This window comes from Notolepis coatsorum, assembly GCF_963971535.1.
Source record: "Notolepis coatsorum genome assembly, chromosome: 2".
Taxonomy (NCBI): Eukaryota; Metazoa; Chordata; class Actinopteri; order Aulopiformes; family Paralepididae; genus Notolepis; species Notolepis coatsorum.
Window position 1 is genome coordinate 143,225,099 of NC_140166.1, and position 72,089 is coordinate 143,297,187.

General features: G+C 44.7%; 1 protein-coding gene across 1 annotated transcript; it reads right to left on the reverse strand.

Moving 5' to 3' along the window:
• Positions 1–12,224: 12,224 nt before the first annotated feature.
• pomgnt2 (protein O-linked mannose N-acetylglucosaminyltransferase 2 (beta 1,4-)) lies at positions 12,225–54,197 on the reverse strand (the record flags this gene model as incomplete). The annotated part of the gene is made up of 3 exons (XM_084307935.1): positions 53,918–54,197; positions 14,365–15,322; positions 12,225–13,112 (listed from the first exon to the last, which is right to left on the reverse strand). The coding sequence occupies exons 2-3, from the start codon at positions 15,250–15,252 to the stop codon at positions 12,225–12,227; spliced, it is 1,776 nt and encodes a 591-aa protein (XP_084164061.1). The 5' UTR covers positions 15,253–15,322; positions 53,918–54,197.
• Between the last annotated feature and the right edge of the window lie 17,892 nt (positions 54,198–72,089).

The window sequence follows — 72,089 nt, forward strand, 5'->3', positions numbered from 1 at the left end:
GTGCAGTATACACAAGGTGCAGTATACACAAGGTGCTGTACACACAAGGTGCAGTATACACAAGGTGCAGTATACACAAGGTGCAGTATACACAAGGTGCAGTATACACAAGGTGCTGTATACACAAGGTGCAGTATATACAAGGTGCTGTATACACAAGGTGCAGTATACACAAGGTGCAGTATACAGTACACAAGGTGCAGTATACACAAGGTGCAGTATACAGTACACAAGGTGCAGTAAACACAAGGTGCAGTATACACAAGGCACCATAACTGGCATGATATACTGTACATCATATGCTGTAGTGGTCCATGCAGGTGGTTGGTAATTGCTGACATACTGTACACTGTATTACTGTTTCAGTATATATATATATATATATATATATATATATATATATATATATATATATATATAATGTATTTCAACTACACTGTTTGTCAGTTCCAGCCAACATGCATCATCATGGCCACCTTTACTGTTACTTTCAAACAGATCCTCTCTGGTTTCAAACATACTAACTGGTGCAACTTTAACCCTTTCACTGCGACAATACGGAAGGTTAACCCGTTCACTGCCACACGGCAGTAGGTTAACCCTTTCACTGCCACACTACAGAAGCTTAACCCTTTACTATCACTCTACAGACGGTTGGGTTAACCTTCTGTAGTGTGGTTAGTGAAAGGGTTAATGCATAATGGCTTCACATTCCCCACCAATAAAGCCATGGAGCGGTGAGGCAGTCACGGGTCACAGCATGTGGTGGAGCAGCACACCGAATGGATTCTGTGGTTATTAAAACACAATAGAATAGACGACATGCAAAGATGTATGCAATGCTGCTCGAGTTAATTTGCATATCGCTACAGCTCACCAATCACACAGCATGGCCTTCCGCTAGCTATCAAGGAACATTAACTATTCTTGCTCACATTTACCACAACAAATGTATGTTTTTTTTCATTCTTCCCAATGTTGTCCTTGAGCCAGTTCCCTACTGGTCATCATTACTGTCAGCCTGGGGAGGGTGTAGACTACCACATGCCTCCTCTCTGGGCCTGGGGAGGGTGTAGACTACCACATGTCTCCTCTGTGGGTCTGGGGAGGGTGTAGACTACCACATGCCTCCTCTCTGGGTCTGGGGAGGGTGTAGACTACCACATGTCTCCTCTCTGGGTCTGGGGAGGGTGTAGACTACCACATGCCTCCTCTCTGGGTCCGGGAGGGTGTAGACTACCACATGCCTCCTCTCTGGGTCTAGGGAGGGTGTAGACTACCACATGCCTCCTCTCTGGGTCCGGGAGGGTGTAGACTACCACATGCCTCCTCTCTGGGTCTAGGGAGGGTGTAGACTACCACATGCCTCCTCTCTGGGTCTAGGGAGGGTGTAGACTACCACATGCCTCCTCTCTGGGTCTAGGGAGGGTGTAGACTACCACATGCCTCCTCTCTGGGTCCGGGAGGGTGTAGACTACCACATGTCTCCTCTTTGGGTCTGGGGAGGGTGTAGACTACCACATGCCTCCTCTCTGGGTCTGGGGAGGGTGTAGACTACCACATGCCTCCTCTCTGGGTCTGGGGAGGGTGTAGACTACCACATGCCTCCTCTCTGGGTCTAGGGAGGGTGTAGACTACCACATGCCTCCTCTCTGGGTCTGGGGAGGGTGTAGACTACCACGTGCCTCCTCTGTGGGTCTGGGGAGGGCGTAGACTACCACGTGCCTCCTCTCTGGGTCTAGGGAGGGTGTAGACTCACATGCCTCCTCTCTGGGTCTGGGGAGGGCGTAGACTACCACATGCCTCCTCTCTGGGTCTAGGGAGGGTGTAGACTACCACATGCCTCCTCTCTGGGCCTGGGGAGGGTGTAGACTACCACATGCCTCCTCTCTGGGTCCGGGAGGGTGTAGACTACCACATGTCTCCTCTTTGGGTCTGGGGAGGGTGTAGACTACCACATGTCTCCTCTCTGTGTCTGGGGAGGGTGTAGACTACCACATGCCTCCTCTCTGGGTCTAGGGAGGGTGTAGACTACCACATGCCTCCTCTCTGGGTCTGGGGAGGGCGTAGACTACCACATGCCTCCTCTCTGGGTCTGGGGAGGGTGTAGACTACCACATGCCTCCTCTCTGGGTCTGGGGAGGGTGTACACGGAAGGTTCTTTCTTCATTTAATTTCTAGAGATCAATGGTTTGTTTTGATTTTATATCGTTTGTATTTACATGTTAGAAATAAAGAAATAGAGATAAAGAAAGATACTTACTGCTCATCTCTCTCCCACACACAGAACACCATGAGGATGTGAGGTTGATACCTCCTGCTCATCTCTCTCTCTCACACAACACGGCACGCGTGCCGAACCAGACACACGACTGCTCGCGCTAAACGCTGTGGGACTGGGTCACGTGCGGACGTCCTGCACGATCCGTTCAGCTTCTCTCCCTCCTCTGCGGCATGGCGTTCTCCTGCCACGCCCCCTGGGGGGGGGGCACCGTCACATACACACCCCCCCCCCCCCCCCCCCCCCCCCCCCCCACGACCATCTGCACCCGCCACGCTGCATCTCATCTTCGTGACTAAGCAGGCAGAAAATAGCCCTGGGTGGAGGGAGCATTATGGGATGGAAAGCAAGGAGGAAGAGGATGTGGAGAGGGGAGGGGAGGAAGAGAGAGAGGAGGAAGAGGAGGAGGTGCAGGAGGAAGAGGAGGAGGAAGAGGAGGAGCAGGAGGAGGAAGAGGTCTAGGATGAGGAGGAAGAGGAGGATGTGGAGAGAGGAGGAAGAGAGGAGGTGGAGGAAGATGAGGAGGAGGAACAGGAGCAGGATGAGGAGGAAGAGGGAGAGGAGGAGGAGCAGGTTGAGGAAGAGGAGGAGGAGGAAGAGAGAGCAGGATGAGGAGGAAGAGGAGGATGTGGAGAGAGGAGGAAGAGAGGAGGAGAAGAGAGGAGGTGGAGGAAGATGAGGAGAAGAGGAGGTGGAGGAAGAGAGAAGAGAAGAGAGGTGGAGGAAGATGAGGAGGAGGAACAGGAGCAGGATGAGGAGGAAGAGGGAGAGGAGGAGGAGCAGGTTGAGGAAGAGGAGGAGGAAGAGAGAGCAGGATGAGGAGGAAGAGGAGGATGTGGAGAGAGGAGGAAGAGAGGAGGTGGAGGAAGAGAGAAGAGAAGAGAGGTGGAGGAAGATGAGGAGGAGGAACAGGAGGAGCAGGATGAGGAAGAGGAGGAGCAGGAGGAGGAAGAGGAACAGGGGGAGGAGGAACAGGAGGAGGAGGAATAGGATGAGGAGGAAGAGAGAGAGGAGAGAGCAGGTTGAGGAAGATGAGGAGAGAGCAGGAAGAGGGGGAGGAGGAGGAGCAGGAGGAGGAAGAGGGGGAGGAGGAGGAAGATGAAGAGGGGGAGGAGGAGAGAGCAGGTTGAGGAAGATGAGGAGGGTACCACGGTTCCTGGCCTGTTGGGATGTGCCTTCGTGCGCGGCAGTGTGGTCGACTGAACACTGTGTGATTTTTCATAGGATCATCATTTGTGTCTTTTCCACGCAAACCCTGTTTACTTATTATACGTTTCCCATTGTGTTCAGATGACAAGCAGTGGGTTCTTCTCAGGGAAGGACAGAGCAGTCAGGGCCGTGCTGCTGTTGTCTGGACAGTGTGTTTTCCCCTCACACTGTTATGTGTACTGTCTAGGGGTGTAACGATGCGACCTCACAGCGATTAGATCAGTTAATTCCCCAAAACATTTTGAATACACAAATGTGGCAAAAAAAAAAAAAAAGTATAATATAATATAATATTTTTTATTTTTATTTTTTTTATCATTCCATTTGGGCTGTGGGGGTGCTTAATGTCTGAAGGAGTCGACTCGAGGCTTCTTGTCCTCTGCAAAAGCATGCAATTGGTCCACTGATGGATACGTCTTGATATTTGTCTAGTCTAGTGTGTTCATTAGACGGGTGAAATCCTCTTTCAGTGCCTCTGTGCCTGTTTTCGTAGGCAGTTAGCCTCTGGTATGCGTGCCATTAGCCATGCTTCTAGGCCTCTTTTCTTTTGAATTTTTTTTTAAAAAAAAATATTAATATATATATTTTTTTATTATATTCGACTAAGAGGTTGGCCAGTCGACTACGGCCCCTTTCGACCGATTAGTCGACTAATCGATTAATAGGGGTCAGCCCTAATGTCCACTAATTGATTGTTGTAATCCACTGTTGTGTCCACTGCTTGTGTATAATTGAACACAGGTGTGGTGACGAGGCTATGAACCACGGGAGCCTCGTCACTGCCGTGTTCTCTCACCATTTTGATCCTTGCTCTTTTTTGCTGCTCATTATATCCTGAACCAAGGAGGCTGGTGCGAACTGCAAACTCTTTTAAAAAAACAGCTAAAAACACATATGTTCAGACAGGCTTTTGGTCATATATATATAGGCACCCTTTGTCCTCACTGTTCCTATAGTTTTTAGTTATTGACTGATGATTTTATTGACATTATTTTTATTCTATTTTATTTGGTTCACTGTTTTTAACACTTTGATCGCCATGGGTTAAATTCATAATTTACCATCCCTCGCCAGCTCTATTTGTCTATGGAGAAGTTCCCCTTCTTTGCAGGGCTATAACTTTTTAAATTCTATTGCTACATTGCCATTATTATGGCCCATTCAATGTCCTATATGTATTGTTCAGGGTGTAGCAACGTTAAAACTTTTTCATTCACATATTCATACTAAAATATGGTCTAAAGTATAAGTATGTTTTTATCGTTTTCTGCAGCTTTCTCCAGAACTTGATTTATAGCTCCAAATGCATTATATTGATGATGAAATACAGTTTGGTAGGAATCTGTGCGAGATAAAAAGTGTCAACTGGACGTGGTTCTAGACGTTTCTACGCATCATCTGATGATGACCGGATGGGCGAGGGATCGTTTATAATTCCGTGGGCAACGTTATACCATTCATCTAGTGTGGGTCATATGTTCATCAGATCAGTTAGTATAGAATACGTTAGAATATAACGCTGAATCTTACCGTGGCTTCCTCGCGCCGCTGGACGATGAGCATGGAACTGAAATATTCCTATTATGGGATGTAGAAATATCCAATCCATTTCCAGGTTGTATAATAGTATATACGTCCAAATAACATTGTTTATTGAGTTAGGGCGAGCGCGATCTATTATCCAGTGTTTCAAGATGGAGTCGCGGGAGCTATAGAGAGTGGCCGGACCACATTTGGATGAGTACTACCGGTTCAAAGGTTAATATCCGGTTGGCGATCTGCCGATCGGCCACCAGATGGCGCTCTTGAACCGCTAGAGAGTTGAGAGGAGATCAGCACTGTGTCTCAGGGCGCCGGAAAGGAAATATGATTTCGATGACAGATTTTTGAAATATTGACATCAAAGACGAGTTAAGGCGTCCTCGGCGGAATGAGCATGGCGGGGAATGACGAGTTCCGGCGTTTTCGCCGGTTAAAGTGTTAACTACTGTCTGTTGTTGTCATTTATTTCTGATTTTTGTTTTTATATACTAAGCTGTAGTGTAAAGCACCCTGTGCATTCGTGCTGTGAAGGGTGCTATATAAATAAAGGTCATTCATTCATTCATTCATGTTGCACCCAGCTCTCCACCTTTTTGTACATTTAGAGTAGTGGTAAATAAATATTATTGTTTTTGCTCAAAACGTGACTTCTGACTTCTTGTTGTCCATTGCAGCCAGGGCCTCGGGGGAAAACAAGCCATATTCTTGGGACTGTTGAGGCCTTAGGGTAAGACAGGCAGGCTTGGTTGTAACACGAATTAAAAATCTGTATTACATAACTTCCTACAAGAAGAATGTCGCTGCTTTCTGTAGTCGGGTCCCAACTAGAAAATGGCAAAATTACTGTATTACCCTGTATTTTACTGTCATACACTTTTACTATTATGTAGACTATTCTGTTATGTGTTTTATGTGATGTATTGTATATTGTATACATGCACTTTTATTATGTTCTTGTGTGATGTATCGCACATTTTTATTGCCGTCTGATATATTGCAAATGTTATTGCTGTCATCTTGGCCAGGTCTCCCTTGCAAAAGAGATCTTGTATCTCAATGGGACTTCCTGGTTAAATAAAGGTTAAATAAATAAATAAAAACACACACAAAGCCTGCTCTCAGACTGTCTGGTGAAACGTCATCAGCTACACTGCTGGCAAGTATTTCATACAACTTAATGTACCCTAACATTGTACCTCACTGTTAACTCATTTTACTGTGTTGTATATTGTATATGTATATTCACTTTACTTATTTCTTAATTACTTTAAATGTTTCTGTATGTAGCACCCAGGGGCTCTTTCAGAAATAAGCATTTCACATAAAGTATTCTGTATTTTGTTGTGACATAATAAACAAACTTGAAAAAAATCCACACTACCCTTTTAATAAGCTCTCCGCTGAATTAAGAGTTGAGATTAAGTGAGACTCTTGTACTACAGAAAACATTACATTCCGGTCAAAAGGCTGAGATTTCTCTGCAAACGCTCTCATGCAGCAAAATGCATATTCCACTTTTACATGCTTACTGGAAACAGAAGCCCATGCTAAAGATTATTGCATAATGAGTTACAATACATTTTTTATGATTTGCGTTAGCAGGGCAATCCTCACGTTCCCTCGTTTAAGAATCCTCCTCAATTGAAAACCCCACGACTCCCAAGGAATAAGACATTAATTAATATTAAATCAGGCCTCAATTAGTCTGCAGTACAGAACCTGCTCTGCGGTAAACCATAAACAAAAAGCCCTGCAGTGATTTAAGAAATGACATTTCATACAAGGGAAAAGTGTTCACCGTGACATTAAGTGGTATATACCATCTTCCATCGCTGCCCCGGCTTCATGTAGTTGTATTTGTAGACTGTGCGTAGCTGAGCGCAAGCCCAGCGTAATATTTGACAAAAAATAAACAGGAAACGTTGCTATAGATAAGAAATACGCTTTATTCAGTCGATCACAATTACTCAAAATGACCTTCCTACTATTTGCTCATGTAGAAAACTGAGACTAAGCTATTTAATCTCACTTCTTTTTTTCTTTTATTGATCTTTTTCCCCCTCCATTTTTCCTCCGATTTTCTCCCATCCCAATGTTAGTCGTTATGCCAATTCCCAATCCCCTTCCTGGTCGCTGCGCACTTACCCCCCACAGTCAGATCATCTGGGAGAGTGGAGGCTACCACGTGCTTCCTCCGACACACGTCCAGCCAATCAACCGCTTCTTTTCACCTGGCAGCGCGGATATTCTCCGAGAGGGCGTAGCGTGTGGAAGGATCATATCCCACTCAGGTCCTATCCGCGCTTAGCAGGCGCCCCGACCGAACTGTAGGAGTCGCTGTTTACAACGACCCGGACCCACCCCGCCAGCTTCTCCCACCCTCTAATACTGCCAATTGTATTAGTGTGAACGGCCAGCCAAGCTGGTGACAACCCCGGAGCTGTGAGCTGCAACCTAACCGCCCATTATTTAATCTCACTTCTGAGACTAATCAGATACTGTATAGTAATTGCTTTACTAGAGTGGAGGGGCACACACAGATCTAACAAACAATACATACTCACAAATCTAACAAACAATACATACTCACAAATCTAATAAACAATACAGACTCATAAATGTAACAAACAATACTCATAAATCTAAAAACAATACTCATAAATCTAACAAACAATACAGACTCATAAATCTACCAAACAATACACTCATAAATCTAACAAACAACAATACACTTATAAATCTAACAAACAATAGACTCATACACACGTCTAAAACATCATCACATTCCTCACCCTTAACGATGGTTAAAAATAAATAATCTCTTAAACAAAATAAACAAAAAACTGCATCTGAGAACTTATCAACATATCAATACAAATAATAACTCAATGAACTGATCAGTCCATGGAAACATGGCAGACATTCCATGTTAAAGAAAGTTTTCAGGTTATCAAATCATCTAGTCTACAATTTATAGAATCCTAAAATTGGCCAGTGAGCAAAAACATAATTTCAACCAGATGGTCCAGGATGAAGTATAGCACATGAAGAATTAACACCCGTTAAAACTATATGGCACGTTCTATTTTAACTTTATACACAGGCAGCGGCAAACCGTTTATAACGTGTGCCATTTAAGAGTTTGGCCTCGCTAGCTAGCCTTCTCCTGTCAATCATGTGCCGTGACTTCACTAAGCCCCGCCTTCAACGGCACCGTCTGGCCTGAGTGCTTTTTTTTCGTAGCCGCAGTTTGCGAAGACGCTCTCTGATTGGCTAGCCTGCATACAGCAAAGACCCTCTCTGATTGGTTTAGCTCCAAAGGGCTCTTCCGCCTTGTACATATATTCTCTGCTTCGAAGTGGTTATGCTTTGGCCCTCTTTCGAAGTGGGTTATGCTTAGAGTTTATCTTTAGAGCAGAGCGATGGACCACCAGCCCTGATTCCAAACTCTAAGCATAACCCACTTCGAAAGAGGGCCAAAGCATAACCACTTCAAAGCAGAGAATATATATGTACAAGGCGGACATTTCTATCCCAGAGCCCTTCGGAGCAGAGAGGGTCTTCGCTGTACGCGGGCTAGCCAATCAGAGAGCGTCTTCGCAAACTGCGGCTACGAAAAAAAAATCACACGTCTGGCCTCCAACCAACTGCAGCTGATTGGACAGAACCACACTGACAAGAAAACGGCAAGAAGATCCAGTTCTTCCGTTGTTTCTCACAATGAATGCAGCAAACAAGCTATTGGGGAGATAGAATATCTAGAGGTTTTATTGAACAGGGTTTTATATAAGGCAATGAAATGACTCTACATATAGTGCGGCAGCTGGTTGAACCATAGAGGCTGTTTTTAGTAGTTTATTTTTTACATGCAAATTCAGGGCAATGTAGTCTTTTTCTCTTTCTATTTCAAATTAAAGAGTCACCAGGTCTTAATTGCAGCCTGGGGTTTATATATATATATATTTGTATAGTCGACTTTGATTGGCCAACATTTTTACGAGTCGACTACCCCCCTGAATGCAAAAGTCGTTCCTTATCTTCATTGGGGAAAGTCTGGGAGTGTTGCTTATTTGGATTTTATGGTGGTTTTAGTTTTTGATCTTTTTGTGATGTTTCTTCTCGACTTGTACAAGAAGACTTTACAGCCCATGGGGGCTATTCCATGTGATCTCGGGCTCTACAAATACATTTGATTTGATTCATTGAATGTGGGAACACTTCCTGTAGCATTCATAAATGATGCAATAATAATGGGGGGGGGGGGGCCTAGACACACGTTCTGGATTCCTTCCATTTGCTTTAAAAGAAATCTTAAAACATATGGATTTTGTAGAGAAATCGACAAATTGTACGCTTAGTAACAAATAGCATAAGTACAAGAGAACCATAACACAAGACAATTATTTCAGCATTAATGACTTAAAGGTAGAATCTGTAATGGTGTCCATGCACCCTCTAAGCAAAATAGTGCAAAAGAGAGAGCAGGAGATGTATGGCTTGGAGTTTAGTAACCTATTTTACTGTGAATTTCTAAGAATGGCTATTTGACCAGCGATAGACGACCGCAACACTTCCAGTATTCTGAAATCATGGAGGAGAGAGCGGGGGGAGAAAATGAATGAATGTGGATGAGAGCCTCGACATTAAGTGGCTGTAGCTACGGCTGTGGGGGTGCTGGAGACATGATCCAATAGACTTTTACACGCCTGAGTCTCCTGAACACGGAGAGACCAGTCCCAAGTCGATCGAAACAAATATATATCTGGGAAAAAAAGATATATATATATTTTTTTGTGTGACCTGCAACAGGGCAGTTTTAGAGACAGTGGACAGACTTGTCTTTCTTGCCTGCAACTTAAAGTAATGGCTTTGCTTGTCCAAATGACAATACTGACCAAATTGAGATTGATTTTTCTCTTGTCCATTTATTTTGTTTGCTTTCTAATTTAAAATACTGTTTGAAACCGTCTGTGTGCTAGCAAAGCTAGTCTCCAGTCACGAGTCACGGTGCACATGTGCGGTGGTTTGTCCACCAAAAAAGCGCCAAAAGATAGAAAAGAAACTAGCAGAGCCAGAACTGTTCAACTCCCCTGGAGCCACAGCCAGCAGAGAAGCCGGTTTACTTTCGCTTTCAAACCAGCTGCAGCCTGAGAACTGGAGTGTGAGGGGATGTAACACTAAAGATGGCGGCAACGACCAAGAATTGCTGCAAAATAAACATACAGTACATCTGTTGTTTAAAAAAAAAGATTATAATATTATACTTATAACAATATCGATAATATCGAATATCGAGTGATATGATATTGTTATTGATATCGTTAGCGCAATATCATTTTTGGCCATATCGCCCAGCCCTAGTCGATCGGCACTTTCTCGGCCGAGCTATAGTAACTTTTTCGCACCTACAGGCTACTCCCGAACTCCGCATGCGCAGATTGCCCACGGAGTCTCTCTGGATCGTCCAGAGATCTAGGTTGATCAATCTGCGCATGCAGAGTTGGGGAGTAGGTGCGAAAAAGTTACTATAGCTCAGCAGAGAAAGTGCCGATAGACTTGGGATTGGTCTCTCCATGTTCAGGAGACTCAGGCGTATACAAGTCTATTGGATCATGTCTCCCGCACCCCCACAGCCGTAGCTACAACCACTTAATGTCTAGGCCTTCATCCACATTCATTAATTTTCTCCCCCCGCTCTCTCTCCCATGAGCTCAATGTAATGCGGATGTGCAGTGGTCTATTGCAACCCCTCCCCGCCTCCTCTCCCCACTTCACTCCAGCAAACACATCAGACCATAACAAGTAAAGTGCAGTACCAAGTGGTTTGACTAGAGGGCCCCGTTTGATGACACCGCAGACTCTAGCTTCAAGCCATGATGCTATTGGCTGATTGGCTTTGGCTTTTCTTGCAAAATCTTGGCAAGATTCTGCAAATAGTGATCCAACTCAAAGCAACTCAAGAAAGGCATTGTAATGGGAAGGTACACTAAGGCGCATAGGTACCACACACAGTACACAGTAGACAGTACACAGAAGACACTGCTCAAGAAAGAAAATCTCTTCAAATCTCACTTGGTCTCCACAGCAAAAGCTACATTGCAGACTTTAAAAGGTAAAGGATCCGTGTCTGCATGGATAAAAAAAAACATGTCTTATGATATTATTCTGTACATAAATAAATCTGTTGATTTGAACTCTATAATCTTTACATGGTTTAGCACTATCATTTCTTCGTTATGCATCCATCCGTAGGCTTTTCTTTCATTCCGTTCCAGTGATTCGACTCTTACTCAGTGTTGTCCGTTATTTAAGTCCCACTGTACTTCACTTGTGTGGCGAGGACACTGCTGAGAGCCAGACCTCTCGTCTGATACAAACTAAAACAGACGGAATGCAATCAAACAGTCCTGGTGTTCTGATATGTGATCATGATCATCTGGAACCCACGTGCTACCCCCCCGCCCCCCGTGTGAGAGAGAAACAGCAGCACGGCATCAGATCCTCAGGTCCTACACATGAGAACATCAGATCCTCAGGTCCTACACACGAGAACATCAGATCCTCAGGTCCTACACATGAGAACATCAGATCCTCAGGTCCTACACATGAGAACATCAGATCCTCAGGTCCTACACATGAGAACATCAGATCCTCAGGTCCTACACACGAGAACATCAGATCCTCAGGTCCTACACATGAGAACATCAGATCCTCAGGTCCTACACATGAGAACATCAGATCCTCAGGTCCTACACATGAGAACATCAGATCCTCAGGTCCTACACATGAGAACATCAGATCCTCAGGTCCTACACACGAGAACATCAGATCCTCAGGTCCTACACATGAGAACATCAGATCCTCAGGTCCTACACATGAGAACATCAGATCCTCAGGTCCTACACATGAGAACATCAGATCCTCAGGTCCTACACACGAGAACATCAGATCCTCAGGTCCTACACACGAGAACATCAGATCCTCAGGTCCTACACATGAGAACATCAGATCCTCAGGTCCTACACACGAGAACATCAGATCCTCAGGTCCTACACACGAGAACATCAGATCCTCAGGTCCTACACACGAGAACATCAGATCCTCAGGTCCTACACACGAGAACATCAGATCCTCAGGTCCTACACATGAGAACATCAGATCCCCAGGTCCTACACATGAGAACATCAGATCCTCAGGTCCTACACATGAGAACATCTGCGAAGGGCCCCAGCAGGCTCTTGTTGAAGATGCACCTCACCCAGACCAGGTAGGTGGTGAAGGGCTTGATGTTCTCCGAGAAGGTGTAGTTGTGCTGGGGCAGGATGTAAGGCATGTAGGTGTTCTCTCCCTGCTCCTGGATCCAGACCTCGTAGCGCACCTCCCGCACCTTCAGGTACTTCAGGTTCCAGGGGATCTGCCAGGAGACCGTGAGCTTGGCCTCGTTGGCGGCCTGGACCGACGTCTGGCATTGGGGTTCTCGCACCCGACCCGGGTGGACCGCGCTGGCCGGCTTGGACTTCCTCAAGCCCGGCCTCGTCTTCAGGCCCTCCTTGAGGACCTGCAGGAAGGAGGGCACGTCCACCACGGTGTCCTGGTAGATCCGGAAGAGCCACTCCGGGTCGCGGCAGCACAGGTGCCTGGGGACGTCGTCGCTGGCGAGAATCCTCTCCTGCTCCTCCTTCTCCAAATGGACGATGCCCCCCTGGTCCCAGGGTCGGTCCGGGTGGGCGACGGTGTTCCCCTGGACGGTGTTCCTCCAGGCCACGTACTGCAGGTCCATGCCCGGCAGCGAGGCCAGGGTCTTGTACGGCGTGTACTGCTCCGGGTTCACGGCGTAGGGGAAGAGCTCCACCACGGCGGCGCCTCTCGGCAGGAAGAGCGCGGTGACGAGCTGGGCGCCGTGCATGCTGACCAGCACGGAGGCGCCGCTGATGAGCCGCACGATGCCGGGGAAGGGCTGCTCCTCCAGGGACACGGTGACGACGCGCATCCGGAACTCCCGGGCCAGCGCCAGGAGCAGCTCGGCCTCGTTCAGGATCAGCCTCGTCGCGGAGCGGCTGAACACCACGATGTACTCCTCCTTCTCCCCCTTCTTCTCCTCCTTCTCCCCCTCCTTCCCCTTGATACAAGATGCCAGAAAAACGTCAAGGATGCTATACAAAAAAACTGGGCTGTCAGTTTATCGCGTTAATTAGATTAATTAATTACATAGCAAATTATCGCGTTATGAAAATTAACTCAAAATTGATTAAAAAACTAAAAGAAATTTAATGTATTTGATTTTTTTTTATCTCATTCATTCCATAAGAACGTAGAATACACATTTACAGACCTTTTTTTTTTTAAAGGCCAATTTGCATGTTCTTGGTATCTGATTCTAGGGACATCTATGGATCTCAGGGAATGTATTCCCGGTGTCAGAAATACTGTCTCTGTTACTAGGCTTGAGTAAATTGTAATGAACCAAATGAGAATATCAATTCAATTATTTTTATCTTTGACTGTGAATAACACTGCTCAAATTGACCAGACCTGAAAAATCTAAGAAAATTAATGAATAGAAGATGATTAAACAGAAGGTTTTGTAGATACAGTACTGAATTCTGCCATCCGGACACATGCCATTTGAAATATGATTTTAGAATATAGAATATCAGGCCTAAAATGGTTATGCGATTAAAATGAGATTAATTTGATTAATTAATTACAAATCCTGTAATTAATTAGATTCATTTTTTTTATCGCCTGACAGCACAAACAAAATTTCAAGACTTATTTCCATTGTGGTCCTTGGTCTCAGGACAGACAAGCGATACAAAACATGATCATAAATAACAATTTGACAAACTACATAGACATGAACATTTTAAATTACGTGCTCTGTCCTTGTGTCCATGCCTGTATTGTGACCTGTATCCCTATATCGTATGTTCTATGTGCTTTTGTTGTGTTTTTATTCTAATGTTATTTATCTTGATTTTATTGCTAACCCTTTTTTCACACAGGACTTTAGCCTGGACCTTCTGGCAGTGCCAATGGAAATGAGCCTTTTGGCTAAAATTGGGTGCATTTACATTTGTAAAATGTTTTATTAATGTATGCTGTCCCCCTTGATCAAACAAAGTAAAACCTAAACCTAAATGCAGTACAAACGTAGCCACAGACAACAATGTATCAGACAACATTTTCATGCATTTTTAAATCTAGTTGTTTGACATTGTCGAGGAGCCATGATTTGACTTTTTTTCTTAAAATTGTGTCGGCTACTGATGCATTTTAGCCGTGAAGGTGGCAAATTCTCCTACCTCCTCGGCGCTCCCTCCGTCCTTCACCCCGTTGTCGTCCCCCTCTGTGATGTTCATCTTCTCCATCATGTCCCTGGCGAACTGTCTGATCTCGTTCCCCGACACCAGAATGTTGGCCTTGGGCCCCTGCGGCTGCACAAAGCCATACTGGTACCACGTGGTCATCTTCGACAGGCCCACGTAGGACTTGGTGAAGCACATCAGCTTGCCGAAGTTCCTCAGCTGCTCCTTGAGCAGCGGCTGCTTGCCGCTGAGCAGGCGGTAGAGGTCGAAGTGCGGCCCCTCGCCCCAGCCCTCCATGAAGACCAGGCGGGCCTCGTCGTCCAGGTCCGAGTACTGCCTCATGGTGTAGAAGACGGGCAGCAGGTCGTCGTGGAACACGTGCATCAGGTTGTCGGGGTTGAAGCGGTTCAGGATCAAAGCCACGTCCGGCACGAACACCGGCTTGGGCATGAACTTCAGCGCGGCGGCGGGGAGCTCCAGGAAGTTAAAGTACTGCGTGTTGTGGTCGTCCACCGACGACAGGTCCAGCAGGGCGGGCTGGAAGCGGCGGGGCCCGAGGTTGGGCAGCATGACGGAGGAGTTGGAGTGGAAGAAGACGAACTCCTCGGCCTCGGAGCAGTAGCAGAGGTAGTCGAAGCGGCAGACGCGGTCGGTGTGCATCTTGCCCGTGCAGACCATGCGTGTGCCGTGCTCCTGGAGCGCCAGCAGGGCGGCGTGGTAGTCGATGCGCGGCGGCGCCTCCTCCTGGGAGAGCTCCTGGGAGCGCCGCGTCAGGTGGAGCTCCTCCTCCAGCAGGGCGGCGTGCTCGCTCAGCGCCGAGTACTTCCAGAGCAGCGCCGCCACCACGGAGACCAGGAGGCCGTTCAAGAGCGCCGCCAAACTCATCCTGCAGCCGGCCAGCGAGGCACGCATCACTGCTGCCGCCCTGCGGCGACCTCCGACCTCGGGGACGGGCGACGCGACATCAGCCGCCCCGCGGTACCTTGACGAGAGAGAGAGAGACCATTAGACCTGGATACACCAGAGAGAGAGAGACCATTAGACCTGGATACACCAGAGAGAGAGACCATTAGACCTGGATACACCAGAGAGAGAGAGAGACCATTAGACCTGGATACACCAGAGAGAGAGAGAGAGAGACCGAGAGAGAGAGACCGAGACCGAGACCGAGACCGAGACCGAGACCGAGACCGAGACCGAGAGAGAGAGAGAGAGAGAGAGAGAGAGAGAGAGAGAGAGAGAGAGAGAGAGAGAGAGAGAGAGAGAGAGAGAGAGAGAGAGAGAGAGAGAGAAGGTGAAGGAGGGTAAATGGAGAGGAGAGCCAGAAGCGAACCCTGCACTCCTGAGAAACAAGGATACTTCAGGGACGTTTCTCTACCTTCCATCCTCTCAACCTCTCACCCCTCTATGTTAAAACAAATAACACAGTGAGACAGAGAGACAGTGAGGAGAGATATAAGAAGAGAGGAGAGTGGAGAGAGTGAGGAGGAGAAAAGAGAGTGTGAGGAGAAGAGGATAGAAAGAGGAAATAATGAGGAGAGAAAGAGAGGAGAGGAGAGTGATGAGAGGAGGAGAGAAAGAGGAGATGAGAGTGAGGAGGAGAAAAGAGAGTGTGAGGAGAAGAGGATAGAAAGAGGAGATAATGAGGAGAGAAAGAGAGGAGAGTGATGAGAGGAGGAGAGAAAGAGGAGATGAGAGAGAGTGAGCGATAAGAGGAGAGGAGAAGAGAGAGAAAGTGAGGAGAGGGGAGTGAGGAGAGGAGAAAAGAAAAAGAGTGAGGAGAAGGAGAGAGAGGAGAGGAGAGGAGAGGGAGATAAGAGGAGAGAGTGAGGAGAGGAGAGTGAGGAGAGAAAGAGGAGAGGGAGATAAGGAGAGTGAGGAGAGAAGAGAAAGAGAGAAAGAGGAGAGGAGAGAGTGAGGAGAGGAGAGAGTGAGGAGAGAAAGAGGAGAGTGAGGAGAGGAGAGAAAGAGAGAAAGAGGAGAGGAGAGAGTGAGGAGAGGAGAGAGTGAGGAGAGAAAGAGGAGAGGAGAGGGAGATAAGAGGAGAGGAGAGGGAGATAAGAGGAGAGAGTGAGGAGAGGAGAGAGTGAGGAGAGAAAGAGGAGAGGGAGATAAGGAGAGAGTGAGGAGAGAGAGTGAGGAGAGAAAGAGGAGAGGGAGATAAGGAGAGAGTGAGGAGAGGAGAGAGTGAGGAGAGGAGAGAGGAGAGTGAGGAGAGAAGTGGGGAGAGGAGAGAAAGAGGAAAGGAGAGAGTGAGGAGAGGAGAAAAAGAGGAGAGGGAGATAAGATGAGAGAGGAAAGGAGAGAGTGAGGAGAGAGTGAGGAGAGGAGAGAAAGAGGAAATGAGAGGGAGGAGAGGAGAGTGAGGAGAGTGAGGAGAGGAGAGAGAGGAGAGAGTGAGGAGAGGAGTGAAGAGAGGAGAGAAAGAGGAAAGGAGAGTGAGGAGAGGAGAGAACGAGGAGAGAGTGAGTGAGGAGAGAGAGAGGAGAGAAAGAAGAGAGAGAGAGAGGAAAGGAGAGTGAGGAGAGGAGAGAAGAGGAGAGGGAGATAAGAGGAGAGAGAGGAAAGGAGAGTGAGGAGAGAGAGAGGAGAGGAGAGAGGAGTGACGAGAGGAGAGAAAGAGGAGAGTGAGGAGAGGAGAGAAAGAGGAGAGGGAGATAAGAGGAGAGAGTGAGGATAGAGTGAGGAGAGGAGAGAGTGAGGAGAGGAGAGAAAGAGGAGAGGAGAGAGTGAGGAGAGGAGAGGAGATAAGAGGAGAGATGGTTCCTCTCAGCTCCGCTCATCTGCATATTGAGAACAAGTGAGTCATGGAGAGACTGTCAGACTGACGGCCAACAGTCAGCAGCTGGCAGGGAGGGTTAGGAGCTGCTACCAGCATGTAAAATACCTCTAAAGGTTAAAGGTTAGGAGCTGCTACCAGCATGTTAAATACATCTAAAGGTTAAAGGTTAAAGGTTAGGAGCTGCTACCAGCATGTTAAATACCTCTAAAGGTTAAAGGTTAGGAGCTGCTACCAGCATGTTAAATACCTCTAAAGGTTAAAGGTTAGGAGCTGCTACCAGCATGTTAAATACCTCTAAAGCAGGGGTGGCCAACCCGCGGCTTGCGAGCCTCATGCGGCTCTTTGCCCGTCAATTTGCTCTTGCATCCATAAAAAGAATTTTAAAAAAAATACATTTTTTTCTTTTTATTTTTTTATGTCACTCATTCCATAAGGATGTAGAATAAACATTTAATTTTTTTTTTTAAATGGTCCATTTGCATGTTCTTGGTATCTGAATCTAGGGACATATATGGATCAGTGTCAGAAATAGTGTGTCTGTTACTAGGCTTGAGTAAATTGTAATGAACCAAAGGAGAATATCAATTCTATTTAAAAAAAAAATTATCTTTGACTGTGAATAACACCATGCTAAAATTTACCAGACCTGAAGAATCTAAGCAAATGAATAAAGGGAAGATGATTAAACAGAAGGTTTTGTATAGGGATGCACCGAATGGGAAATTCTTGGCCGAAACCGATACCGAAAATAGGAAACAGTTGGCCGAAAACCGAAAGCCGAAAGGCCGAAAATGATTCATAGAATAGAATTTTTTTTTACCAATGTTGTTCAGCTACCTGATTATGGAAAAATATATGATTATGGCAAAACTTAACTTAAATAATAAATAATCACTATTATGAGTCTTTTTGTATCACAAACAGTACTGTATTTGCAAATCTGGTATGTCATAAATGTATAGATGTAGCAGTACTGTCTATCTGTATGTCATGTATGTCATATATGTCCTGATGAATTGAAAATGGGGGACCCTGATGTAAACAAGACGAAAGTCTTTCTCTGGTCTGCATCCCCTTAACAATTGTGTGTATTGAGCTGTACTGTATTGTACCCATTCTGCAATCTGTTAATAAAGTTTTCAATCAATCAATCAATCAGAGAGAGGGAGAGAGAAAGAGAGAGAGAGAGAGAGAGAGAGAGAGGAGAGAGAGAGGCGGACATCTGTGCTCTACTGAGCGCACCTTTCTAGTCCCCAGATGACTTTGGCACAGTAGACGCGTGACAGACAGCGTCAATGTGAGAAACACAATCCCTCCCCCTCTCGCTCTGAATAATATGCATATTAGATCACTCAGTGATTAACCGCAACGGGCATATAGTAAATAAGGATAAAGTATGTTAAAGACACATTTATTGGACTCGTTGCGCACAGAGTTTACATAGAAACAGCGCGACTCCCGAGGAGATGCATTGCTCCCGAGTCCCAAGAGGAGTATCATGCAGGACTGAAGAGCTCACAGCGCGCATGTAATGAATCCGCGTTTTGATGACATCATCACAACAACACGCGTTAGGTTACAGGTTGCTTCTGTTTCGGTGATATATTTTCGGTGAAAAAACTCTTTCGGCCAAAAGCCGAAAGGCCATTTTTGGCCATTTTCGGCCGAAAACTTTCGGTGGCCGAATTTTCGGTACATCCCTAGTTTTGTAGATACAGTACTGAATTCTGCCATTTTTTTTATAATGTAAATTTCTCCACCATTTTTCATCATATTGCAACACCGTTTTTTGCAAGACGTTCACAGAAAGGTAGAGAAACTAACTGCGTTCTGTTTTATGGCAATAACGTTCAGGTTTGTGGGAGATAATCCCAAAAAATAAGAGAAATACAAAAGTTAATCCAGAAGTCAGATGATTGACAGGGGCTGGTGTGAGCTGGGTAGGGTAGTTTTTCGAAATTTGAAAGACTACTCACTTTTGGCTGTGCCACTTCCTCCTGTCAATATGCGCCGGTTTCCGACTCAATGCCCTGAGATTTCTATAATCTTATATTTCACTAATAACAGTTAAAATAATTGGTAAACAAACGTATGCTGAAAATATACACTTTTACTGTATATCTCGGGCTTAAGAGGTTAACCCTGTGAGGCCCAAATTAAAAAGACATTAGCAACTTCAGAGGCCAGAGGGTGGGACATATAAACACATTTACTATCAAATAGCATTGTGAGGCTGAACAACAGGACCAATTGACTATACATGTGCTTAAAGGGGAACTATCTTATAAATGGCCTTTTTCAGTGTTTACCATTGTTTCTTAGCTATGTGGACTTATATTAATAGGATCTATGTCTCTAATTCTCATATTGGCGCATTCTTCCAATTCTCCTCTCACAATATTCACCCTCACTGAACTGAGTCATCTGAAAATGTGCATATCTGTGATGTCAGAGATTTCTCAGCTGCATAATAATGTGGCAGTTGATGTGGCAGTTGGCACCAGGCCACACAGTGGTTGGAGCCCAGCCTCAAAACGGCTTAAGATATTGAGGTAGAAAAATGCGGTTTTTGAGTACAAAACAATGCTTTTTTCTTTTTCTTTTTTTTATATAAACCTAGGTGTTCCATAGACTCACAGGAATTGTGTAAAAGTGCCCAAATAGTGAAAGAAATAGTAAAATAGTTCCCCTTTAACATCTTTAAAATAAACATTCTTTTTTTTAAATGGCTAAAAGTGATTTTGTAATTTTGCAATCGTGGGTCTCACAGGGTACTTTTAACCGTGTGAGGCCCAAATAAAAAAGACATTAGCAACTTCAGAGGCCAGAGGGTGAGACCTATAAACACATGAGGGTACACATCCGGCGCAGTCATGAGCAGTCGCATTACTGAGAGCTCTCGCCAAACAACCAAATCAACAAGGTTTTGTGGACATTTTCTACTCCTGCTAATATGGATTACGGACTTATACCTCAATTCATCAATGAACCAACATCAAACAGAAGTGGAGAGAAGTGAAAACGGATTTAACGAGACCCACAGTGACTTCTACCTTCTCAATGGCTCGGAAAAGAAACACATAGACGTCGGAACAGCGGCTATACACACGCTACTAACAGCGAGCCCTGTACGGAAAAACTTACCCCCGACTGGCAGATTGGACCGTAGGACCATGATCATCCTGGTTCTGCTACTTTCGGGAGACATTCATTTAAACCCAGGCCCGGTTATGACCAGAACTCAGGCTAGAAGACTTGGTCTGGCAACGCAAGAAGCGATGGAGGTTCCCATCGCGACCAACAGCATCTACAACGCAACCTGTGGCTACATCCACAGCGCGGGCGGCGAAGCTCCCCCAATGACGCCGCAGCAGACGAGCACACGTGAGGCAGTGACGAGAGGAGGTGAACCGAGGGTCGAAACCATGACGACCAACTCGACGCGGGATTTAAACATCTCGACGCCCGATAGCCGGCTAGCTAGCAGAGCTAACAACGAAAACAACCAGGAACGAGTCCTTTGTTGTTCCAGCACGGCGCGGGACCCGACCCCCCCCTCCCCCCTTCTTTGTTGTTCCAGCACGGCGCGGGACCCGACCCCCCCCTTCCCACCCACAACAACAAAGCCCCCCAGCCCCACACAGGAACAGATCACAAACAAACAATACTTCGAACCTGCCAACATCAATGAAATAACCAACGCCAATGGACTGAACATTTTTCACATTAACATTAACAGCTTAAAAAACAAACTGGATGAAATCAAACAATTATTCATAAATGGTAAGGCAAACATACTGTGCTTCTCAGAAACTAAGCTTGACGATTCTGTAAAAGATCCAGAGATAGAGATTGAGAACTACTCAATAATCAGGAATGATAGAAACAAACATGGAGGTGGTGTCTGTATGTACATACACAAGGACACCAAATTCATCAACAGAAATGACCTGAATCATAAATCAATTGAAACTGTATGGGTGGAAATCCTATTCGAAAGGGCGAAATCCCTACTGGTTGGCACAGTCTACAGGCCGCCAGATCATAGTGGCTTTTATGATACACTGGATGGGTGTTTGGCTGGAGTTGAGGATGTAGACAAAATTCTTATTGGAGACTGGAACACGGATATGCAACGAAAAAATGCACCCGTCTTCAAGTCATTCAGTAGGTTTTGTGATCTGCACGGCCTCAGCCAGCTAATCACCCAACCCACACGTGTATGTGAATCAACTCAGACTACCATTGACCTCATTCTGACCTCCGACAAGTCCAAGATCTCCAATAAAGGGGTTATAGCATGCGGGTTAAGTGATCATTATATGATATTCTGTACCCGAAAAAAACTAAAACAAAAGGCTGGCTGCCACAAAACAGTCACATCTAGAGACCTAAAAACCTACTCTAGCGAGGCCTTCAACCTTGAACTGGAGAGTCTGGACTGGTCAGATGAACTCAATGGTACACTGGTTGAAGAAACATGGCATGGTTTCAAAACCAAATTCTCAACAATACTAAACGACATGGCCCCCCTAAGAACCACCAGGGTAAAAAATCGCGCTGAGCCGTGGATGCACTCCGAAATACTGGCCGCTATGAAAACCAGAGACAAAAAATGCTCTGAGTTTCGTAAAAGTCAGTCAAAGCTTACTAAAAGCACGAGCAGTGAACTCCAAGCCCACGTGACTGAACTCAAACTAGAAAGAAACAGACTAAGAAACGACGTAAACTCCATGATCAAAACTGCAAAAAAGAATTTCATCAATGACAAAACTGAGGAAAACAAAAACAAACCACGTGAACTTTGGAAATTACTCAATAATCAACTAGGATGCAGTAAAAAACTTAAAACCAGATTCTCAAACATAAACATAAAAACGGACAACACGCTCATCACAGACAAGCTGGATGTAGCCAATTACTTAAACATTTTCTTCACAAACATAGCCACAACACTAGTAAACAAACTACCCTCCCACTCAGGGCTTTATGGGGTAGAACACATAGTAGCTTACTACAAAAACCTAGGGGTCCGCAAGGACGACTTCAAGCTGGAAATGGTAACAACAGATGAGGTACTCAATAAACTGAGCGCCCTCCAACCTAACAAGGCCACTGGCCATGACAACATCCCCTCCAAATTCCTCAGAGACTCAGCAGCCGCCATCACCCCAATCATCACACACATAATAAACCTCTCCATAAAACAGGGACACGTCCCCAAGGACTTCAAAATTGCGAGGGTGACCCCTCTGCACAAAAAGGGCAGCAAATTAGACCCAGGCAACTACCGCCCTGTTTCTATTCTCACCTCCATCTCGAAAGTCATGGAAAAAATAGTCTACGAACAGGTCGAAAAGTACCTAGCGGAAAAAAATCTAATCTACGAATTCCAATCTGGCTTCAGAACATCCCACTCCACTGACACATGCCTTCTCTATTTGAATGACCACATCAAACAAGAGGTGGACGCAGGCAAATACTGCGGCATGGTCATGCTGGACCTACAAAAGGCCTTTGACACGGTCAATCACTCCATTCTGATTGACAAGCTAAAAGCAATTGGTTTTGATAGTCTATCAGTGAGCTGGATGCAATCCTACCTTGAGGGGAGGGAACAGATGGTGGAGGTAAACGGTACCCTATCCCCCCCCCTCACAGTGAGCTGTGGTGTTCCACAAGGAAGCATACTAGGACCGCTACTGTTCCTAATTTATGCAAATGACATGTCGTCAGCTTGTGACTGCAACTTGTTCCTGTTTGCGGACGACTCAGCCCTGCTGGTCTCTGACAAGAACAAGTTACAGGTTGAAAAAACCCGCAGCTCGGAACTAGGCAGAAATTACTGCATATGGCTCGCTGATAACAAACTATCATTACACATGGGCAAAACAGAGTCCATTCTCTTCGGTTCAAATAACAAACTCAGCAAGACCGACGGCTTCTCAGTTACAGTGGGTGACAATATTGTCACAAGGAAAGATGAAATTACCTACCTGGGTTCCATCCTAGAGGCTAATCTCTCCTGTGACAAAATGGCATCCAATGTAATAAAAAAAAGTCAACCAACGAACTCGATTCTTGTACCGGATCTCCTCTCTGGTAAACAAGAATACCCTGAAGACTCTGGCAGGAGCACTCATTCAGGGGTACTACGACTATGCTTGCACCTCATGGTACCAAAGCACCTCAAAGGCGCTAAAAACAAAATTACAAACATCTCAAAACAAACTGGTCAGACTACTGCTTGACCTTACTCCTAGAACCCACCTCACCCCTGCCCACTTTGACAACCTAGGATGGCTTAGAGTAGACGACAGAGTACAGCAACTTGCAATGGGCCTGGTCTACAAGATACACTACACGACCAAGGTACCCATGTACATGTCAAAATACTTCCCAAAGGTCAGTGAATACCACGATCACAACACCAGAGGGAGCTCCACAAATCATGTTAAACCCAGATTCGGCTCAAATAAGGGACTAAACACGTTTCGCAATTATGCCACATCAATGTGGAACGCCCTACCCAAAGCTGTAAAGGAATGTGGATCACTACCCACTTTCAACCCTCTCTCAAGGGACACCTACGGGAGACTGCAATTCAACACTGGCCCCTGTAAATATCCTAACCCAACCCCCTCCAATGTACAGTCATTTACCTAGTATGGTTTTGTCAATAGTCCAATGTACAATTTTGTTTGTTTGTACAGTGTCTCCTCCCCCCCCCCCCCCCCTCAATGTACAGTTTTACTTGTTTATACAGTGTGCCCCCCCCCCCCCAACCACCTCCAATGTAAATTACCCAGTATGGTTGTCAATATCCCAATGTACCCAACCCCCCCCCACCCAACCTCCTCCAATGTACAGTTTCTACGTCAAATGTATATACTCCCTTTTCTTGACTCCTTCTGTATCACAAACAGTACTGTATTTGCAAATCTGGTATGTCATAAATGTATAGATGTAGCAGTACTGACTATCTGTATGTCATGTATATCATATATGTCCTGATGAATTGAAAATGGGGGACCCTGATGTAAACAAGACGAAAGTCTTTCTCTGGTCTGCATCCCCTTAACAATTGTGTGTATTGAGCTGTACTGTATTGTACCCATTCTGCAATCTGTTAATAAAGTTTTCAATCAATCAATCAATCAAAAGGGTGCCGGCTGGTATATGGTGTGGCTCTTTGTGGTACCACAGTAATTTGTGTGGCTCTTAGTCTCTGACTGGTTGGCCACCCCTGATCTAGATGGTCGCCAGGTTAACATCACCAAAATGTTAAATACTCTCTAAAGGTTAAAGGTTAACATCACCAGCATGTTAAATACGCGTTATTTTTTTCCGTAGCCGCATTTTGCTGAGATGCTCTCTGATTGGCCACTTCATGTGACATGTGCGCCCAATCGTGTGACGCCTGTTTCTTTCACCGGTTAAGCTTAGGCACTCTTTCGAAGTTGGTTAAGGTTAGAGTTTGTCTTAGAGCAGGGTGATAGACCACCAGCCCTGATTCCAAACTCTAACCTTAACCAACTTCGAAAGAGTCGCCTAAGCTTAACCAGTGATAAGCTAGGCGTTAGGTAGTTTGCAGGCTGTTAGACCCGGAAATGGGCAAAGACACAGCTCGTCACGCGATTGGGCGCACATGGCAGTGGCCAATCAGAGAGCGTCTCCGCAAAATGCGGCTACGGAAAAAAATCACGCCTTAAATACCCTCTAAAGGTTAAAGGTTAACATCACCAACATGTTAAATACTCTCTAAAGGTTTTTATCAAACATTTTGTCTGCCCAACACAATCACCACGCACGTGGATATTTTAATCAATGGTTCATAACGTGCGCGTGTAATCAAAATGATGTCGTCACATCAGGTGCAGGGCACCAGGGGGCTCTGAGAGTCACACACAGCTAGTGGCAGGCAGAGAGCCTTGCTACTACTAGCCGAGTGATGAATGAAAATGTATCTGTTTCACCTAACAACACTATTGCTCCGTGATCATAGCCATCCATCTCTAAAGCTAACCACTATTTGTAAAAGCCACAACCACGTTACCATATTTGTAATAATGTAAATCATTGTGTCGTTGTACATATTGTGTATACACCGTTAGAAGCTAACGTAGCTTAGCTTGGTAGCTATTGTGCTAACAACATACCTCGACGTCTAGCTTGTTAGCCGGCATGAATGCCAGATTTAAAATGGTTCTCTCCTCTTTGTATACCTTTGTCTTCACAAGTATTCTGCCAGGGAACTTATGGACACGACAATAGTAGTAGTTATACAGTGTTTGATCATTGTGTCGTTGTACATAGTGTATACACCATTAGAAGCTAACGTAGCTTAGCTTGGTAGCTATTGTGCTAACGTTAGTGGTACACGATAGCTATGAGCTAACTAACGTTACAAGCTCAAACACCTTATAGTCCAGTCATTATAGGCCAGAATTAGGCTAAACCTAGGACAAATTGCAACATTAGCAAACTCAACTGATTTTGTATCCTCAATATGTCTTTAGTGAGAGAAAAAAAGTCCCAAGGAATCCCATCATAGGAAATGTGTTTTTTTTCAATGTTTTGTTACCCCTATAGTCCAGTCATTATAGGCCAGAATTAGGCTAAACCTAGGACAAATTGCAACATTAGCAAACTCAACTGATTTTGTATCCTCAATATGTCTTTAGTGAGAGAAAAAAAGTCCCAAGGAATCCCATCATGGGAAATGTGTTTTTTTTTCAATGTACTTGATTGCTGGCAGGATCACTGACGACACTGTCTTTCAGAGATTGTGACGCGTTCAAATTTTGAGGTAGCTCAAAAGTAAAGATACCATTTGATTCTAGACAACCTCGGGTTTCCAATGAGACCAACCATGTCATGTTACCTCATTGGAAAGGGGGCTACATACCTAATTATTCAAAGTTAAGACGATTTTTGGGGAGGGAAATATGGCCATCACCATTTTTCAAATGGTCCCTTGGCCTTCTACCTCAATATATGTTAATGGAAATGGGTTACATGGGTACCTACAAGCCTCCCCTATACAGACATACCAAATTTATGTTAAGCCCATGTAGTTTTGTGCAAGAATCATGTAGTGTTTTGCAGGCACGCGGGAACTATAAAACGGCAGGGGGTGCTGGGGGGTCGCCAGATGATTTTTTTTGCGGTCAGGCCACTGAACTTAGAAGCAGGCCAGGCCAGTGTTTCTATTTGCACCGCAATAGTTAGATAACCTAGGTGGGGAACAACCAGGAGATCACTGCAACTCACACAAGTTGGAGAACTATCTCTCTCTCTCTCTCTCTTGCTCTCACACACACACAAAGGGAGCCGCATGTGATTGGTGGAGGCGGGATCCTTACAAAAAACTGCTAATCATTGACACATGCTAGCCTGTAATAATCCCCCCCAGAAAAATGTACTTTGCATTTGATATATTGCAAATATATGCCATCACACACACTGGCATTTAAAGGGTTAGAATTATAAAATGAATATGTGGTGTTATGATCAGGGCTGAAGTTGAATAAAATATTGTATTTATCAATTACAAAAAACTGAAAATCCATAAAAATCTGTGTTGTTGCTAATCATACATATGCTAGCCTGTTTTTTAACAATAAGTTGTGATGCCATCACAAACACTGGCATTTAAAGGGTACAAATAAAAAAAAATGCCTGCACCAGAATGCAGGAAATTAAGTCTTTGTAACAAAAACAATTCCTGGTGGGGGACCCCCAGACCCCCTGCTTAAAAAGTGGCCTGACTGGGGCTATATTTCCTGGCCTGAATGATTTCCCCAGTCCGGCCCGCGTGTTGCTTTTTAACAGCGGAGGAGTGCAAGAATGTGACAATTTGACCATGTGACCGCGGCAGCGCGAGAGAGCGGCAATGCGGAAATAGGCTGTCTATTGCCATTCTCTAAGACAAACGCTAACCTTAACCAGCTCCTTAACAGCGCCTAAACTTAACCGTTCTAACCATAACCAACTCCGAAACAATGCCTAACCTTAACCTTAACCATAGAAAGAATATTGCCATTCTCTAAGACAAACTCTAACCTTAACCAGCTCCTTAACAGCGCCTAAACTTAACCGTTCTAACCTTAACCAACTCCGAAACAATGCCTAACCTTAACCTTAACCATGCCTAACCTTAACCGGCGAAAGAATACACGTTAAAAAAAAATTGATGGGATTCGAACTTGTCAACAACGGACCGCAGGACCGCTGCGCTGCCAGGTGAGCTGAGCTTCGAATGAAAATCATGGCGGATTAGGGCGGTTACATAATGCCGCAAGCTCTGCCGCTCCGCTCCGCTCTGCGGTTGCCGCGCCTGCCGCGGGGTGTGTCGCAGCCAATCAGGGAAAACGCGGAAGCAACGGCAGCACTGCTCCGCTGTTAATAAGCAATAGGCGTCCGGCCCTGGTTAAAAGCCTCCAATGCTTATTAGTGTGTGTGCGTTTGAACGTTTGCATGTTTCAACCATACATTTCCATTTAAAATAATTTTTTTTACCTCCTATAATAGTGGGGGTCGCGGCTCTCTGACACCGTTTTTTTTGGGTCACGGCCTGAAAAATTTGGGAACCCCTGGTCTAGCCTGTACCCCCCAGACATGTTGCTGGCCCCGTCAAAACAGTCTCCTATCAGCCTCTCCATGGGCAGGTCGAGGCGTAAAAGTATTTTATACACAAAAACAGCGTCTCGGCTGTTGTGTCTGGGCCGGGCATTGTAAAAACCCCAAAAGAAGTTCTGAGCTTCCAAGTTGTCATCGGCTAACTGTATATTACACGAGAATTGTTCTTTTCCAGTGAGTGACATCAGTGGTTCCGTCAGCGCTCAAGCCAAAGATTGGGCTTTTGGATGCTTTGCCTCTAATTTGTCGCTGAATATCATGGGCAAGCAGCTGTAAGATTTCGTTTTGGATGTTGTTGGACATCCAGTTGTCTCTCTTTTGGAGCCAATTCTTCAACTCGGGATCAGACTCGGTGCGCACTCTTTCCATCATGAGCTGCCATAACACCCCATCCCTATTTGCATCACCCCTCAGTGGAAGCCCCTGGCGCCCGAGGGGGGGTATAGGGGAACAGACTCAGTTAACTCTTCAATACCTGATGCTGAGGCTGAACCTGTCGTCTCTGTCTCTCTCTGACGTTTATCAGATTTAGTGGGACTGTCACTGGGACCGGCGGGACGTTTCGAAAATAAATCTGATATTTTTCTTTTCTGCGAGTGAGACATTCTGTGCTAGCAAAGTCTGACTACTAGCTCAAATCGACTGACTGCGCAAGCACTGTATCACAGTAGCTCAGTGGTTCGTGGCGCGTGGGAAGGGCGGGAGACGGGAGGTGAATACAATTAGTTGTTTCACCTGTCATTCAATCAGTCTGTGACAGTCTGTCATCACTCGAAAATCTACTCGGTTTTACACGTATGATTGTGTACATACAGTAGTGTAATGAATGAATGAAAACTTTATTTAACAGATTGGAGAATGGCTACAATACAGTACGGCTCAATACACACAATATTAAAATGGTGACGTGCTTTGAGCAGGATAAACTTATAATATACAGTGTTACAGTTATACAGTTACAGTATATACAAATATATAAATACTGCCATAAAATTTTTTTTTTTTTTATTTTTTAATTTTTTTTGCAATAATTCAGAGGGGGTGCTGCAGCACCCCCCGCACCCCCCCTTCCCGCGTCCCTGGTGTTTTGCATGCTGTACAAATATGTAGTTTCCGCCTATTATAAAAAAACCCATCTCCATGGACCTATCCCCACGGACATAAACCCTTGAGCCCCATCCTCGTGGACTGAGCTCCACAGAGCCTATCTACTAATATTCCAAGAAGAAAAAAATTTCTTTATCAAATGTTTTGATTAGTTCTGGCGTGTATGCTAATTGGTGCATATCAAATAAGATAATGTGTGATTTGCATGAGTAAACAGAATAATTCAATGAAGTTGTGATTGACTTTTTTTCTTGTCTTTGTGTGTGTAATCAGCTTGTGAGTTTTTTATAGTGATATCTAAAAGTAAAATTTTCACCACTATGTTATAACAGGCATTTTTCGATATGAATATATATAGGTCGTTTTCAAAACTTTCCCATGATGGGATTCCTTGGGACTTTTTTTCCCTCACTAAGGACATAATGAGGATACAAAATCAGTTTGAGTTTGCTACTGTTGCAATTTGTCCTAGGTTTTTTCATATAATGACTGGACTATTATAACTACTACTATTGTCGTGTCCATAAGTTCCCTGGCAGAATACTTGTGAGGACAAAGGTATACAAAGAGGAGAGAACAATTTGAAATCGGAAATTCATTAAATCATGCCGGCTAACAAGCTAGACGCCGCAGAATGTTGTTAGCACAATAGTAGCCCACTCGGTGCATCACAGTCACTGACTGTGATGCACCGAGTGGGCTACTATTGATCAACATGCAGCGACGTGTAGCTCGCATGATGCGTGTGCAGTGCTTTGCCACTAAACAGGATTTATTGTTGTCCAAAGGTGAATGATGGTGAATGAAGGGTTAAATCAGAACAGTTGTCAATTGCTCCATTGTCAGTTCCAAATGGTGAGACAGTAGATGAGCATCTTTGGTTCTTCATTAACTTGATTTACTTGTAAATTAATTCACAGTTGTGACATCATGATCTCCATTGAGCTTCAAAACACTTGCTTCCTACAACAGATGAATGGTAGACAGTAGATGAGCATCTTTGGTTCTTCATTAACTTGCTTTACTTGTATTGTTCCAAGTTCAACTCCATTGTGTGGAATTCCATCCATGGTAGAATTTTACTCGTTCCCCAAATTCCTCTACATGCCCCGATCTAAAATGGTTCACGACAGTAGACATAATGCTAACGTTAGCCAGCGCCATATATCCAGTAGTACTATGACCCGGACGGGCATAAGGCATAAGTTGCCTGAAGCGACGCCACGGCCGTGCTAGCGTCTGATAAGCTTTTAGATTTGCTTGTGCATGTTATTCGTGCGTGGACCTTTTTAACCCTTTTCTGAGTGCCATTTCTGGCGTCAAATGGAAAAAAAATTATAATTAAATTAGATACCAATGATGTAAACTACCCATAATTACAGAGTAGGGTTTAACCTGCAAGTTGGCCTTTAAATACTCTCTAAAGGTTAAAGGTTAGCCTCATCTGGGAAGGAATCAAACAGCACTTTCCATTCTTATTGGGCAAAATGTCTACTGGCTACAGACTAACCTGCCTTTTCCATTGCTGGTGCTCAAGTGAATACAATGAATTCAATGTTAAAGGAACACGCCAACTTTTGGGGAAATTAGCTTATTTGCCATCTACCCTTGAGTTAGACGAGCAGATACCCTTTTCTCCTCTGTGCATGCATTAGGCTTAGGGAACAGCCGCACAGTGAATGAATTGAAAATGGGGGACCCTGATGTAAACAAGACGAAAGTCTCTCTGGTCTGCATCCTCTTAACAATTGTGTGTATTGAGCCGTACTGTACTGTACCCATTCTGCAATCTGTTAATTAAAGTTTTCAATCAATCAAACAGTTAGCCTAGCTTAGCATCATTCACTGGACGTAGGTGTGCCAGTGTAGCCTAGTTCGCAACAGTCACGAAATACACTCCAAATTCAACTCCAAAACGTTCCTGTAAACATGTTGTGACGTGTGTACAGTATTTACCATGTGGAGAAATATTTTTTTTAAAAAGACATTTTCGTTTTATAAGCCGATATATACTCTAGGGATGCCGCGATCACGTTTTTTGCCACCGATACCGATCACTGATCGTCTATGAGCCATATCGGGCGATACACTGCCGATACCGATCGTTTTTGGTTTCGTTATAGCAGCTGGCAGTATTATACTGTAGGTCTAACAGGCATTCTCAAAGTCCGGACTCCGGTCCAGACCGAACCACAACTGTCTCTGGACATTATACTTTTCATATGTATTATCTGTATTATCTGCGAGACAACGCCACAACGCAACAAGTCAAAATTCTCCGCTATCTCAACTGCAAGCAGCGTCTCCGTCTGTATGTCTGACTGCTCCACTGTCTGTGTGTGTCAGTCTACTCTGCTTTGGTCCAATCACATTCCCCCAATCACATTCCCCCACCCACAGTCTGCGAATCAGAGGCAGAGTAGGGCGGGTCTTCAAGGCATGCTTGTTGTCTCTCAGCGACCTCGGGCAGTGTAGCATATGGGTTAGCGCCATAGATATGTGTTTATATATATATATTAGTGCTGTCAGGCGATTAAAAAAGTTAATCTAATTAATTACAGGATTTGCAATTAATTAATCTAATTAATCGCATTTTAATCGCATAACCATTTTATGCCTGATATTCTATATTCTATAATCATATTTCAAATTGCATGTGTCCAGATGGCAGAATTCAGTACTGTATCTACAAAACCTTCTGTTTAATCATCTTCCATCTATTAATTTGCTTAGATTTTTCAGGTCTGGTCAATTTGAGCATAGTGTTATTCACAGTCAAAGATAAAAAATAAAATGTATTGATATTCTCATTTGGTTCATTACAATTGACTCAAAATAAAATTTTCATTCAATCAATCACTGCGCAGATTGATTGATTGAATGAAAATGTTATTAACAGATTGCAGAATGGGTACAATACAGTACGGCTCAATACACACAATTGTTAAGGGGATGCAGACCAGAGAGACTTTCGTCTTGTTTACATCAGGGTCCCCCATTTTCAATTCATAATGAATTGTAAGTAAGGGTGCATCTTGCTCCGTGCAATCCATTCTTTGTGGATCTAGCCCACAGTATTTCTGACACTGGGAATACATTCCCTGAGATTCATAGATGTCCCTAGAATCAGATACCAAGAACATGCAAATGGACCATATTAAAAAAAAGTCTGTAAATGTGTATTCTACATTCTTATGGAATGAATGAAATACAAAAAAAATTATAAAAAAAAAAAAGATTTATTAATTTTGAGTAAATTTTCATAACGCGATAATTAGCTGTGTAATTAATTAATCGAATTAACGCGATAAACTGACAGCCCTATTTTTTTACAGTACCGATATATATATATATATATATATTTTTTATACCCAATCCAGTTATTTTAGTGATATCAGGGCCGATATCCGATATCAATATCGGAGCCTCCCTACTCCGCAGGGATGCGTACGGATGTCCCCTCGGTCAAAGAAAACCCAGAGCTTCAAAATGTCAAAGCTTGCCGTGTGGCAGGAAGCGGCAGGAGGACATGAGGCAGAAATGTCACAGCGCTCCATCTTCACATTATTGTTCCTATTTAGATATTATGACATATTGTGACCCAGCTTTCATCAGGCAGAGAGTGGTACATTATGGTGTAGCTTTAGATGCCGTCATGCTAGTTTAGTTTAGTTTATTTATTTAGCACATTATTTACAAAAAACAGTGCTAGGAGGGAACGAAGCCCAAAGGGCTTGTACAAAGTTCCACTCCCATCCCATTAATGTCCATAATGATATATGAACGAAATACATGTAAACATGGTCTAGAACAGTGGTTCTCAAAGTTTTTACACCAAGTACCACCTGAGAACGTAGCTGGCTCTCCAAGTACCACCATATGACCGGCGTTAAAATACAGTCTATTCAGCTATGCACAGTTCACGCAGGAGGCAAATGTATTCCTGATACCATTATTTATTGTTAACTTTTGTCAGACACAGCCACAATGTACAAAGAGATAGCACTAGAACTACGCTTCCACACAAGTCATCCAATGCAAGGGGCATTGAGAACATAATAACTAACATTCTCACATAGCAAGTGAGAAAATTAAGAACAACTGTATTTCAGCAAATGTACTTAATTCTCTCTCTATCTCTCTCTCTCTCTCTCTCACTCTCACACAGCAAGCAATTGTCCGTCATTCTCTCTCTCTCACACTCTCACACACACACACACACACACACACACACACAATTATTTTGTTACAAAAACTTAATTTCCTGCATTCTGGTGCAGGCATTTTTTTATTTTTACCCTTTAAATGCCAGTGTTTGTGATGGGCATCACAAATTATTGTAAAAAAGAAGAAAACACATATTCAATACATTTTTGAATGTTAACCCTTTAAATGCCAGTTTGTGTGATGGCATCACAAATTATTGTTAAAAAAAAACACAAAAAGTAAAATATTTTCAATATATCAAATGCAAAGTACATTTTTCTGGGGGGGATTATTACAGGCTAGGCATGTGTCAATGATTAGCAGCAACACATTTTGATGGATTTTTTGTAATGTCAGATTTTTTTTTTTTTTAAACTTTGACCAGTCACCTGGTTCTTTTAGCGTTTATCGCTTTTTCTTCGCATTCATACTTGGTCAAGTTCGACCGACAGAGCAGGCTGAAAGGGTTCAGATGGGGGGGAAAGGCACGGCTGCCGTCCGGGATTCGAACGCGCTCAGCCCCAGATCCGCGCGAGCGCGGTTGTCCACAGCGCTGAAATAGCACTCGCGGTATGTGGTGAGCTACTGGAGCTCCCTGTAATGTCAGATTTAACACCAACTCTTTTCAGAAAAGTGGGAGTATTTCATTTTTTATCTGACATTACAAGAAATGATCAGGGCTGAAGTTGAATTAAAGATTTATGACTGTTTAGACTGCATTACTCTCTGTCACAGTGATCTCCTGGTTGTTCCCCAGTTAGATTATCTAACTATCGCGCCGCCGCAACCAGAAACACTGGCCTGGCCTGCTTCTAAGTTCAGTGGCCTGACTGCAAAATAAATAAATAAATAAATAAACATTTCCAAAAAAGCAAAAAAGATTTTTTTTTTTTTTTAGCTTTTTTGGAAATGTTTTCAAGTACCACCAGCAGTACCACCAAGTACCACTAGTGGTACGCGTACCACAGTTTGAGAACCACTGGTCTAGAAAATAAACTCAAAACAAGATCAGAGATATATGGCAAACACTGGAAGAAATGGAAGATAGACACGGATAGATGTCATGTTCAAAACACAGCAACGAGAGGCAATAATAAGAACTTTTTTTTTTGGTTGAAAAGGTACAAGGCAAAGGAGAGGACAATAACAAAGTATATAATGACGAAGAAAAACAAAATAAGTAGCCATATGTGTATAGGTACATGATGGTGTAGTTTATATGTAGCTCTGACCTCAGACTGACCCCAGATCACCTGTATCTAATTTCAGATTCAGAGTTTTATTTGCCACATGGAAGCAATTCAATCATACAGTTTTCATACTGCAAAAGGGGCAGGAAGAAGAATAATTCTTATAGTTACCTGCCCCCTATTCCTAAACTAAACAAGTATTACTTGATGGTCGGCGTACAACCTAATTTACACAAAATAATTATTCATACCATATACAAAGAAACAAACAATCCACAGATTAAACAAGAAAGAAAATTCACATTTGAATTTCATACTGACTAAATAATATATATATATTTTTTATAATTATTTTTGAATTGACAAACACTATTACATCCCTTAAGCTCGCTATGGTACATTATGGTACAGCGTATTATGAATGTGTTGTGGACCAGTTTTCATCAGGCAGGGACCATCGTGCTTTAGATGCCGTCATGCTAGGCTCAGTTCTATATCATACTAGCTTCCGCTCAGAGTCATATTGCACATATCTCGCTCCAGTGTATATGCACTGAAATAAATTTTCAAAATGTACCTTTACATACCAACATCCGTCTGACCACACCCCCATCTGCTACCTACATAAGCAGGGGTGGGGCCACACACTCATATCCTTCTCAAATTTCACCACAAACAAGTGCCTGTATACCACCACTTGAAATAGGAAAGAAGAGAGGAAAACAGAAGACAAGGAGATACGTTGACATTATATCTTTATTTTCTCTCTCACTATTTGAGAAAATACGGCGATATTGTCTTCGTCACTGGAGTGTCTGGAAGATGATGATCATTCTGACCTCCACCGGCTTTTTCGTATTAGGGGCTCGCGCCGCTGATATACTCCCCACGTGCAGTCCTCCTTGCTGCGGCTGGATAGGTACTGAACCTCCGGTCATACAGCTGGACTGTGGGAGGCACCGGCTGTTGTGAGAAGCTGGTTGCTTCCGAGCTGGGTGAGTAATGTTTTGCTTGCGAGCACTAGTTGTCTGTTAATGCTATGGGGGTTAGCTGACAATTTTACGAAGGCCGGCCCCAAATTGGGGTCCTCTGCTCGGCTTCTTAAGCGGCGGACGGAGGATCTTGGTCTGACGCCCATGATGGTCAACCTAGTGGGCCGCGACCGAGACCTGGTTGAACCCGGGATTCTCTGGACAAGCGGATGCTTCTCTGTCCCGTGCAGGCCCCATCTTTCACATGAATGTGGAAGTACACCCTAAAGCACGAGGAAAAGTGGGCATGGATCTTCGTTATCGGAAGTTCCATGCTCAAGTCGGCTGCAGCCCATACGGGAATTGTGCCGACTCCGCTGCATGTCTGGTAAATCACTGTTGAAAACTGTGTTGACATTTCTTTTTCTCTTCCCTCTTAGGATGAGGAGGGACTCAGGCGGCGGCCTGTCTGAAGTGTGGCTTGTTATGTCGTTGTGTACAGTTCAGGTGATAGCTGCTTAGCTTGCGTGCTAGTTTGTGGCCTACTGTTGTTAGCCAGTCAGCTGTTAGCTGCGGCGCTAGCTCGTTGTGTTCACTAGGCTAGGAAACGTTAGCTTGTTGCCATCAGTCGGGCGGCTGTTAGCTTAATGCTACACTGTTGAACGTTACTGTGACTATAACATGCCTTAAACACTCTGACTACGACGTCATCTTTGACAGAGGATGTTAGTCGACCCTACACCCGGGTGCCATGCCAGCGAGGACTTCGTCAACATGGAGAACGGCGGCTGGGTGGCGTAGCGGACATTACCCTTGTCACCAACGCAGGAGATGCCGGGTTCGACTCGGTGTCCCGTTAACCAGTGTTGTAGTCCTCTCGGCCTGCGCTCAGGGTGAAGGTAGGAGTCCTGACCGGACTTTAAACACTTCTTTTTCTTCCCTTCTAAATGTTTTGTAATAATGATGTTTCCAAAACGTGTGTTGCTGCAATACATTGAGGATACGACGCGTGTTGTGTGTGAATTGTCTTGTCACTGGTATAGCTTCTCTCTCCATAGAAAATCTGCGTTGTTTTTTACATGTGTAAAAATGAACTGGTTAGTTGTGATGAGAACATGTGTGTTCATGTAACGTTTGTAACGTGGGTGAACTCACAACTAAGAGGGTTAATTAACCTGTGAAGCTATGCTTAGTGACATGTGATTGAGGAATGAATCTTTTTCTCAGCCTGTGATGACAATGAACAGCATGTTCACATATTAACAGGGGTACCTGTTCAACCTGGTCGTATCAAGGGTAAGGTAGGAGGGGTGACCCCCCCCCCGGATTCCCTGGGGCTTCCCCCCCTCCTCCCAGACATGTTTGTTTACAATATATTGTGTCACTGTGTTTGTGGGGATACGATGTAACTAGGGCTGCAACTAATGACTAATTTGGTAGTCGACTAATCTGTCGATTATTTTTTCGATTAGTCGACTAATCGAAAACCAATTATGTAAACAAAAAACAAAAAAAAACAAAAAAAGGATATAATTTTTTTTTTTTTTTTTACTACCTATCTTTGTGAAAGTGGCTTCTCAGCTCTGGTCCAGCTGAAGACAGAGCAGAGGAACAGATTGGACATTGAGCATGACCTCAGAGTTGCTTGTCTACCATCACCCCAGACTTTGAGACTCTTGTCAGGACCAAACAACAACTCATGAAACATTTGAATTTGGATCTTAAGCCACTTTAAATGAAAATGTATTTGAAGAACAATACAGCAATCACTCATAACAAGATAAATAAATTAAATAATACAAATTAAAGTGGAAGTGTACTTTAAATAACTAAAAAAATTATAATAAAAAAGAAATAACTAGCAGCATCTGCCCCCAGCACCGCGGCTGATGGGGCTGTAACTTGGTCCAGGACCAGGAGGCATAGCTGTCAACTCTCACAGTTTTACCGGGATTCTCCTGTTTTTTCGACCCTCTGCACGGCCTCTTCACGGCTCACGGATTGGTACGTATTTTGTACTTATTATTATTTATTTTTTTACAAAATGGGTGCAATTCTCCTCCGTGACGACAGGTGGCAGCAGTCTAGATAAGACCGTTATCACAGGAAGTCAGACCGTTGCGACCAGAAGAAGACAGCGACGCGACCGGATAAAGCTCAGAGCTCAGGGGAGAGAGTAGACTCATGCACCGAGGCGGCCGCGGACCGAGCGTGTCAAATCAACTTAGCCAGTGTCTCTTGATTGCCCACTCTGTGGCTTTTGTCTCTGGAACAAAAGGTTTGCAAATCTTCTGTGGATAAAACAATACAAATGCAGGAATGTGTAAATGTGTTGGTTGGTGAACACTAACAGCCGTTTGCGCCTCTGCGCCTCCACTGTCCCCTCCTCCCATTCCTCCACGGATAGCATGCCTTCACTGACGCCCAATTTCCTGAATGCGATTTATACATATAAATAAATTGATCCGTTTTAAAAGTTGTCGTGAATTGTCATGGTATGACAAATACAGTTACTGGTAACTCGCAGGCATTGCAGAGATATTGAGGAAAAACACAAAATCGCATTGGCTTTTTTTCTATCTCATTTTTCTCTGTAGAATGAATGAAAACTTTATTTAACAGATTGCAGAATGGGTACAATACAGTACGGCTCAATACAGACATACAGACATACTACACAGACATAATAGACACACACACTGTTCCAAAAATGATATTCCCATTTCCCACTGCTAAATTAATGACCATAGGTATTTTTTATAGCTTTTTCAGGAACATGGCATGTCTTTTTTTATCATGCATATCCTGTTACCTATATTTTTTTGCATTTTGCACAATCAATGCGGGCGTGACCACCTGCATTTCACTGTATGTGACAAATAAACCTCTTGATTCTTCTTGAGTTGTCGTATTAATATGTAGCCTACAGTGATGAAGGTATAAAGACACTGGTAATACATTGATTAACAATTGTTAAGGGGATGCAGACCAGAGAAGGACTTCTTCCCCCATTTTCAATTCATCATAACATTTATGTATGAATTGTAAGATTTCAATAAATATGAACATGTTAATGCTACTACTACATAAACTGAATTTATACTGAATTTGTCTTACACTTAATGCAGGGATGTTCACAGCATTTCACTTTCAACCAGGTATCTGATTAATTTAATGTAGCAACTAGTTCACCCAGTCCTTGTTGGACTGATAACTTTAAGTGGTTGCCTAGTGGAGATTTAGGATTCACTGACTGTAGACTGTAAGAAAAAAAGCTGCAAGAAAACTAAATGTCTGGCATCTATGGTTTCCAAATACTGTCAAATTACAGTAAAATCAAATGCATTTACAGATTACAACCTTTATTTAATGGTTAATATTTTGATAAAAGGTAATTTACTGTATTTTTATAGCATTTACACTCTACACAGTAGGAAAACAAAATAATACCGGTTTTGACCAGCAGCGACGAGGCAGCTCCATTGGGAGGGGGCGGGGCCGGGTGGGAGGGGGCGGGCTGAGGGGGCGGGGCCAGGAGAAGGGGCGTGGCTAAAACCTGCACGTTTTTTCAAATCGAAATGTTGACAGCTATGCCAGGAGGGTGACGTGGAACAGCTGTAAGGGGAGAGGGGGATGAGTCAGATCAGACAGACTTCTAGGTCTTTTGTTTGCTGTGTGTGAGAGGTGTCCGTGTGTGTGTGTATGTAGGGCTGGGCGATATGACGATATTATATAAATATCGGGTACAGTTCATTAACGATACACTTTTTTAACGTATTGTGGATATCGTGATGTTTTGCCCAAGAGGATTGTGTCGCGTCAATCTGGTCCACACCCGTTCAAACTTTTGAACAACGCCGCCCCCACACACACTACTGCATCAAAGTTACTAATTATTATTAACAAAGGCATTCGTTTTGTGGCATTAACGTTATATAGTTAAACGTTCAATAACATTAGCGTATTTACCCAAACATAGCAACGTCCGATGACGACATAGATAGCAAGCGTTACTGTTCATATCTCAGCCCGTGCGGAGTTGTGCATGCCCATTCTGCGGTCTGTTAAAAGTTTTCAATCAGACAGATGTATGGAAAGGCTTTTATTATAACATTCGTTGCAATAAAATCATTATGGCTTGTTTAGTCATGCTGCGGTGCGCTGGTAATCACTCGTCTGCCGCAGGGAGCTGTTGTTGTCGTTGAGCTGAGCTCAGCTCTCGTCAAAATCAATTGCGGAAGTAAAAAACGCATAGAGCTTGCCGATTGGTGCTAAGAACAGCAGGGCGGGTTCAATCGGTGTGACGTAATTGGCAGACTCGACTGTCAATCAAAATTATTCTGTTGCCGGCTGAATGATCGAATGAATGAAAACGTTATTAACGATTGCAGAATGGGTACAATACAGTACAGCTCAATACAACAACAGTGGACTGGGGGATGAAGACCAGAAAAAGACTTTCGGCTTTTTTACATAAGGGTCCTCCATTTTCAATTCATCAAAACATTTAGAGACATACAAATATACAGTAGTTTCATAAAAATGCTAAAATGCTATTTATTGATTGATTGATTGATTGATTGATTTAAAACTTTATTAACATATTGCAGAATGGGTACAGTACAGCTCAATACATACAATTGTTAAGGGGATGCAGACCAGAGAAAGTCTTTCGTCTTGTTTACATCAGGGTCCCCCATTTTCAATTAATCATATTTCATATCTAAATCATATAATATCTCATTGCTAAATATATGCAATATATAATCTAATAATCTAAATCTAATATATAATATAAAAATGCTAAATGCATGGGTATTTTATTTAGTCTTTAATGTTAGCTTGCAAACTCAAATACTGTCTTGGTAAGCCTCATAATGAATTGTTTGGGGAAAAAAAGAAAAACATCGTGATGTGTATCGTGTATCGCCGAAAGGTCAGAAAATATCGTGATATCATATTTAGGCCATATCGCCCAGCCCTATGTGTATGTGTGTGTGTCTTACTCTGATCGCTGTGTGAGTGAGAGGAGTGTGTGTACTGTGTAATTTGTGTGTGTGTCTTACTCTGATTGCTGTGTGAGTGAGAGGAGTGTGTATGTGTGTGTCTTACTCTGATCGCTGTGTGTGAGTGAGAGGAGTGTGTATGTGTGTGTCATACTCTGATCGCTGTGTGTGAGTGAGAGGAGTGCGTGTGTAATGTATTGTGTGTCTAGTCTGATCATCATCTCCTGCAGGGGAACAATGTTTTCAATGTCCAAAATTTGCTATGGGATCATCATGTTATGATGTTGTCTGGAACCCTGAGAAGCCACTCTCACAAAGATAGGTAGTGCACAAAAAAAAAAAAAAAAAAAAATTAAATACATTTTTTTTTTATTTTTTTTAATGACTAATCGACGCAACAATTTCTCGTCAACGATTTTTTATAATCGACATCGTCGATTATGTCGACTAATCGTTGCAGCCCTAGATGTAACCCTCAGCTTAAGTTGCTGGGGTTGTGCTTCCGCTTGAGAAACTATTCTTTTCCTAAAGAAAAGGTTGTTTGGTCACTTATCATGTGTGCTTAGCAAGGCCTGTGGCCAATACGTAATCAAGGACTTATGTCTCTCTCGTTATGAAAAACGGCATTCCTCTGTAGTAAGAGTGTACTTTTGCCATTTTTTGTTGTGATGAAGGGTTGTGTGTGTCGTTGTGATCTACAACTGGGTTAGGTTTGGCCCACAGAAGCACATGTGTAAGTCTGGACCGGGGCTCTTAAAGGGGCCCTCTCTGTTCTGTGTTTTTTCCTTAGTAAAACTCAGATAGCAGGTTAGCACATGAGCTATGTGAAGCTGTTAAATGCTTCATGTAGCATGCTATGACTGGGTCATGCTCTACTTTGTCATTAGATCGTATGAGGGGTGAGGGGTCGTAAAGGGGTGAACTGGTAAACCTTTCCTCCCCTTTTCTGATTGGTCAAGGGTTAAAACCCCCTGTCCTTCAGGGTTCCTGTCACGTTGCTGTTCGGCACGTTACAGGGTAGGGGGGGGGGGGGGGAATTGGGCGTGTGCACCGCGGAAATTCCCCCACCATAGAGTACGTCACTGAGCGCGTTTCTATTGGTAAGACTTCCGTGAGTTGTTCAGGTCCATGTTATGGATCTGTTTCAGGGAGTTGTCAGAGCTCCTCCTCACGAAGCTCCTCCTCAGGGAGAAGTGCCTTCTGTGAGTTCGGACCCTCTTTCCCAGTGAGGGAGCCTCCTCAGAGTTTCAGAGCCTCCTCCTCAGATTGTCAAGGTGAGTAGAACTTCAAAAAGGAGTTCTGCTCTATTGTATGTGTATTCGATTCAATTCGATTATTGAGTGTGTATTGGTTCAGTGCCTCCTCCTCGGAGAGCCCTAACCCAAGTGTTACATAGCTCAATGTTGCAATATTTCTTTTCAATCTATACAGCTCGCGTGGGAAGTCTCTCTGAGGATTCCCGTCTCCTCCCTGTGGTGAGGGTGGCAGGATGTAAAAATGAAGAAAAATTGTACCCTCAGCCGCGTCACGTGGGATTCATGTCAGTCTGTGTTTTTCTTTTTTAATAAAAAGAGGAAAGAACGTGAAGCACGACGGCTCCTTGTCGTTCTCCCAGGCGACTTGGAGGAACAATGTCTGGTGTCTTGTTAGACTATACATTGATGTGTTTGGGTCTCGACGCGTACATAGTGCTGGCTCGGGGTGTTTCTGATAAGAATCACGCATGAGGCTGGTACGCCTTGGTTGCTAGTTATTAAAACGCGTTTTTATAGGGCAACTGGGATGGAGGTTTTTCTCTTCAGAGCGCCTGTTACTAGGTCTCGACGAATTCTCGTTCATATCTGGGGGATGTTAACGGAATAGATCAAAACATAGGTAGAGGGGTCTCACGCCCTTGGGGTGGGCCACTGAGCGCGGTACGAATGGGACCGTCTGGGTGACGCCCTCTTTTCATGTTTTAGATCGACACGCGTACCTACCCCCTCTCTTGGAGTGGGGATGTCGGTGTAGGGCACGGGACTGGTTCTGGTCACGCTGGTCCAGGTCAGTTAACCCGTTGTCCGCCGGGGACGCAGATCTGCTGTTCTGGTACCCTGAGGGACTTGTGCTTTTTTCAGGGGAAAAATGCCGGGTCGGCCCGGGTGTCACAGGGTTGGGCGTTATGGAGACCCTTTGTTGGGTACATGTTGTACCCTGTGCTCCTTTTTCCTTTCGCCCCTCTCTTACGCATGGCGAAGAGGGGGCTGTTGGGGTGGTCTTATGGACCTCCTCTGGCATCCCTGTGTGCTTCCCGGTCCGCCGGGCCCGGTCCGAAGTTGTGTTTCGTCGACCCGTAGGCCTGGGATAACCCCGTTTTGAAAACTGAAACACTTGTACTGCGGTATAGCCAGTGTATACCCGCAGGTGTGTTTTTGGAGTTTTTTCTTGAGGGGTTATAGGAATAATCACCGCATGTGGTACCAAGAGGGTGGTTGATTCCCTGGTGTGTTGGAGCGGAGTCAACTCCCGGGTTACCCGGTTGAGTGTGCCCCTGCACGTTCATGACGTCTGCCAATCGTGTCAGCCTTCTCTGCCTCGGCCCCTCTGGGTCGGGGTTTTTTGGTGGAGGCTTTGTCATGGTGCGCAACAATGCCAGCATACGCCCCTTCCGCCGGGGGTGCTGTTTTCAGTTGACCCCTTTGGCGCCTGTCTCGTCCGCAGTGCTCCAGGCTCGGGTCAAATGCCTGCTGCCTGGATTGAGGTATCGACCCCTTCTGGAGGTCATCTCCCCGGTGCGCTGCCTGCTTCCGCTGTAGTGTAGCCTCTTGAGTGCTTCGAGTTACAGCCATGCTGACTGCCTGAGTGTGCCAGGGTCAGTGTGCCAGGCGGCGTGCTAGTGGGGGGAGGGGCCCGCTCTTGGATGGGCCCTGTCCGAATACACTGGCGATGTGGGGGGCGGTGTCACTAGTGACCGCCTGGTGAGGTCTTGATGCTGTGGCGTCGTTGACCTCTCCGGGCCCCCTTTTTCCGGGGGGATCCAGTCCCTTCTGGGTCTGGGTCTTCCTTCGCGCTCCGCTGCTACGGCCTTGCCACGGGGTTGAGTTTGCTCTTGACCCCGTGATTTTGGGGGCGATAACGAGGTTTGTTCCTTGCGTTCGTTCGTTCCCTGGTGGCATGCGGGTTGTGCGTGTGCGTAGTCGTGGGGACAAGCCACGATCTGCTCACCCTGTGCGTTGAGTTGCTCGAGTTCCTCTTCGCACGGTCGGATCAGTCTCCCTCCCGTCCTCCAATAGGGAGGGTATCCTCCATTAGGGAGGGTCGGGGGGCTCGGTCCTCCCCGGTCTGATGGTTGTGGGGGGCCTCAGCGGGGTACATTTGTCGAGCTTTTAGCTCCCGCTCAGCTCCTGTTGTGCAATATGACGCTGAGCGGAAGCTAGCATGATATAGAACGATAGGTTATGAATGCTAGTGACGCTCAGCGTCTGGACACCACTGCGGCCCTTGATTTTTCATTGTGGTTACATTTTCTGGGAAGGAGATGAGTGTGTGGCCCCACCCCTGCTTATGTAGGTAGCAGATGGGGGTGTGGTCAGACGGCTGTTGGTATGTAAAGGTACATTGACATTTTATTTCAGTGCATATACACTGGAGCGAGATATGTGCAATATGACGCCGAGCGTCACTAGCATTCATAGAACTACGGTTATATTCATAACCTATCGTTAACAGTAACACTGAGAGGCTAACAACACAAAACAGACATGTGGACATGTAATGGGGCCAGCAGTCTATTAACTCCATTAACACTTTGAGTGCCAGCGACGAGATTTCTCGTTAGTTCATGCCAACCGTTGAGTGCCAGCCGACGAGAAGTCTCGTTTTTTAATCGTTTAAATTTTTTTATTAGCGATTTCCATTCATATTTCATCAATCTAGCCTTACGTTACCACTGGAACTCTCTCTGAGCTCCATTGGGAAAATACCGCCCCCTATCGTCTCTCCGGATGGTATTGCACCCCATTGGAATGGACTGAATGAAACGCATGGGAAAAGAATTATCCGGAATCCACATTTTACTTGTCAGACATGTAACCGGAGACGATCCCAGTCATTGCCCACTATCAGAACTAGGGATGGGAATTGATTTTATCGATACGATTCCATTATCGATTTTGCTTATCGTTCCGATTCTTTATCGATTCCCTTATCGATTCCTGATCATTTCTAATTTAAATAAATAAATTGGAAATGCAACAGAACTAAGCCGGTTAGAATAACAACATGCAACTTGACATTTCTGATTGTCATTTATTGTTGGGCCCCCATGTCAGAAAAATACAAAAACTGAATTTTTTTTTAATTAACTATACACTTCTATACACTTAAGGAAAACTCCAACATTTGGGGAAATTTGCTTATTTTTATTTATATGATGTTAACACTTTCAGTGCCAGCCATGCGGCGCTAAAGAGGCTAATGATGGAGCATCGCCGTCGGTTGTGTGATAGTAAAGGGCTAACCTTCTGTATTGTCACAGTGAAAGGGTTAACCGGCTGTCGTGTGGCAGTGAAAGGGTTAACAACAGGTCTGTGTTCTGGTCTGTGTTCTGGTCTGTGTTCCGTGTTCTGGTCTGTGTTCTGGTCTGTGTTCTGGTCTGTGTTCTGGTCTGTGTTCTGTGTTCTGGTCTGTGTTCTGGTCTGGTCTGTGTTCTGGTCTGTGTTCTGGTCTGTGTTCTGGTCTGTGTTCTGGTCTGTGTTCTGTGTTCTGGTCTGTGTTCTGGTCTGTGTTCTGGTCTGGTCTGTGTTCTGGTCTGTGTTCTGTGTTCTGGTCTGTGTTCTGGTCTGGTCTGTGTTCTGGTCTGTGTTCTGGTCTGTGTTCCGTGTTCTGGTCTGTGTTCTGGTCTGTGTTCTGGTCTGTGTTCTGTGTTCTGGTCTGTGTTCTGGTCTGTGTTCTGGTCCGTTTTCAATGTTACTCTCAAAGAGTGTATGTAGACTGTTGTTAGGTTAACCCTTTCACTGCCACACTACCAAGCGGTTAACCCTTTCACTGCGACAATACACAGAAGGTTAAATATAGCAAATCTGGGGGGCGCTCCAGTAGCACACCACATAGCGCGCTGAGTCGCGAAGCGGTCGTGCCGGGTTCGTTTCCCAGACCCGGTGACCATATGCCGCAAGCTAATAAAGATAATTAAAAAAATAATATATATATATATATATATATATAGCAACTCTGCATTATAGCAGCTCTGTGAACATCCAGTGTCTGCTCTCTGTGAGGAATCACTAAACTGCTTACAAAATCAAATCCCCTTTTTAGAAAACCAGTGCGCGAGTGTGTGTATGTGTGTGTGTGTGTGTGAGTGTGAGAGAGCGAGAGAGAAAGAGGGAGAGCAAGTATGTGTGTGTGCGTGTGTGCGTGCGTGTGTGTGTGTGTCGTGGCTGCCAGGCCTCCTCCAGTGTAACTGTTTAGTGTGTTTGCTCTGGTGATGATAAGAGCCCAATGATGTGGGGGAAGGAAGCTAATGCATTTGAATGAGAATCCTGGAGAGAAGGGGGGGAGGAGAGGAGAGGTGAGGGAGAAGAGAGGGTAGGGAAGGAGAGGAGGGGAAAAGAGAGGAGAACAGAAGAGAAGAGAGGGGAGGGGAGATGAGAAGAGAGGAGAGGAGAAGAGAGGAGAAGAGAGGAGGGGAGATGAGAAGAGAGAGGAGAGAAGGGGGAATGGAGGAGATGCAAGAGGAGAGGAGAGGGGTGGGATGAGAGAGGAGAGGAAAGAAGGGGAAATGGAGGAGGCGAGGAGAAAGGGAGAGGGGAGGAGAGAGGGAAGAGAGGTTGGGGAGAGAAGAGGGAGAGCAATGGGGAAGACAGAGAGAGGGGGAGAGGAGTGGGGGAGGAGAGTGAGGGGGGAGGGGAGAGAGGAGAGATAGATAGAGAGAGGAGAGAGAGATGAGAGGAGAGAGATGGGGAGAGGAGAAGGAGAGAGATGGGTAGAAGAGTGGGAGAGAGGATGAGATGGAGAGGAGAAGGAGAGAGAGGGGGAGAAGAGAGGGAGAGAGAAGAGAGGAGATGGAGAGAGAGGGGAGAGAGGAGAGAAGGATATAGAGAGAAGAGAGGGAGAGAGAGGAGGGTGGCATTCATTCCTCGCTGATCTCTTCTCAGCCTCCCTCTCTCTGACTCTCCCTCTTGAATCACGTGGACATATTTGTCATCATCCAGTTTTACATCTATCTATCCATCCATCCGTCCGTCCATCCATCTATCTGTTATTGATTTGTATTAATTTGATGTTTTCTCTTCTTCTCTCCTTTGTTCTGATGTGTCTTACTCTTATCACCTCAGCCATCCTTGTCATTTCAGAAAGAGACAAATATACAGTATATGTAAAAATGGTCTCTCTCTCTCTCTCTAGAACAAGAACCACAAGAACCCTTCCTGTTGAAACAGTTCAGCTGACAAGAACCCTCTCTGTTGAAACAGTTCAGCTGATGACAAGAAGTCTCCAAGAAGGCCAAGGTCACAGGCCTTAACACTTTGAGTGCCAGCCACGAGAAATCTCGTTAGTTCATGCCATGCGTTGAGTGCCAAGGACGAGAAATCTCGTTATTTAATCGTTATTTCTTTTATAAGCGATTTCCATTCATTTTTCATCAATCTAGCCTCACGTTACCATTGGGACTGGCTCTAAGCTCGAACAGGGAAAATACCGCCCCCTATCGTCTCCCGGATGGTAATGCACGCATTGGATTGGACTGAATGAAAATGCATGGAGAAAAAAAAATCCGGAATCCACATTTTACTTAACCGTTCTAACCTTAACCAACTCCGAAACAATGCCTAACCTTAACCTTAACCATGCCTAACCTTAACCATAGAAAGAATATTGCCATTCTCTAAGACAAACTCTAACCTTAACCAGCTCCTTAACAGTGCCTAAACTTAACCGTTCTAACCTTAACCAACTCCGAAACAATGCCTAACCTTAACCTTAACCTTAACCATGCGTAACCTTAACCGGCGAAAGAATACACGTTAAAAAAAAAAAATCATGTTAAAAAAAAAAAATTTGATGGGATTCGAACTCGTCAACAACGGACCGCAGGATCGCAGGACCGCTGCTCTGCCAGGTGAGCTGAAGCGCCGAATGAAAATCATGGCGGATTAGGACGGTTACATAATTCCGCAAGCTCTGCCGCTCCGCTCCGCGGAGCGTGCCGCGCGGCAGAGAAAGTTGCATGTCACGTGCCTGTCGGGGCCAATCAGGCCTACCCCGGAAGTAACTTACTGTTGCGGAACGGTTAAAAGCAGCCCCCCCCCCACCCCGATCATTCTGGGAGGCACCCCGGTGGCCTCTGTGGAGTCCTGCCGCTTCCTCTGCAAGACACTCTCCCGGGACCTGAAATGGGAGCTGAACACCATCGCTCTCAACAAAAAGGCCCGGAAGAGGATGTTCTCCCTACGTCAGCTGAGGAAGTTCAGGCTGCCGAGGACTATGATGGTCCAGTTCTACACCGCCATCATCCAGTCCATCCTCACCCTCACCCTCATCACCTGGTTCCCTGCAGCCACGGTCAGGGACAAGGCCAAGCTGCAGTGGGTGATACGGTCAGCGGAGAGAGTGATCGGCTGCCCCATTCCCTCCCTCGAGTCCCTACATTCCACCAGGGCCTTGAGGAGGGCGAGGAAGATCATGGCAGACCCCGCCCACCCGGGTCACGGCCTCTTCATCATGCTCCCCCACGGCAGGCGGCTACGGCTGCCCAAGACATTAAAATCCCGCCATAGACTCAGCTTCTTCCCCTCAGCAGCTCGCCTGGTAAATGAGTCAGGTGTCCCCCTGCTCCACCCCCCCCCCACCCTCTATGGCGAGCTGCTAGGGCTGGACCTCTGGACTTGAACTGTGCTGCACTGTATCCATGTCCCCAACCACTGCACTTTACCGTCTTATTGTTGTCTCACTGTTCTGTCCTGTTTTGCACTTATTTATTTATTATTATGTTTATTCCTATTTGTGAAAGAAAATCATGCACTGTAATGTCAAATCACGTTCCATTTGTACCTGTACAATATGGTGAATAAAGTCATCTGAATCTGAATCTGAAGAACCCTCTTGTCACAGAGCTGAGGGACTGGGAGACCCATGTTACTGACCAGACATTCTATATCAGTGATGGCTGTTTACTGCAGAGTGGAGGGACTGGGAAACCCATGTTACTGATCAGACACTCTATATCAGTGATATCTGTTTACTGCAGAGTGGAGGGACTGGGAGACCCATGTTACTGACCACCAGACACTCTATATCAGTGATGGCTGTTTACTGCAGAGCAGAGGGACTGGGAGACCCATGTTACTGACCAGACACTCTATATCAGTGATGGCTGTCAGAATGTAGAATTTGTATTTATTTATAAATGCCACTTAAAGCACCTTTACTAGCAGAGTCTCTCTGGTTATGTCAGACAGGTGAGCTGTGAGGTGTTCACGGGGAGTGAGTGAACATCACCTGTTGTGACCAAGCCCTTCGCAGGTTTCATGGAAAGCTGTAAAAACATCTTTCACTTTCCCAACTCAAGCTGTGACAACATGGGACGAGTTCCATGAATGAATGAATGAAAACTGTATTTAACAGATTGCAGAATGGGTACAATACAGTACGGCTTAATACACACAATTGTTAAGGGGATGCAGACCTGAGAAAGATGTTTGTCTTGTTTACATCAGGGTCCCCCATTTTCAATTCATATCGACATTTATGACATACACAACATACATGACATTTATGGCATAGGGACATACAGGTATTTAGTACAGATACATTTGTGACATAAACGGTATTCAAATATACAGTACTGTTACCCATAGATCCTGACAGAAAAAAATCTAATCTACGAATTCCAATCTGGCTTCAGAACATCCCACTCCACTGACACATGCCTTCTCTATTTAAACGACCACATCAAACAAGAGGTGGACGCGGGCAAATACTGCGGCATGGTCATGCTGGACCTACAAAAGGCCTTCGACACTGTCAATCACACCATTCTGATTGACAAGCTAAAAGCAATTGGTTTTGATAGTCTATCAGTGAGCTGGATGCAATCCTACCTGGAGGGGAGAGAGCAGATGGTGGAGGTAAACGGTACCCTATCCCCCCCCCTCACAGTAAACTGTGGTGTTCCACAAGGAAGCATACTAGGTCCGCTACTGTTCCTAATTTATGCAAATGACATGTCGTCAGCTTGTGACTGCAACTTGTTCCTGTTTGCGGACGACTCAGCCCTGCTGGTCTCTGACAAGAACAAGTTACAGGTTGAAAAAACCCTCAGCTCAGAACTAGGCAAAATCTGCATATGGCTCGCTGATAACAAACTATCATTACACATGGGCAAAACAGAGTCCATTCTCTTCGGTTCAAATAACAAACTCAGCAAGACCGACGGCTTCTCAGTTACAGTGGGTGACAATATTGTCACAAGGAAAGAAGATATTACCTACCTGGGTTCCATCCTAGAGGCAAATCTTTCCTGTGACAAAATGGCATCCAATGTAATAAAAAAAGTCAACCAACGAACTCTATTCTTGTACCGGATCTCCTCACTGGTAAACAAGAATACCCTGAAGACTCTAGCAGGAGCAGTCATTCAAGGGTACTACGACTATGCTTGCACCTCATGGTACCAAAGCACCTCAAAGGCGCTAAAAACAAAATTACAAACATCTCAAAACAAACTGGTCAGACTACTGCTTGACCTTACTCCTAGAACCCACCTCACCCCTGCCCACTTTGACAACCTAGGATGGCTTAGAGTAGACGACAGAGTACAGCAACTTGCAATGGGCCTGGTCTACAAGATACACTACACGACCAAGGTACCCATGTACATGACAAAATACTTCCCAAAGGTCAGTGAATACCACGATCACAACACCAGAGGGAGCTCCACAAATCATGTTAAACCCAGATTCGGCTCAAACAAGGGACTAAACACGTTTTGCAATTATGCCACATCAATGTGGAACGCCCTACCCAAAGCTGTAAAGGAATGTGAATCACTACCCACTTTCAAAAACACTCTCAAAAAACACCTAAGGGAGACTGCAACTCGAAACTGGCCCCTGTAAATGTCCGAACACAACCCCCTCCAATGTACAGTAAATTACCAAGTATGGTCTTGTCAATAATCCAATGTACAGTGGTGTTTGTACTTTGTACAGTTGTACAGTGTCCCCCACCCACCCCTCCTACCCAACACCCCCCCCCCACTCCTACCCAACCCCCCCCCCCCCCCCCCCCCACCCACCCAACCACCTCCAATGTACAGTCCCCCCCCACCCCCACCTACCCAATCCAATGTACAGTTTCCACGCCTAATGTATATACTCTTTTCTTTCTGGACTCTTTTTGTATCACAAACAGTACTGTAATTGCAAATCTGGTATGTCATAAATGTATAGATGGAGCAGTACTGTCTATCTGTATGTCATGTATGTCATATATGTTACGATGAATTGTAGTGATGCACCGATGTGAAAATTGTGGCCGATACCGATAACCGATATTAATATTGCTGTTCTGGCCGATACCGATATTTACCGATGGCGATATCTCTGTATAGAAAACACTTTTTTATGATAATCAAATAAAGAGCTATTTTCCAAAACGCATAATTTTTTTTACTTTTGTAACTTATTTTCAGAAATGACTGATATTTTGAAACTATTTAAGGCCAAAACATGTAAAAAGAAGAAGAAAAAAAATTTAATATCGGCCCTATCTTGATATCGGACCGATACCGATGTGTAAAAAAACGGCCATATCGGCCGATATTATATCGGCGGCCGATATATCGTGCATCACTAATGAATTGAAAATGGGGGACCCTGATGTAAACAAGACGAAAGTCTTTCTCTGGTCTGCATCCCCTTAACAATTGTATGTATTGAGCTGTACTGTACTGTACCCATTCTGCAATCTGTTAATAAAGTTTTCATTCATTCATTCATTCACAGAGTATATACATATGATGGGGAGGGGACTGTACATTAGGAGGGGGTGGGTGGGTGGGAGAGAAATATACATACGGTGGGGAGGGAATATATACATGCGGTGGGGAGGAGACTGTCTATTAGGAGGTGGTGGGAGGTTTTGGCATTTACGGTGGCCAGTTTCGAATTGCAGCCTCCCGTAGGTGCTCTTTAAGAGCGGTTTTGAATGTGGGTAGGGATTCACATTCCTTTACAGCTTTGGGTAGGGCGTTCCACATTGATGTGGCATAATTGCGAAACGTGTTTAGTCCCTTGTTTGAGCCGAATCTGGGTTTAACATGATTTGTTGAGCTTCCTCTGGTGTAGTGGTTGTGGTATTCACTGACCTTTGGGAAGTATTTTGACATGTACATGGGTACCTTAGTCGTATAGTGTATCTTGTAGACCAGGCCCATTGCAAGTTGCTGTACTCTGTCGTCTACTCTAAGCCATCCTAGGTTGGGCAAAGTAAAATATATTGTTGGTTTCCTGTTGGTTGTCAGTTTGGCCATGGGTAGGTAGGGAATTTTTTTTTTTTTTTTTTTATTCTTTCCCACAGCGACTATGGATAGGGAATTTCTTTATTTAATTAAAATGTTCACAACAACATGGATGCATGTACTCTGCCAGCATGTTTAATATCCATAATACTAAATGTTTGACTAAGATTTCTATGAAACTTTATTCTAAAAAAAAAATAAAAAAAAAAAAATAATAATCTCATTTTTTTTTTAATACTTTTTTTTAAAAAACTCATAAAATATATTGGGTCGCACCTAAATCGGCAGGGTCGGTCGGCAACCGGAAACCAACTATTAATTTTGTTAGGCCTTGTCAAAGTGGGCAGGGGTGAGGTGGGTTCTGGGGGTAAGGTCAAGTAGTAGTCTGACCAGTTTATTTTGTGATGTTTGTAATCTTGTTTTTAGCGCCTTTGAGGTGCTTTGGTACCATGAGGTGCAAGCATAGTCGTAGACTAGTACCCTTGAATGAGTGCTCCTGCCAGAGTCTTCAGGGTATTCTTGTTTACTAGTTCGTTGGTTGACTTTCTTTATTGGTTGCCATTTTGTCACAGGAAAGATTTGCCTCTAGGATGGAACCCAGGTATGTAATTTCATCTTTCCTTGTGACAATATTGTCACCCACTGTAACTGAGAAGCCGTCGGTCTTGCTGAGTTTGTTATTTGAACCGAAGAGAATGGACTCTGTTTTGCCCATGTGTAATGATAGTTTGTTATCAGCGAGCCATATGCAGATTTTGCCTAGTTCCGAGCCGAGGGTTTTTTCAACCTGCAACTTGTTCTTGTCAGAGACCAGCAGGGCTGAGTCGTCCGCAAACAGGAACAAGTTGCAGTCACAGGCTGACGACATGTCATTTGCATAAATTAGGAACAGTAGCGGTCCTAGTATGCTTCTTATGATGAATTGAAAATGTCTGATGTAAACAAGACGAAAGTCTTTCTCTGGTCTGCATCCCCTTAACAATTGTGTGTATTGAGCCGTACTGTAATTGTACCCATTCTGCAATCTGTTAATAAAATGTGCAATCAATTCAATCAATTCCGCTGGCAGCTTATATACAACATGTATTTTAAGAGACGAATGATGGAGAATAGCATTCATTCCAGAGACTGAGGCTCTTGGCTGGTTCAGTATATAGATCAAGCAGTCATGGAGCACGGGTTGTTGTTAGTGTTACCATAGTTTGCTGCCAGCCAGTCTATGAGCAAGACTTCATCCTATTTCCATTTCCATAAAGTATTTACTGTAGAAATGATTTGATCGATATGAACGAGACAAAAAGCATGATGGTAATAATGTATTATACTTGACGAGCAATGCAGTCAGACAAGCCAATGCGAGGACTATAGTCTGATTATCCCCATGTCGTTTCATGCTGTTGAAACTACGGCGTGAAATCAATTATTAATAAATAGCTAGGTATTTAGGTATTATCGATACACCAGGGCGGGCAGAGCCAATGGAGCGATGAGCCGATCGTTTCATCCCCCAAATAACTCACATGATGAGGTGATTATGTTCCAATGTACAGTTTCTACGTCAAATGTATATACTCTCTTTTTTAGACTATTTTTGTATCACAAACAGTACTGTATTTGTAGATCTGGTATGTCATAAATGTATAGATGTAGCAGTACGGTCTATCTGTATGTCATGTATGTCAGATATATGTCCTGATGAATTGAAAATGGGGGACCCTGATGTAAACAAGACGAAAGTCTTTCTCTGGTCTGCCTCCCCTTAACAATTGTGTGTATTGAGCCGTACGGTATTATGTACCAATTCTGCAATCTGTTAATACACATTTTCAATCAATCAATCAATCAATGATGGAGGACAAACCGTTTTACTTTCGGCGTAAAAGTTAACCAACAACAGCAGCGTCGATGCATGAATGAATGAATGAATGAAAACTTTATTTAACAGATTGCAGAATGGGTACAATACAGTACGGCTCAATACACACAATTGTTAAGGGGATGCAGACCAGCGAAAGACGTTTGTCTTGTTTCCATCAGGGTCCCCCATTTTCAATTCATAATGACATTTATGACATACACAACATACATGCAAGACGATAATCCCGTGAGAAAATACATTAAAAAAGGAAAACATTGATGATGATTATTATTATTATTAATATTCTTCTTACCGGGTGTTTCAATGCAAATGTAGCTTGTTGTGTCTCCTCCTCCCAGTCAGCTGAGCTCCGCAGCGCCGGGGCGTCTCTGGATCTGGACGCTGCAGGACGGATCCGGGTCCCACTCCCGGAGGAGGACGCTGCAGGACGGGTCCGGGTGCCGGAGGAGGAAAACAACAAGAACAACAAGAACAACAACAACAACGGATCATGCAGCGGCTTCACAGAACAGCGGTGTGTGTTCAGGAATCAGGAGGACTGTGTTCAGCAGCAGCGGCTCTGAGCAGCGGAGCTTCACCCTCCAGTCTCCATGTGAAATGAAATCCCGCACCCGACATCTCGCGATGTTATTCTTTGCCTAGCCGCAGGAGATTGTGTATTTAAAGGGGAACGCCGCTTAATTGATTGATTGAAATTTTATTAACAGATTGCAGAATGGGTACAATACAGTACGGCTCAATACAGTACAATTGTTAACACTAGCACATCCATGGAGAAAATGCCACTAATTCCCGCCAGGAACGTGTCAGGTGACCCGACAGCTTATATGAGAAAAATAATTACCTCTGAATATAAAAATATGAGGTTTACCATATAGGTTTATTATTTTTTTATCATTCCATTTGGGCTGTGGGGGTGCTTAAGACGGGCAGACAGGCTTAAGACGGTCTATAGTGACCCGCTCCGGCCTGCCCCCCATGTCCACAACAAAGTTTTAGTGCCTGCCTCCAGGACACGGAAAGGCCCGTCATAAGGGGGCTGCAGCGGGGTCCGATGGCTGTCGTGCCGGATGAACACATATTTGGCCAATGGCAGGTCCCTGGGGACGTAGGACTGGGGAAGGCAGTGGCGGGGGGTGTTGGAATGGGAATAAGGGCATCGGCAACCCCCCGGGACACTGTTCGATGGGAGGCAACGGACCAGGAAGCTGTGGCCTCCGGAAGAAACTCCCCAGGGACCCGCAGCGGCTGGCCGTACACCAGCTCGGCGGACGAGGCCTGGAGGTCCTCTTTGGGGGCAGAACGAAGATCAAGCAAGACCCACGGGAGTCGCCTGAAGAGCGGCCTTCATGTCCCTATGGAACCGCTCGCAAAGTCTGTTGCCCTGCGGGTTGTACGCCGCAGTGCGGTGGATCTTCACCCCCAGGTGCTCTGCAACTGCAGTCCAGAGCTCCGAAGTAAACTGGGGGCCCCTGTCGCTTGTGATGTCCCCCGGTGTGCCAAAACGGGCCACCCAGCAGCCGATGAACGCCCGGGCCACCTCCGCTGCCGTAGTGGAGGACAGTGGAACAGCCTCCGGCCACCTGGTGGTCCTGTCCACCATGGTGAGGAGGTGAGTATATCCGCGGGAGGGGGGCAGGGGGCCCACCAGGTCCACATTCACGTGATCGAACCGCCTCTCCAACACTATAAACGGTGCCAAAGGGGCTTTGGTATGGCGGTGCACCTTGGCGCGCTGGCACGCCACACATGAGCCAGCCCAGGTCCTAACATCCTTCCGGAGGCCAGGCCACACAAACTTGACCCCCACCAGCTTAGTCCAGGCCTTCACACCTGGGTGGGAAAGGCCGTGGATCATGTTAAAAACCCAGCGCTGCCAGGCCGCTGGCACCATAGGGCGCGGTTGGCCAGTGGAGATGTCGCAGAGGAGAGTGGCATTAGCTGTGTTGAACACCACATCCTCCAGCTGCAGTGCAGTAGGGCCCGTCCGGTAGGCCTGAATGTCTGAGTCTGTGGCTTGGTCTGCCGCCATGGCGGCATAATCGAGTCCCAAGTGGACGGACCCGATGACCGCCCTAGAGAGGCAATCGGCAACAAAGTTGTCCTTGCCCGCCACATGCTGAATGTCCGTGGTTAACTCGGAGATCGCAGAGAGCTGCCGCTACTGACGTCCCAACCACGGCTCCGAGGTCTTGGCCATGGAGAACGTTAGCGGCTTGTGGTCCACAGAGGCAGTGAACTGGCGGCCTTCCAACAGGAATCTAAAGTGCCTGGTGGCGAGGAACAGACCCAGCAGTTCCCTGTCGAAAGTACTGTACTTACGCTCGTTGTCGCGGAGCTGTTTGCTAAAAAAGAGCCAGTGGCTGCCAGGCCCTGCCCACCCACTGCTCGCACACCGCCCCCACTGCATCTGTCGTGAGGGCGACCGGGGCCGTGGGAGAGGGGTGCGCCAGCAGCGTTGGATAGCGCAGTCTTGGCAGCCCCAAAGGCGCTGTCCATCCCCGAGGACCAGTCTAACTCGTCCTTGGGCACCTTACCCCGCAGGGCCTCGTACAAGGGGCGCATGAGGTGGGCAGCATGGGGAAGGAACCGGTTGTAAAAGTTCACCATGCCCAGGAACTCCTGTAGAGACCGTACGGTGCGGGGACGAGGAAAACTGGCAACGGCCTCCACCCTGGCGGGGAGTGGGGTGGCTCCCTGCGGAGTGACGTGGTGTCCGAGGAAGGTGATGGAGGACTGCCCGAACTGGCACTTGGTCGGGTTGACGATGAGGCCGTGTTTACTGAGCCGCTCAAACAGCTGCTGGAGGTGTGTCATGTGCTCCTCTATGGACGCACTGGCTACAAGAATGTCATCCAAATACAAAAACAAAAACGGCATGTCCTGGAGCACCGAGTCCATCAACCGCTGAAACGTCTGCGCCGCCCCCATGAGTCCGAAAGGCATTCTTAGGAACTCAAAAAGTCCAAAGGGTGTAATGACAGCTGTTTTGGGCACCTCCCGTGGATGGACCGGCACCTGGTGGTACCCGCGTACCAGGTCCACCTTGGAGAAGATGATGGCCCCCGCCAGGTGGGTAGAGAAGTCCTGTGGGTCTTGGACTTCCTGACGGGCAGACCCCAGGTGGTAAGAGCAGGCAACTGCACCTCCTCATCCATCACGCTCAACATGGGGGCCCCCCAGGGCTGTGTTCTGAGCCCCCTCCTCTACTCCCTGTACACACATGACTGTGTGGCACAGCGGAACAACAACACAATCATCAAATTTGCTGATGACACAGTAGTGGTGGGCCTGATCTCTGCCAACGACGAGAGGGCCTACCTGGAAGAGGTAGAGAATTTGTCACAGTGGTGCCTCTCCCTGAACGTCAGCAAAACAAAAGAGATGATTCTGGACTTCAGGAGGTCGGGGGTCAAGGACTACAGCCCCCTCAGCATCGACGGGGCACCGGTTGAGAGAGTGAACAGTTTCAAGTACCTCGGAGCCCACATATCCGAGGACTTGACATGGACCACACACATTGACAGTGTTGTGAAGAAGGCACGACAACGCCTCTACTTCCTCAGGCGCCTAAGGAAGTTCCAAGTCAGTCAGAAGATCCTTAGGAACTTCTACTCATGTACAATAGAGAGCATCCTGACTGGCAACATCACCTCCTGGTTTGGGAATAGCACTGCACAAGACCGTAGCAGACTACAAAGAGTGACACGTTCAGCCGAACGCACAATTGGAGGGGGGCTCCCCACCCTCCAGAACATTTACAACAAGCGGTGCAGGGGGAAGGCTAAGAGAATCATCAAGGACTCCAGCCACCCCACCCGAACAACTGCCTCTTTGAACTGCTGCGGTCAGGCAAGCGATACCGGAGTCTTAAGGCGAGCACAGAAAGACTCAGAAGAAGCTTCTATCCCCAGGCCATCAGGCTGCTAAACGAACAATAAACACTATGCAACAACCATCAAATGCACACAGCACACACACCCACACGCACACACTCACTTAAACAAACAACACACTGCAGCACCCACTCTCCACACTTTAGATCACACAAACACACTTTATATTTATTGATAAAGGATTTGCACTACAACTCGTACACCTACTGTAAATTGTACCTAAATTGCACCTCATCCCATTTCTGCCTTGCACTATATAGTATTGTATATTAGTACACTGCATAGTATTGTATATTATATGGTAACTCAGTTACGTCTATTCTGCATCGAACATTGTACATATGTCTATACTGAACACTGTGACCTAATTTTTTTACTTCTAATTTACATGCTATACTATGTTATTTTATTTCATACTTATCTTGTCTTGCACAGTCTCTGGAGCGTAACAGTAAGAAGCATTTTGTATAAAAGTATTCTGTACTTCTGTATGACAACTATTAAAGAAACTTGAGAAACTTGAAACTGTATGTGCGGAACAGGGTACCGGTCGGGGGTTGTGGCGTTATTAAGGCGACGGAAATCGCCGCAGGGGCGCCAACCCCCGCCAGCTTTTGTAACCATATGTAATGGAGAAGCCCACGTGCTGTTCGAGCGGCGCACAATGCCAAGCTTGGCTGAGTCGAGACACCGGGCCCGGGCATAGACTGTGGGGCCTTCGGTGGTAATATGGTGTTCCACACCGTGTTTGGCCACTGCAGATGAGAACGTGGGTGTGGTGAGGTCAGGGAACCCGGCGAGCAGGCGTTCATACGGGTCCCCGGTGGCAAGTGTGTTCAACAGGCAGAGAGCTCCGCCCCCCCCCCCCCAACCGCCCCAAGTGTGCAGGGGTAAGAGGAAAAAGAGAGGGCATCGATCAAGCGACAGTTTTTAACATCTACCAACAGGCTGAAGGCACAGAGGAAGTCTGCTCCCAGGAGCGGCGTGGACACCGCAGCCATAATAAAACCCCAACCGAAACGGCGCCCCCCAAAACACACCTCCACATACCTGGTGCCGTAAGTACGTATGGGCGTACTGTTAGCTGCGTCTATCTGGGGGCCGTGTCTGCTGTCCATGGTGTCCACGCCCTGTGCCGGAAGGATGCTGCGTTGTGCACCCGAGTCCACCAGCAGTTGCCGGCCAACAGCTTGCAGTCATGGCCGGCACCCACAGCCACTAATGAGCGCCGGCCCTGGCATTTCCCTGCCCTTTGAAACTGCATGGCTTGCGACACTGCTTGGCCCGGTCCCCAAACCTGGCATGGTAATAACAGAGCCCATCGTCGGGTTGGTGTCGGGCTGTCACCGCAGCCGCGGTGTCTGTATAGGCCTCCAGTGGTGGCAGGGCTGAGGTGCCCTGGTGGGGCAGCAGTGCATGGACAAACTGCTGCTGCCTGTTGGCCAGGAAAACCCTGACTGCTTCTGCAGCCAGGCTGCGATAGTCCTTGGTGGAGGAGAGGAGGGAACTGGCCAGTGCTGTGCGCACAGGCACTGGAAGCTGCCGTAGGAAAATGTGTGTGAACAGAAAGGAGGGATCAGCTGATCCCAGCACAGCCAGCATCTTCTCCATCAACTCTGATGGTTTGCCGTCGCCGAGACCGTTGAGGGACAGCAGGCGGTCCGCTTTCTCTAACTCTGACAGTTCATACAGCTTCAGAAGGAATGTCTTTAGCGCATCGTACTTGTCAGCTGCCGGCGGATCCTCCAACAGCATCATCACCCGTGCCGTCGTTGAAGCATCCAACGCCGCCACAACATGGAAGTATTTGGTTATGTCCTGCGTTATTCCTCTCAGCTGGAATTGGGCTTCGATGTGCTGAAACCACGGCCGGGGATTATGCTGCCAAAAGTCGGGCAACTTGACGGTCGCAGCGTAAATGTTCGTTTGTAACAAATTAGCGTTGTTAGCATTCTGTGTGAGTGCTTGCGGTTGCGCGACGCCGTTGCCTTGAGACATAATGTTAATGTTGTTAACGTAAAAAAAAATTCTTCACAGGGTCACCAATGTGGCGATAAGAAAGTAGCGAGCCAGAGACGTAGTTCGAGTTGAGGTACTTTACTTATCCTTGCACATAGCATTCACAATAACAACAACTGTCACCCGGAACCGGAAGTGGTATTTAACCTTTCCCCTAAACAGTAAAACCCACACTCTTAAAGGCACAAGCCCACCTTGGTGAATGTCTCTTAATATAGGTCACCTCACCACACAATTATATATTAAATTATATTTTTAAAACATCCCCCACTGTGTGTCAGTGGTCAGTGGACACAGATGAAAACATATTAACATTAGGTGACAGCGCACCTGACCAGATGAAAACATATTAGGTGACAGCGCACCTGACCAGATGAAATCATATTAGGTGACAGCGCACCTGACCAGATAAAATCATATTAGGTGACAGCGCACCTGACCAGATCAAAACATATTAGGTGACAGCGCACCTGATCAGATCAAAACATATTAGGTGACAGCGGACCTGACCAGATCAAAACATATTAGGTGAAGGTGACAAGGAAGCCACAGACTCATACCCCCCCGACACTCAACTAAACGCCTCGGACAGTCCTTCATACCAGTGGCCATCAGGCTCCACAACAGTGGGCATGGACTGCTGCCAGACATCGACCTAGAACTAATAGGAACCCAAGTAGGACAATAACACTACCTTATGCATACTGCACCTTATGTGGATACTGTGATACTGTGAATAATGAATAATGTATATTTCAGTTAGTTAGATAGTAAATTATAACACTACCTTATGCATACTGCACCTTATGTGACACTGTGAATACTGTGAATATATATTTCAGTTAGTTAGATAGTAAATTATATTGACCTATTTGTTTACACTGCCTGTGTTGTTTTCACTACCTGTACCCCCCCCCCCCTTCCCCCATGCTGCTATGACGCCTGAATTTCCCCAAGGGGATCAATAAAGGAATATCTTATCTTATCTTAAAAGGAAAGACTAAATTACCTACCTGGGTTCCATCCTATAGAGGCAAATCTTTCCTGTGACAAAATGGGATCCAATGTAATAAAACTAAGTCAACCAACGAACTAGATTCCTGTACCGGATCTCCTCTCTGGTAAACAAGAATACCTTGAAGACTCTAACAGGAGCACTCATTCAAGGGTACTACGACTATGCTTGCACCTCATGGTACCAAAGCACCTCAAAGGCACTAAAAACAAGATTACAAACATCACAAATGTCAAATGGTCTATGAATCGATATCACGATTCTGTTTCGATTAATTGCCCAGCCCTACTGTGTACAGTAAGTTAGCTTGGTGATCATCATTGTGATGTAAATCTGGAGGGGGCTTCCCACCCTCCAGAACATTTACAACAAGCGGTGCAGGGGGAAGGCTAAGAGAATCATCAAGGACTCCAGCCACCCGAACAACTGCCTCTTTGAACTGCTGCGGTCAGGCAAGCGATACCGGAGTCTTAAGGCGAGCACAGAAAGACTCAGAAGAAGCTTCTATCCCCAGGCCATCAGGCTGTTAAACAAACAATAAACACTATGCAACAACCATCAAATTCACACAGCACACACCCACACGCACACACTCACTTAAACAAACAACACACTGCAGCACCCACTCTCCACACTTTAGATCACACAAACACACTTTATATTTATTGATAAAGGATTTGCACTACAACTCGTACACCTACTGTAAATTGTACCTAAATTGCACCTCATCCCATTTCTGCCTTGCACTATATAGTATTGTATATTAGTACACTGCATAGTATTGTATATTATATGGTAACTCAGTTATGTCTATTCTGCATCGAACATTGTACATATGTCTATACTGAACACTGTGACCTCATTTTTTACTTCTAATTTACATGCTATACTATGTTATTTTATTTCATACTTATCTTGTCTTGCACAGTCTCTGGAGCGTAACAGTAAGAAGCATTTTGTATAAAAGTATTCTGTACTTCTGTATGACAACTATTAAAGAAACTTGAAACTTGATGTAAGCTAAGCTAAAAGGTAGCTAACAAATTGGCTAGCTACTGTCAGCATACAAGCTTTTACAAACACTGTACTTACTTTTTCATCCACAACTTTTTTTCTGATCCAGATGCATAAGTCCTCTCCATGTTGCTGATTTATACTTCGGTCCTTTAGTGCAAAGTTTAATTTAGCCTACAGTACTACTGCCACAGTAATGTTACTGACTGGGCTGCGTCCATACCAAAGGTAGCCGCATTTCTGGCAGACGTTTCTGGTCATGTGACATGTGCGCCCAATAGCGTGACGAGCTGTGTCTTTGCCCATTTCCACGTCAAACAGCCTGCAAACTACCTGGCGTTCTATCGCCATGCTCTAAGACAAACTCTAACCTTAACCAACTTCGAAAGAGTGCCTAAGCTTAACCGTCGAAAGAACTTGCCGTCACGCTTTAAGACAAACTCTAACCTTAACCAACTTTGAAGAGTGCCTAAGCTTAACCAGTGTAGAAACTGATGTCGGCCAATCAGAGAGCGTCTGCCAGATATGCGGCTACCTTTGGCAATCACGCGACTGGGCTCTCAACCTCTCAAAGCAGGAAATGGGAAATAGGAAATGGTGTTCTCTGATTGGTGTAAAAAAAAGTGTCAGAACTGTCAATCATTCAAGCCCCAGTGTGTGTGCACCTATTTTAGCACTGAGTGATTGACATCTGGCCATTACTGCAGTTATTACTGCAGGAGAGCTCAGAGCTGTCACTTGGAATTTTTTGAAGAAAAAAGAAATCCACTGGCATTGTTTTTTTCACAGAGAAAAACATTTCTAATAAAAAAAATACAAATAATAATAATAATAAAAAAATAATATATATATATTAATAATAATTTTTTAATTTTTTTTTCTGTATATTACTCTTTCTGTATATTACTAGTGAAGCACTGCTTCACTTGTAGTCATGCAATAACCTCCACTGATGAGAGAGCATAAAATTAAAGGTTTGCCACTCAATTTCCCAGATGTGGCAACATCAAATCTAATTGTTGTTACTTGGGTACTCAATACATGTATTTGTATGTCTGTACACAGAGGAAGGGATGGGTGGGACAGCGAGAGCAGAACTTCTGATGGAGAGGACCTAGGTCATCCTGCGGCGGTACTTGAACAAAATGCCTGCACCAACGATGGTGGAGGTCAAAGAGGAATGGCCTTTTCTCTTCTCTCAGACTGGGCTTTTCTCCCACTTTGGCCTCCTGACAGACACTGATGTCCTTCAAAAGATCCAAGATGCCCTGTGTCATCGAGGACGGACCATCCTGCAGTTCTGCCAGAAACTGGACAACACGAAGATCAGGGATGTTCTGGCCAGATATGATCCAGAGGTTTCGGAGAAGGCTGCCTGCATCGTCCTGCTCCTTATGGTGTACTTCAAGGAGCCTACGGAGAAAATACTGCTCGAAGTGGATGTAAGTTTTATTTATTTAAATATTAAAATATTTGAAATGCGAGTGATTACATTAGGGGCGATTGAAGCTCAGTTGGTAGAGATGGTCGCTCATCGACGTAGGGTTGGTGGTTTGAATCCTGGCTCTGACGCATGTCGGAAGTGTCCTTGAGCAAGACACTTAACCCCCAAGTTGCTCCAAATGGGCCGAGCTGATGTGTGGTGAGCTGTAGTGCGTGGATTAGCTTATCTTCATCCTTTCATAATGTTAAATCTATGCTATTGTGTGTTACTTTGTTGCAGACCTATGCCACTGCTGCTGATGTGAATACTGCAGCACTCCCAAGCACCCCCTGTTTGATAATTCAAGGTAATGTAATGTTCAGGGATGAGCTTATGTGTTCCTTTGCATCGAGGGGGAAAATCTGACAGAAGGCAGTTTGTGATACGGCACACATATGACGCTTATAAATAATATCCTGAGCTGGCATGTCTCCATTCCATCTGCGCTTGTAACTGGAGGGCTAGGAGTTGCTTTGTCCTTTAGCCGGATTTTCCTATCTGCACAGGGACTCTGAAGCTTTTACAGGCTGATAAGTATAGCCTATACCCATCTGATGGTGGAGTAGAAAAGTGCTGTCCACCTGAACTGCAGGGTTCTGTCATGTCCTTGCAGGAATGTATACCTATCCACAATAACGCATGACGGGGTATCTGTTCATTTCAGGTGACACAATGCAGCCTTCTGGATGGATGCTATCCATCGAGGGACAAGTTGTGATGGGCCCACACCCATTCTTTTTGTATGGGGTAGCTGCTTTATTCACCAGCTACTATGTCTTCAACCTGGAGTATCCTTCCGTTGGATCATCCACACTGGAGTTCATCCAAAGGTATTTTAACACTCAAACACATGATCAATGTCATCAGTAAGACTTATCATGCAAAGACTATCTGGCTATTAAGTCCATGCCTTTCTACAGAGGCCATAAAGTAGATTAAATGCTTTGAGTATGAAGCCTGGGACCAACTATGTGAATTGGGACCACACCATCACTTGATGTTGCTGTGCTATCTTCTTAAGAAATTGACATATTGGTTTAATTCACATTATAGTATGGCTTCAAAATTCGGATAAGTAAACATTATGTTAGAGGTACCATGAGGCACTCTGCTAGGCTAAAAAAATCTTTTTATTGTGAGGATGATCCAACAAGTTTGAACTAGTAGCAGTCTTCATCAGGGTGTGGTGTGGGAAAAGACACAGGTGAGCACCTTGATAAATGCTGAGTCTATTTAAAACTGAAACGTATCTTTGCTTATTAACAGGTGCTTCTTGGGCATCAACCCGGAGAAAGGCTCCAGGGCAAAGAAGTGAAGCGCCATCAACCCTCAAGTGACCACCCTTCTTCGTAAGCTCATAGACTTTGAATGGTCTGCATAGACAATCGTCCTTCTCCTGTCGTCCCCTCATGTGACCACCCTTCTTCGTAAGTAAGCTCATAGACTTTGAATGGTCTGCAAAGACAATTGTCCTTCTCCTGTCGTCCCCTCACGTGACCACCCTTCTTCGGAAGCTCATAGACTTTGAATGGTCTGCAAAGACAATTGTCCTTCTTCTGTCGTCCCCTCACGTGACCACCCTTCTTCGGAAGCTCATAGACTTTGAATGGTCTGCAAAGACAATTGTCCTTCTCCTGTCGTCCCCTCACGTGACCACCCTTCTTCGGAAGCTCATAGACTTTGAATGGTCTGCAAAGACAATTGTCATGCTCCTGTCGTCCCTGCGCCTCTTTTGTTCTTTTGAGTGCCTCTTTTGTTCTTTTGAGTGAGTGCATGAAAAGTTTATTCATTAGTTCCATTTTCGGGTAAGACCTGGAAGTACTAGTTTCATGGCGACAGTGGAGGTAGAGCAGTCATCTGGAAATCCGGAGATTCCCGCTCCTCCCCGGACAGCGTGTCGATGTGTCCTTGAGCAAGACACTTAACCCCTACATGCTCCCGATGAGCAGGTTGGCACCTTGCATGGTTGCCGCTGCCGTCGGTGTGTGAATGGGTCAAATGTGCACAAATTGTAAAAAAAAAAAAAAAAAAAAAAAAAGCAGCCATTTACCATTTTACTCACGAATATGATTATTTTGTCTTTTGACAATAAAATCCCATAATTAACTCTGAAGAACTGCCGAAATGCTCGTTGTACAAGGTGCATCAGTCAGCTAAAGCCGGTTTGAGCAGTGTTGACCAGCAGTTTATAAAATAATATTTAAAATGTTTATTAGCAACGCCGAGCTTTCAAACCATTGCGTTTCTCTGTCCGAAACCCTCGTGCAACTGTGAGTACCTTTGAATTTTCTCTGCGATACTTGTACAACGAGCGTTTCGCAAAGGACCAGTTCTTCAGAGTTAATATGGGATTTTCCTATGGAATGTGAATGGGTAAAATGTGCACAAATTGTAAAAAAAAAATAAAAAAAAAAAAAGCAGCCATTTACCATTTTACTTACGAATATGATTATTTTGTCTTTTGACAATAAAATCCCATAATTAACTCTGAAGAACTGCCGAAATGCTCGTTGTACAAGGTGCATCAGTCAGCTAAAGCCGGTTTGAGCAGTGTTGACCAGCAGTTTATAAAATAATATTTAAAATGTTTATTAGAAACGCAGAGCTTTCAAACCATTGCGTTTCTCTGTGCGAAACCCTCGTGCAACTGTGAGTACCTTTGAATTTTCTCTGCGATACTTGTACACATGGCCGTAGCCAGCTATGAGGTCACCGAGGTCCGGACCTCTGTAACTATTTGCGCGTGGGTCGTTTGGTCAACGACCGGCCCATTTGGTACTGACTGACACTGGGCCGGCCCAATAATCTCTTACTAAGCCCCTCCCCCACTAGGCTGGGAACAGCGGCCCATTATGCTGCGGCCCAATCACATCTCTTAATAAGCCCCCCCCCCCTCTCTCACCTGTTTCTCGTGTGAGAAGAACAGATGCGGAAACAGGAAAGAATGGAGAAATAGAACAAACGTAAAGGGGGTGCGGAGAAATTGCCGGAAATCAGAAATCTAGAGGTGGATGCTGAAAAAATATAATAAAATCACAGACATGTTTGCTGCTTCAACGTCGTCATCCACAATAATACTAGTGCAGCAACAAGTTCAACACAGCCTCATAGCCAGCCAGGCAGAAGGGCCGAGGAGGGACAGTGAGCTGGAGGAGGAACCTGAGGTAGTTTGTGTGTGCCATCTCTGCCATGGTGATGTCGATAATAATATGAATCATAACGTTATTTGGTCAGCATCGCGTTGGCTAAAATAAGCCCACATTACTGTGAGTGACCGTCATGCCACATCAATGTGGAACGCCCTACCCAAAGCTGTAAAGGAATGTGGATCACTACCCACTTTCAAAACCTCTCTCAAGGGACACCTACGGGAGACTGCAATTCAACACTGGCCCCTGTAAATATCCTAACCCAACCCCCTCCAATGTACAGTCATTTACCTAGTATGGTTTTGTCAATAGTTCAATGTACAATTGTGTTTGTTTGTACAGTGTCTCCTCCCCCCCCCCCCCTCAATGTACAGTGTTACTTGTTTATACAGTGTGCCCCCCCCCCCCCCCCCAACCACCTCCAATGTAAATTACCCAGTATGGTTGTCAATATCCCAATGTACCCAACCCCCCCCACCCAACCTCCTCCAATGTACAGTTTCTACGTCAAATGTATATACTCCCTTTTCTTGACTCCTTCTGTATCACAAACAGTACTGTATTTGCAAATCTGGTATGTCATAAATGTATAGATGTAGCAGTACTGACTATCTGTATGTCATGTATGTCATATATGTCTATATGAATTGAAAATGGGGGACCCTGATGGAAACAAGACAAACGTCTTTCTCAGGTCTGCATCCCCTTAACAATTGTATGTATTGAGCCGTACTGTATTGTACCCATTCTGCAATCTGTTAAATAAAGTTTTCATTCATTCATTCATTCACATCTAAGCTGATCAGCACTACTAATGAGACGCTGCCCCCTAGTGGCCGGCTGTAACAAACAAGCACACCATTGATTTAATTGCCATATACACATACAAAGATCTAACTATTAATCCTCTCTGAGCATGAATATAAAACAAACAGGTGATCTATTAACTGTGTAAACCTTATGCAATATTCATCATTGATATTTGGATACTTGAAATCTGTATGAACTGAGTAGTTAGTACCAAATTAATGAATGGATGAATGAAGTTAGTATAAAATGGAACAGCTCCATGCATTAATTGAATAAACAACTATTTGCTCATTACCAGTATGGTATTGTTTAAATTGTACAGCTTTTTGCGCATCTTTGTCAGGGAATTCCAACAATTCTGGACCTGAATGTACCAGTTCATTGTAATCATCTCTCTCTCTCTCCTTATGTCTATAGTCAAGCCAGAAATGGACCTCCCTAATTTCTAAACCCTGGCTGGGTGGTGTCCGACCGATTATAGTGGGCCGGTCTGGGCCAAAAAAAATAAATGGACCTCCCTAATTTCTAAACCCTGGCTACGGCCCTGCTTGTACAACGGCGTTTCGCAGAGGACCAGTTCTTCAGAGTTAATATGGGATTTTCCTATGGGTAAAATGTGCACAAACTGTAAAAAAAGAAACAAAAACAGCCATTTACCATTTCAAGAATATAATTATTTGTATAATTCTGTCTTTTAACAATAAATGCCATTCATGGCTTACCTCATTTGTGCGTTTGGACTGTTGTTTTTTATGTACAATAGCCTACGTGCATTTTTGTAGTCCAGCTCCAGTATACTTCCTGGCAGAAGCTCACACTTTGGTTTCCTGTCATGATTAATCACGTCATCCAATAGTATTTGACATGAAACTATTGTATGAGCTTCCTCCAGAAGTATACTGGAGCTGGGGACTATACAGTTATGCATGTCTATCATTGTAAATTGACAGTTATTTTGCCAAATTATTCATAATTATATAATATAATAATAATAATTATTATTATTCAATTATTTTGTTGGCAAGTCTGAAAAGTAATGCAAAAGACTTGCCAACAAAAGAATGGAAAAATAATAATTATTATATTATATAATTATAAATAATTTGGCAAAATAACTGTCAATTTACAATGATAGACATGCATAACTGTATAGTCCCCAGCTCCAGTATACTTCTGGAGGAAGCTCATACAATAGTTTCATGTCAAATACTATTGGATAACGTGATTAATCACGACAGGAAACCAAAGTGTGAGCTTCAGGAAGTATACTGGAGCTGGACTACAAAAATACACGTAGGCTATTGTAAATACACAGTAAATTGTTGTAATATAAATACAACAAAATAATGTGATATCACAGTAATTTCTTACAATTTGATGTTGTGAAGTCACAGTACATTGTTGTAATATATATACAACAACATATTGTGATATCACAGTAATTTCTTACAATTAGAAGTTGTGAAGTCACAGTAACTTGTTGTAATATTAATACAACAAAATAATGTGATATTACAGTAAATTTCTTACAATTTGATGTTGTGAAGACACAGTAAATTGTTGTAATATATATACAACAAAATAATGTGATATCACAGTAATTTCTTACAGTATGAAGTTGTGAAATTACAACAATGTATTGTACTACCAGTGCTGTGAAATTACAACACATTGCTGTGAAGCCATTCACAGTAAATTGTTGTGAATCTTACTGTAAAAGTCATGCAAAATATTGCCAGTCATTTATTGTGACTTTACGGTGAGAAATCTTACAGTGTGCAAGATTACAAACATCACAAAACAAACTGGTCAGATACTGCTTGACCTTACTCCTAAAACCCACCTCACCCCTGCCCACTTTGACAACCTAGGAATCAGGATGGCTTAGAGCAGTAGACAACAGAGTACAGCAACTTGCAATGGGCCTGGTCTACAAGATACACTACACCACTAAGATACCCATGTACATGTCGAAATACTTCCCAAAGGTCAGTGAATACCACGACCACAACACCAGAGGGAGTTCCACAAATCATGTTCAACCCAGATTCGGCTCAAACAAGGGACTAAACACGTTTCGCAATTATGCCACAACAATGTGGAACACCCTACCCACAGCCGTAAAAAAAGAAATGTGAATCCCTGCCCACCTTCAAAACCGCTCTCAAAGAGCACCTACGGGTGGCTGCAATTCGAAACTGGCCCCGGTAAATGTCCAACCCCCCCCACCCAACCCCCTCCAATGTACAGTTTCTTCCCCCTCTAATGTATATATTTTTTTATGATCTCTTTCTCATAAACAGTACTGTATATTTGTATATCTTGTGTGTCATAAATGTCAGGATGAAACAGTACTGTATATCCATATGTCATGTATGTCATAAATGTCCTGATGAATTGAAAATGGGGGACCCTGATGTAAACAAGATGAAAGTATTTATCTGGTCTGCATCATCTTAACAATTGTGTGTATTGAGCCGTACTCTATTGTACCCATTCTGCAATTTGTTAATAAAGTTTTCAATCAATCAATCAATCAATCAATCAATCAATCAATCAATCAATCAATCAATCAATCAATCAATCAATCAAAGTCTAACTAACCTTCAGATTTCAGAACTGCAAAGCCTTATTCCTTACTCCTGATGAATTGAAAATGGGGGACCCTGATGTAAACAAGACGAAAGTCTTTCTCTGGTCTGCATCCCCTTAACAATTGTGTGTATTGAGCTGTACTGTATTGTACCCATTCTGCAATCTGTTAATAAAGTTTTCAATCAATCAATCAAGTACAGTAAACATTAAAGACAATCCAATGGCACCCTCCTATGGTTGAAAGAGGAACTTCACACTGATCTATAATAAAACTTTTAGAATAGAATAGAAATAGAATAGAAATACTTTATTCATTCTGAAGGAAGTTTTGTTACATTCTAAAGTAAAATATACTAATATAAAATGTTCTATGTTACATTCTAATATAAAATATACAGTAAAAATATCCAGAATATACAGTAAGTGTAAAATTGTACTATGTCGGTCTAAAATTAAGGTAAAAGTCCAGGAAGATGGTAACTGTCACCCTGTGCTCAGTGATGCAGTGAGGCATAGTGATGCATTGTATAGTCTGATGGCTGTCGAAATGAAGGACTTCCTGTGCCGTTCAGTGCTACATCTTGGGAGTGTGAGTCTAGCACTGAACATGCTCCTCCTGTCAGCCAAGTATGTGTGTAGTGGGTGGGAGGGGTTTTCCCTGATGGCCTGGACTGGAGCTTAGCAAGGCTCCTCCTCTCCGCCACCCTCGCTAGAGAGTCCAGCTCCACCACAACCACGTTACTGGCCTTCCTGACCAGTTTATCCAGCCTGTTTGCGTCCCCCGCTCTCAAATTTTTTATATATAGTAGATCAGTGGTTGACTATAATGATAATAATAAATCGTATTGTTATTCTTATTATAGGTTTACATTTTTATTCAAAGTTCCAAGTCACCCAAAGACACTGTACAAAATCACACTCCATAAAAGTGAGCATAAACAAGCAATACATTATAATGCAAAGTTGCATATACATAATAATGAAAAACACAAGAAAATGGTTGCCCAAAATAGAAAGATAATTAAGCAATAATAGACAAGAAGCCGTGGTATGTATAACATGTTATAGTTACTCAATTCTTCAAATAATTCCATAATGAGTTATTATGAGCTCTGATTAGTAGCTTATATACAAAGAAAATGCCAATTTACCTCATTGTTGCCATATAGCTTGTCTATAACTTATTTTCTGCGTAAATAATCAAAGCTTATACCGAACCAAGATGCAAAGTTGATTCAGATGGAGCTCTCAGCTGCAGTTGCCCAGTGCATTTCCCTGTGCTCGGCACTAGATGTCAGTCCAGACTACTGTTTCTACAACCAGCCTGTAACCCAAACATAAACATATAGAATCAAAATAAACCATCTACATTGTATTGCCTACCATTTTACTTTGGGGGCAATTCATGATACACTGCATTGTCCTCCATCCATTAATGTCAAGAAACGCACATGTTTTTAATCTGCTCTTATCATTCATGTCATTTTGGATCATTTTGTGTTGAGCAGCGTTTTCTTTTGTCCAGCAGCCGTTCTTGAATCAAAAAGACGTTGGTGTGACTGTGACATCAGAGCTGGATGCGGTGCTGATGACGTTGGTGTGACTGTGACATCAGAGCTGGATGCGGTGCTGATGACGTTGGTGTGACTGTGACATCAGAGCTGGATGCGGTGCTGATGACGTTGGTGTGACTGTGACATCAGAGCTGGATGCGGTGCTGATGACGTTGGTGTGACTGTGACATCAGAGCTGGATGCGGTGCTGATGACGTTGGTGTGACTGTGACATCAGAGCTGGATGCGGTGCTGATGACGTTGGTGTGACTGTGACATCAGAGCTGGATGCGGTGCTGATGACGTTGGTGTGACTGTGACATCAGAGCTGGATGCGGTGCTGATGACGTTGGTGTGACTGTGACATCAGAGCTGGATGCGGTGCTGATGACGTTGGTGTGACTGTGACATCAGAGCTGGATGCGGTGCTGATGCTGCTTTACATCCGAGGAGGAGCAGTCGACCCATCGCCCTCCTCTCTCCGCCGCCACGAAGAGAGTCGACTAACCGTCTCATCTCGGTGGCTCCGTTTGTAGTTCAAGTGAATGTCTGCGTCCGAAGTCCGTGATGATATAAACTCAACGGTTAATATTTATAAATTACCCCTACTTGGCAATACCTGTCGTATTGATATTTAATTAAAATCAATAGCGCGAGGACACCAAGTTGGCGTCAACTAACGTCTTATTGAGTCGAAAGTTGTTCCCTCTTCGTCGTCTAACCGCTCCATCTGGGAGCAAGGAATCGATAACAGAAGGAAGGGTCACACGTCAGAACATCAGCATTCTATGCTGTGCTTGGTGCCAGTTCTATTGAAGCCTATACACATTCAAAATAGACCAGCTATCTGAGTGAGTGAGTGAATGAATGAATAACAGATTGCAGAATGGGTACAATACAGTACAGCTCAATACACACAATTGTTAAGGG